At 44.0% G+C, this 52,524-nt stretch overlaps 1 long non-coding RNA gene across 2 annotated transcripts; it reads left to right on the top strand.

Moving 5' to 3' along the window:
• Positions 1-11,377: 11,377 nt before the first annotated feature.
• On the top strand, positions 11,378-27,996 carry LOC129040280 (uncharacterized). Of its 2 annotated transcripts, none has more exons than XR_008503586.1 (3): positions 11,378-11,484; positions 24,803-25,805; positions 27,141-27,996. It is a non-coding gene; the product is annotated as an uncharacterized LOC129040280 (long non-coding RNA). The 2 variants fall into 2 exon arrangements; XR_008503587.1 differs by lacking the exon at positions 27,141-27,996 and adding an exon at positions 25,941-26,479.
• The last annotated feature ends 24,528 nt before the right edge of the window (positions 27,997-52,524 follow it).

Genomic DNA, 52,524 nt, shown 5'->3' with positions numbered 1-52,524 from the left:
CGATTCCACAGTTTCCTTGGTTGTGCCTTCTACATGTGAAGGCCAAAGTCGGTGTTTACTAAGCAGCACAACCTGAGAGAAATTGCTTTTCGGAAGCCTGTTGTCTAGATGAGAGGAAAGAAAAGCATAAATAAATGGCTTCCAATTGGATAAAGATGAAATAGGACTACAAAATAAAGGTTTTGAGGCGGAATGCTGTTGCTTCTTTTTGTTACCGTTTCTTTATCCAGAGTTAACAAAGGCCAAGAAAGGAATGGAATAGACAAGTGCTTACTTGAAAGTTCATCAAGTTAGGTTGTTTTGTGGCTGGCCTTGTTTATTGGATAATTAGGACCCCCATGATCAAGTCACATTAACTGCTTTGCAGGTGATCTGTGTTTAAGATGCACCTCTAAAGGTATAGTTAATTGGGCAGTGGTGGTTCCTGGCCCTCACCCAGGGCTGGAGGGGCACACCTAGCCCCTCTGCGGCTGGGGTTCAGCCTGGTGGAGAACCCAGAGCCCCACTGCACAGGCTGCCCTTACTACCTGGCAGCCTCGGGCCTGGGTCCCTCATGGCATCTGCTGATCACAGTGGTCCAGGTTCCCCTGCTGGAGTAGGCAGGTCACATCTGTTAAACTGCAGACCTCTTATGTCGCCCTCTGATGATTAAGAGTAGATTTTAGTTTTGTTACAACAGTTACGTCAAATCATCTGACCTGACCCACTCTGTTTCTCCAGTTGGCTTCAACACTCTTTGGAAAAACTTTAAGGTAGTCATTGGTATGAGTTTTTAAATCGGTTACCTGCCTTTTAGATCTCCGCTTAGGATAGACCATTGTAGCATGACAATTTGAGACAGCCCAGGAGCATAAAAAAGATAAAAGGCAAGCTGTGCAACCTCCCCTCCCTACTTTCCAGCAGAATCCTCAGATTTTTTCTAAGGACTGCCCTTTAGGAGCCTTGCCCGCAGTGGAAGAGGAGGAAGAGAATTAAGGCATGCAACAAATGACAGGGAGAACAGCTGGTTCTGCATTTTGAAGCTCCAGTCATATTTTCAGCAGTCAGTGGCTTGGGCTCAGGTAAGTCCCGTTGCTTGTATGCTGAAAAGTGTGGCTTAGGGAGCAGAAGCTGAGGCTGTGGAGCTCAGTGGAACCAGCTTCATTCCACTAACAATTCATCTGAGGAGTGGATGGATGCGAGAAGGTCTGTAGATCAAGACAGGTGCTGCTTCATTCACCAATGGAGAGCTCCATTCTTCCTTCCCCTTGTGGAATCAAAACCGCTACACCTACCTGGGCAGACTCCAGCCCAGCCTCAGGACTCTGGTGGACTCATCACGATGAATGAAGTCACCCTTCAGAGGGCAAAGTCAGTGGCAGTTATAGAACAATGGTGCTGGCCCCATCTCGGGACATTTGCCCTTGTGAAGTTGGGGGCACAACATACATTCATGAAACAGTGGGGTTTTACCAAAATAATGTTCCAGCCAAAGAGCAGAACTGTTAAGATATTGAGACCAATGGAAATACAGAACTAAATATTAAATCACACGGGCAAGTAAGATCTGCACTGGAAAATCTCTGAACAATGCCTCCGGAGACTTGATTTCAAACAGCATCATTTTTCATGATCTGATTTCAAAGAACAAGGTTTCTCAACACTATGTCCTTTATGTTGATAAAATTGCAGAAACTGCTGTAGTGCAATGTCCTTGCTGCTCTCTGTCACGGCTTATCACGGGGCTCATTGGCAGGACCCTGGGAGGATGCCCAGCCGGGATAAGCACAGTCAGTATTGATTCAACCCAGGGAGATTTCCCTGGAGGGGCGTTCTGGGAATTCATGGCTCTCTAGGATCCAGCCCCTTAGGTTATACTAAGTCTTTCTGTCCATTGAAGGCAGTGGAAGCAGCTAATGGCTCCTCAGGTCCTCTTACAGCCCCAAATCCCAGTGTAGCCTGAGATGCCAGCTTCTGTTTTCCACACCCTTCTATCCAGTTTCTAGAACTCCACCTGGGCACAGAGTAATGGCTCAGTAATGTCAGTTGCATGAATGAGTGAGTGTGTGAGTGAATGAAGAGTTTTTCTTATAATGCCTTATAATTTCTTATAAATTAAAATATATAATATATTAATATAATATATATTATATAATGTATTATATATTATTAATATATATATACTATCTAAATAATATATATTAAATATATATACTATCTAAAATATATATTAGAACCCCCAAATTTTGAAATCAGTATATATTAAACCCAAATGCTAGCTGTTCAGTTCTGATCCTGGCCCATAATTCACCGAATGGTGGCCAAGAGTTCTATGACTATAGACTCTTCATTGCAGTTCTACTTCGAATTCATTTAATCTATCAGCCTTCATTTCCTCAACCTACAAAATGCCTACCTCATCGTGGTGATGAAGACTGCATGAGATAATGAATGTAAAACCCCCTGTCCCAAGGCCTTGCACACAGCACTCAAAACATGCTAGCTATTATTGCTGATATTGTTAATATCATTATAATCAAATTTTGACAACAGAAGCAAACCTATCCAGCCCCTAAAGGCTGGCAGGTGATGCCCCAGGGGGCAGAGCTATGCCCTGAGGGGCTTTTTCTCTGCAGGAACATCACTCCATCCTCACACAAGGGATTCTCCTGACACACTTATCAGTGAGCAGCACACAGTTTTTGTTTCCTACCCCTAGGATTGTATTTCATGGCAAGAAGAAAATACTGCCCATGGGCTTATAAGAGTTATCTGTTTCATACTGATAGGTGGTATCAGAATGCGAGAGACAGAAAAGACTATAGAGGTCATCTAATCCATTGTTTCTCTAAGCCAGAGTTTTCAAATTTATTTTTGGCACCAGACTCCATTCTTCAAAAGAAAATCTACATGGGTCCTCAGTGTGTAACACACATACAGGCAGAGTTGCTGTGGTTTCCGTGGGGGAGGAATCTTGAGAGTCAAGCCAGCAGCACCCCTTTCCACATTCCCCTCCACCCATGAGGATGCTGGAACAGTTTCAAAGTCTTGGAATCTAACGCTTTGCTTTTTGTTTGTTTTTAATACCTACAAAGATTTATTTCACACAGTTGCTGGTGTTCAGCAATTTTGGAGAAGCTTAGCTGGGTGGTTCAATATGAAGGCTTGACTGGGGCCGGAGGCTCTGATTCCAAGATGGCTCACTCAACCACTGGCAAGTTGGTACTGGGTATTGGCAGGAGCCCTCATCTCCTTCTTATGTGTACCTTTCCCTAGAGCTGCCAGAGTGTTCATGACATAGTGGCTGACTCTCCGAATGAGTGACTGAAGAGAGCACAAAGTGGAAGCCACAATGTGTTTCATTATCTAACCTCAGAGGTCACACAGCATCATCTCCACAATAGCCTATTGGTAACAATGGTCAGCCCTAGCCACTGGGGACACCTCGGAGGGTGGCCACCAAAATTTGCAAGCTGAAAACTGCACATTGTTTAGAAGGCATTCCAGAAGTAACTGTAAACATGAAAATGATACTTCAAAAGAATATATGTTCAGATTAACAGCAACAAAAACTCTGAGGATCAGAAAGGTGAAGTGACCAACCAAAGCTCACACTGCAATTCAGTGGCAGAAAGGGGCCTAGAATCTTGGTCTGTGGAAACTAGTCTGTGGCATTGCATCATAATATTATTACAATGGCATTCCATTATAATAAAAATTATAGTAGCTTACACATGTATAAAACTTTATTGCCAGGCCAGGCATGGTGGCTCACGCCTGTAATCACAGCACTTCGGGAGGCCAAGGCAGGTGGATCACCTGAGGTCAGGAGTTCAAGACCAGCCTGGTGAACATGGTGAAACCCCTTCTCTATTAAAAATACAAAAATTAGCTGGGTGTGGTGGTGTGCATCTGTAGTCCCAGCTACTCAGGAGGCTGAGGCAGGAGAACCACTTGAACCTGGGAGGCGGAGGTTGCAGTGAGCTGAGATAATGCCACTATACTCCAATCATAGTGACAGAGTGAGATGCCATCTCAAAAAAAAAAAAAAAACTTTATTGCCAAGTAATCAAGGTTAACATCAACAGTGATAGGTTATGTTGATAGTATATAGTCATGATATGATATTATGAGAATGACACTTGACCTCTATGATCTTCCTTCCAAAAACCAAAACCCTAGTCCAATCATGAGAGAAACATCAAATTGCAGTTGAGGGATATTCTACAGTATTCCTCAAAATCATCAAGGTAATCAAAAACAAGGAAAGTTTCAGAAACGGTCACATCCAAGAATAGTGGAAGCAGGGTGCCTCAATGTAATGGGGATGGGATCCTGGGATGGAAAAAGGACATTGAGTAAAAACTCAGGCAGTCTGCATAAAGCAAGGACTTGAACTAATAACATCAATATTGGTTCATTATACCAAATGTACGATAGCAACATAAGATGTTAATTATAGGAAAGTAGATGTGGGATGTATGGGCAATCTCTCTTCACAAATTTTCTGTAAATCTAAAACTATTCTAAAATAAAATGTCTTAAAAGAAAACTTTATAAGAGTGGTCTTTCTAAACAATAGCCAATATGTCTACCTAGATTACTTACCTGCTTTTAAAAATGCCTGCACCTTTTTTTAGATCAAGCAGATAAAATTATTAGCAAGGGTACAGATTTAAATGGCAGAATTACTAATTTTTTTCTTGGAGAACACATATTTCTAAGCACATGTGTAACATTTATGTTAATCAGTGATATGCTAGGCCAAAGTGCTGGCCTCAACAAATTTCAATGAACCGATATATAAATATTATTCCTCTGGCCACAATTACATAAAATTATTTTAAAAAATAACAAAAAGTAACTGGAAACTGCCCTCTGTATGGATTTGGAAATTTTGAAATAGATTTACAATCAATTCAAAGGTTAAAGAAGAAAAAATAACAGCAAACACTATATATGGCATTTATTAATTACCTAAGGCAATTTAATAGGTATTAATTACCTATTAAAAACCCAAAACACAGTTTTAAGAGTTTTACATATTTTTCCATCCTCACAACTCTATGAGGTTGATTCTATTGCTATCCCATTTGCAGATGAAGAAACTGGGACCCACAGAGGATAAAGAACCTTCCCAAGATCATGTAACTGGAAAACGGTGGAGCTGGGATTTCCACTTGGGCAGTCTGGCTCTGGAGTTCATCCACCAGTTCTGTTGGGCTGCCTCCTAATGTAGAAAACACATGTGGAATCATAACAACTTTTGGGATGCAGCCAAAGCAGTACTCAGAGGGAAACTTATAGTGTTATGTCCATTAAAGAAGTTGAAAAACTAATTAAAATTTTTCCTCAAAGAAAATACCAGACCAAGATGGCTTTATAGAAGTGTTGTATGTCACATTCTAGGTACAAACAATACCAATCCTATTCAAGTTCTCCCAGAAAACAGGAAAAGAGGGAATACTTTCAAACTCATTTTATGCAGCCAACACAACTCTGACACTAAAATTAGATGAGGACAGTTCAAGAAAACTACAGACCCATCTCATCAAAGAATATAGTTGCAAAAGTCCTAAACAAAATAAAGTTAGCCACATCCAACGATGTATAAAAGAGGGATTCATGTGATTTTATCACAGGAATGCAATGTTGATTTAGTATTAGAAAATCATAAATGTAATCCATCACATCAATGAATTAAAGGTACATGTATGTATGCAAGTAGAAAAACATTTGGTAAAATTCAAAATGGTGTTATGATAAAATCTCTTGGCAAAGTAGTAACAGGAAAGAACGTCTTTACCTGGTAGAAGGCATCTGCACGAGTGGATCACAGTGTGTTCTTACAGTGTACAGGCTACAGCTCTATGCTGGGGTTGCAATCCTAGTCTCTGATAAAACAGACTTTAAACAAACGAAGATCAAAAGAGACAAAGAAGGCCATTACATAATGGTAAAGGGATCAATTCAACAAGAAGAGCTAACTATCCTAAATATATATGCACCCAATACAGGAGCACCCAGATTCATAAAGCAAGTCCTTAGAGACCTACAAAGAGACTTAGACTCCCACACAATAATAATGGGAGACTTTAACACCCCACTGTCAACATTAGACAAATCAACGAGACAGAAAGTTAACAAGGATATCCAGGAACTGAACTCGGCTCTGCGCCAAGTGGACCTAATAGACATCTACAGAACTCTCCACCCCAAATCAACAGAATATACATTCTTTTCAGCACCACACCACACCTATTCCAAAATTGACCACATAGTTGGAAGTAAAGCACTCCTCAGCAAATGTAAAAGAACAGAAATTATAACAAACTGCCTCTCAGACCACAGTGCAATCAAACTAGAACTCAGGATTAAGAAATTCACTCAAAACCGCTCAAGTACATGAAAACTGAACAACCTGCTCCTGAATGACTACTGGGTACATAACAAAATGAAGGCAGAAATAAAGATGTTCTTTGAAACCAACGAGAACAAATACACAACATACCAGAATCTCTGGGACACATTCAAAGCAGTGTGTAGAGGGAAATTTATAGCACTAAATGCCAACAAGAGAAAGCAGGAAAGATCTTAAATTGACACCCTAACATCACAATGAAAAGAACTAGAGAAGCAAGAGCAAACACATTCAGAAGCTAGCAGAAGGCAAGAAATAACTAAGATCAGAGCAGAACTGAAGGAGATAGAGACACAAAAAACCCTTCAAAAAATCAATGAATCCAGGAGCCGGTTGTTTGAAAAGATCAACAAAATTGATAGACTGCTAGCAAGACTAATACAGAAGAAAAGAGAGAAGTATCAAATAGATGCAATAAAAAATGATAAAGGGGATAGCACCACCGATCCCACAGAAATACAAACTACCATCAGAGAATACTATAAACACCTCTACGCAAATAAACTAGAAAATCTAGAAGAAATGGATAAATTCCTTGACACATACACCCTCCCAAGACTAAACCAGGAAGAAGTTGAATCTCTGAATAGGCCAATAACAGGCTCTGAAATTGAGGCAATAATTAATAGCTTACCAACCAAAAAAAGTCCATGACCAGATGGATTCACAGCCGAATTCTACCAGAGGTACAAGGAGGAGCTGGTACCATTCCTTCTGAAACTATTCCAATCAATAGAAAAAGAGGGAATCCTCCCTAACTCATTTTATGAGGCCAGCATCATCCTGATTACAGCCTGGCAGAGACACAACAAAAAAAGAGAATTTTAGACCAATATCCCTGATGAACATCGATGCAAAAATCCTCAATAAAATACTGGCAAACTGAATCCAGCAGCACATCAAAAAGCTTATCCACCATGATCAAGTGGGCTTCATCCGTGGGATGCAAGGCTGGTTCAACATACGCAAATAAATAAACGTAATCCAGCATATAAACAGAACCAAAGACAAAAACCACATGATTATCTCAATAGATGCAGAAAAGGCCTTTGACAAAATCCAACAACCCTTCATGCTAAAAACTCTCAATAAATTAGGTATTGATGGGATGTATCTTAAAATAATAAGAGCTATCTATGACAAACCCACAGCCAATATCATAGTGAATGGGCAAAAACTGGAAGCATTCCCTTTGAAAATGGGCACAAGACAGGGATGCCCTCTCTCACCACTCCCATTCAACATAGTGTTGGAAGTTCTGGCCAGTGCAATCAGGCAGGAGAAGGAAATAAATGGTATTCAATTAGGAAAAGAGGAAGTCAAATTGTCCCTGTTTGCAGATGACATGATTGTGTATCTAGAAAACCCCATCATCTCAGCCCAAAATCTCCTTAAGCTGATAGGCAACTTCAGCAAAGTCTCAGGATATTTTAATTCTTTAAATGACACACAGAGATGTTGTACACTCTTCTGCATATATGATTTATGTCTACTTTTTTTAAAAAAATTAAGACAAGGTCTCACTGTCACCCAGGTCAGAGTACAGTGGCATGATCTCGGCTCACTGCAACCTCTGCCTCTGGGGCTCAAACGATCCTCCCATCTCAGCCTCCCAAGTAGCTGGCACTATAGGCACATGCCACAATGCCCAGCTAATTTTTTAATTTTTTGTAGCGACGGGGTCTCGCCATGTTGCCCAGGCTGGTCTCAAACTCCTGAGCTCAAGTGATCTGCCTGCCTTGGCCTCCCAAAGTGCTGGAATTACAGGTGTGAGCCACCACACCTGGCCCATATGTGATCTATTTCATAATAAAACATAAATGTTTGCCGAATAAACTATCTCATTTGATCCTTACAACAGTCCTGTGAGACTCATGTGTCATGATTCTTTGTTTATAGATGACAAACTAAATCAGGAAAACTCATTTGGTATGCCAAATGTCTCACAGCTAGTCAACGGTTTCACCTCCAAACTCTGTGACCTTTCTACTGAATCACATTGAAGCTATTTTTTATGACTACTTCTGCTGCTATCTTAACTCTAGATACAGAAAAATTTGATTGCCCAACTGCCTGTCATTGAGCAAAAGAAGTGAAGTCCTTTCAACAGAGTTATCTTTTCATCTTGTCTCCAATTCTTGGCTTCAAGTGATAAACGGTGTTTGCCAGAGTTGCAAGCCAGGAATAATTTCAGTGGTATCAGATAAGACAACAGGTTTTGGATGAGAATTATGAGTATCCCAACCTGTTAGAGAGCTGGGACCCAGGGAAAGGAGAGCCAGCCTTAGGGCCCATGGCAAAAGTCAGATAAGTTTTGGTGGAAATAGAGCACAGAGTCAAAGGGGACCAGAGAATGGGGTACTGACCACAGGGCACAGGACAGCATGGAGAAAGGACAGGAAAGGGCGGTGGGAGGAAAGCAGAGGGAGGCCGTTAATACACTCCCACTGCACAGATCCACTCAGGCCTGCAGCAGATACTTCCGGGCCTAAACCTGGGCATTGAGAATTGTGTGGCCTTCTCTCCCAGTTACTGCAAATCAGCAGGTTGTGATTTTGCCAGGGCTCTCAGAGGCCATATGGTCCCAGCCTTCGTTGTAACAGGAGGGATCAGGTGATTTTGTCAAGATCAGCCAGGACTAGAACTCTGCAGATCTTTATCCAATATTCTTTTTCTGTAGGTCACCTACATCTTAGTCTGAACACATGATTTTGAAAACCCCAGGCCATCCACTCGTGGCCTAATCTGGACTAGAGACCAAATCGTTTTGTTATCCAGTGGGAGGCCGTATGGTTCAAACCGTGTTTCTGAAAAGGCCTGGATTTCCTCCCCGGGCTGAGGAGGCAAGGAAGGGGTGGTGTAGGTGTCCTCTCTCCCTCCCCTCACCGCCTCGACCAGAGCAAATTCCTTTTTATCTTTTTTGTTGAAATTGTATGTACGATTTTATTTGTGAAAAGGGTTCTGATCCTTTAAAAAACTTTAAGAAAACTTAAATCCATTCCATGGAAAACCAAGTTGGATCTCTTGAACTCTCTCTATCCATTTCCCAGATTTTAGTACCATTCAATAAGTATTCTTGGAGTCCTAGTTAAATGCCTAGCATTGTGGCACATGCTAAACGACATATAAAAAGAGATTATTTGGCTGGGCATGGTGGCTCATGCCTATAATCTCAGCATTTTGGGAGGGCAAGGAGGGCAGATCACCTGAGGTCAGGAGTTTGAGACCAGCCTGGTCAACATGGTGAAACCTGGTCTCTCTTAAAAATACAAAATTAGCCAGGAGTGGTGGTGGGCACCTGTAATCCCAGCCACTCAGAAGGCTGAGGCAGGAGAAGTGCTTGAATCTGGAAGGCGGAGGTTGCCGTGAGCCAAGATTGCGCCATTGCACTCCAGTCTGGGCGACAAGACTTTGTCTCAAAAATAAATAAATAAATAAAGTTATTCTATTCCCCAAGGTGCAGATCTGCAAATTAGTCATAGGGTACCTCCTTGGAAAAGGGTAGCATTTTCCCTTAGAAACAGCTTTATATATGATGCTTCATGTATGATGTTCCTGCCATCCTATTTAATTGCATCTCATTTCTTGGATGACCCTGCAGAAGGGTTGCAAAATGATAGTGCAATAAGATCTTGGTCCCTACAACTTGTTAATTTTCTGCCACGAAAGTAGAGTAGATTTCTTTCTATGTGTGTATGGGTAGCTCTAGGTGAAAAACTTTGCATAATTTTCTGTACAGGGAGAAATACGGCAATGATTTCTTCTTCTTCCTTTTTTTTTTTTTTTTTTTTTTGAGACACGGTCTTGCTCTGTTGCTCTGTCACCCAGACTTGAGTGCAGTGATGCAATCATGGCTCACTGCAGCCTCATCTTCCCCAGCTCAAGCAATCCTCCCACCTAAGCCTCCCAAGTAGCTGGGACTACAGGTGTGCACAACCATACCTGGCTTTTTTTTTTTTTTTTTTTTTTTAATGCAGAGTCTCACTATGTGGCCCAGGCTGGGCAATAATTTCTTCCTGGTGGGGTGAGGGAGGACAGAACAGGCCATTCTAGGTTGGATGTTTCTAAGTTGGGCACAGCATGTGTAAACCCTGTTGGTTCCTGGGACTGTGTGGAGAGCAGATGATATTCCTACCAAAAAGAAGGCAGGTGAAAAGTTAGATAACAGGAAGAGTTGAAGGAAGTACGTAGCTCCAACTACTGTGTGGTAGAATTCTTCCCTGACCCCAGCACCCGACCTCTCGATGTATGTGATTCAAATGCTGCTTGGCTAGAATGGGATATACACCAGCTGGTCTCTGCCTGGTCCCTGGCCTGCCTGCCTCACCAGAACATCCCTGACCGTGCGTAGGCAGTCTGGGTGCGCTTGATCCTACAGCAAGGACCGGCCGGCTTCCGAGCACCATGGCCAAGCAAAGGGGGCGAAGGAAGCCTCGGTCATCGAGTTCAGCCTGTGTGTACAAAAGGAAGTCCCCATCCACACTCGCCACTCTCCGTCCTTAGCCTCCTGAGCTTATAGTGTGGTGTATGCTTCCCCCTTCTGGCCACAAATGGTCAACAACGATTTTTGGTAATCCTTGGTGGGAGTCCCTGCTTACTGCTGGGAAGGGGACCTTCCTAGTAACAGCGACGACAATGATACTGTTGCCAGAGCTATTGATGGAAGTGGTACAATACAACAGGTGTAGTAAAAAGCCCTTTACATACACTATCTCATTTAATCCTCAAAGCCAGGGGTCCCCAACCCCCTGGGCCACAGACCGGTACCAGTCCATGGTCTGTTAGGAACGGGGCCGCACAGCAGGAGGCGTGCGATGGGCGAGCGAGCAGAGCTTCATCTGTATTTACAACCACTTCCCTCTCGCATTACCGCTTGAGCTCCGCTTCCTGTCGGGTCAGCAGCGGCATTAGCGTCTCATAGAAGCATGAACCCTACTGTGAACTGCGCATGCGCGGGATCTAGGCTGCGCGCTCCCTATGAGAATCTAATGCCTGATGACCTATCACTGTCTCCCATCACTCCCAGATGGGACCGTCTAGTTGCAGGAAAACAAGCTCAGGGCTCCCACTGATTCTACGTGATGGTGAGTTGTATAATTATCTCATTATGTATTAAAATGTAATAATAATATCCCGAAACCACCTCCCCACCCCCAGGTCTGTGGAAAAATTGTTTTCCACAAAACCAGTTCCCGGTGCCAAAAAGGTTGGGGACTGCTGCTTAAATCAATTTTGTAAGGGATGTATTATTATCCCCACTAAACAGAAGACAAACTAAGACACAGAGCAGTTAAATGACTTGTGCAAAATACGTGCTGATAAACGCAGCAGGGCGGGGGTTCACGCCTAGGTGTGTCAGGCTTCAAAGTCCGTGCTCTGGGCCACTGTGAACATTCCCGTTTCTGACGGGATGTATTCTGGGTGGGGTATCCTCTGTCAACAGAGACATCTGTCAGACCATTCCTGCCCTTTTACTTCCATCAGTCCACATCCTGGCATCTTCCGAGTCATTTTTCCTCTTCACTTCTTGTGCTCCTCAGCAGATCTATGACCATCCCAGCCTCTTTCTTTTCTTCCTGATCTTTGTGCAATTTGCCTCCCTCCTGCTTGCTTCAAACATTCACTCTTGTGCAGCAGTTCTTTTCTTATTTATTTATTTTTTGAGATAGAGTCTCACTCTGTCGCCCAGGCTGGAGTGCAGTGGCGCTATATTGGCTCACTGCCACCTCCGCTTCCCAGGTTCAAGCGATTCTCTTGCCTCAGCCTTCTCAGTAGCTGGGATTATAGGCATCTGCCATCACACCCGGCTAATTTTTGTATTTTTAGTAGAGATGGGGTTTCGCCATGTTGGCCAGGCTGGTCTTGAACTCCTGACCTCAAGCCATCTGCCCGCCTTTGCCTCCCAAAGTGCTGGGATTACAGGTGTGAGCCACCGTGCATGGCCCATGCAGCAGTTCTTAAACTGGCACCCACAAGAGGTCTGGATTGAATCCGAGAGGTCTGTGAACACGGACTTGGAAAATATTACATTCTATTGTGAATATAGAGAACAGAAGTGGGGCCTGTAACTTTGTCACAAATAGAAAGTCACAGCTCTTGCTATATCCCATTACTGTTACTAGGAATATCTCACGATGTCATCTACATGCATCACTACTTTGAAATTACCAGAGTTATTAAACCTGTCACTAGACCTGTTATTTAGTCATTAATAAAAAGCCTATATATTATCATATTACAAATTTGGTTTTTAAAAATATTGTGATAGCAGTCTTTCAAAACTAAAGAATTCCTTGGTAATCTTGTGCATTTCATTTTATGTACTTAAAAACATTTTTCTTAGAAGGGCTCCAAAAGCTTCTGCAGCTTGCCAAGGGGATCCTGGCATGAAAAATGATTAAAAGAAAACACACTATCCTTGATTTTATGCCAGCTTTGAACCTCCTGACCCAGCCCATATAATGTTAACAGTGACTCCCGGTAAGAGCGTTGCACTTCTCCAAATAGGAGGACCACAGGATTTCTCTTCCAAACAGGGACATTTGAGTATAGATATAGTGATACTAGCATAACAAGAGTAAACTGGAATATATGGCCACCCCACTCAAATATCAGGTATTCTGGAAACTGAAGAATTAGATAAGAAAATGCCAATGTAATTTACACGAATCAACATAGAAACACCCTATCTGTAAATACGCTACTGATAAAACTAGATTATCTCCTAAAATCCAACCAGAAAAAAAATAACTAATATGAAATATATCAGCTTCAAATGAAATAATTATAGCATATAATAAAATAACAAATGCTAGTGTATCACTTGCTATGGACAGACACTGTCCTACAACAGCCCTCTGAGGTTGGTTCTATTATTGTCCTCACTTTAAAAATGAGGAAAACGTGCTCCCATCACACAGCTAGAAAGAGGCTGAGCTGATAGCAAATCCAAGCACACTGGCTGCTAACTGTGTGCTCTGACCCACTGTCTCTCATGTGTCTTTGTTAGGAATTTTCATGATCTGAATGGAATCCAGGAAAATCACAGCTGGAATACACAACATCGGCCTTTATCTCCAGCACTGTACATGGCAGAAACTGCTTTTATTCTAGATGTCTAGATCCAGTTATTTGAAATAAATTCTCCAGAATGGGGGGAGAAATCTGGAAAGTTTCCATAGAACAGTCGAAATATCCCTTTATAACTCTTGAGTTGTAAGTGATGCTATCTCTAGATATTAGCATTTTTCTTTTAGCTGCAACCCCTATCTCTCACGTCAGAGGCAGCATGGGCCAGTGATTAAGAACCAGGTTTGAAGTTCCAATTCCAGGCACCTATTTAAGCTGGATGACCTTGACTAAGTCACATAGCTTTTTGCACTGCAGTTTTCTCCTCTGTAAAATGGAAATAATGGTAATGGAATGCAAAATGCAAAATGGAAATAACGGTGGTGAGGAGTAAATGAGCTGGGCAAATACACAATAATCAGGAACAATTATTACTATCCTTTTACTCATCTCTATTCTGACAGTTTTGTCTCCAAACTCATCTCTCTTGTCTTATTCTGAGTTCTTCCATGCGTTCTGGCATTTTCAACTTGACTTCTTCTTCAATATTTTTTATCATTTGGTAGCTATCTTTGGGTAACAATTATAACATTTGCTTATACAGCATTTGCCCCAGAACTCGTTTTGCTGATGCAGCATAAACTGACAACTGGAAGTGAGAATGGGGACATGTGATCTCGTGATTATCACACATTCTCAATTTACCCACTCCATAATAGCATTTGCACCAGAGCTCTTCATTTGCATTTTGCTGAGCCAACGTGAATTTTTAGAAGTTCCGAGGTGTCCAGAGAATGCTTCAGTTAGAATTGAGTTGACAAAAAATAGGATAGATCATTTATCACCTCTGTAGAAACAAGATGAATTTCTGTTTACAACTGAAATAAGAAATCACAAAAGATTGTTGGGCCTGACCATATGAAAAATTAAAATAGTGCAAAAAAAATAATTCAATACAAAAAGGGAAGCTACAGCCTGGGAAATGTTTACATCAATATAAAAAGGGGTTAATAAATATGCTTTATAAGGCCCATCTTTTAAGAACATCTTTGTTGCATCTCCGCTAAGAAGGAGGGTATCACAACCCAATACAAACTTACATTGAAATAAAAGTTTCATACAAAAAAACAACTTACTATACTCTGTTGATCTGAATGTGAATTAGGACAACCCCTATGGAAAACAGTACAGAGATTTCTCAACTAAAAATAGAGTAACATTCAATCTAGCAATCTCACGACTGGGTATAAGGAAAATAAATCATTATATCAAAAAGATATCTACACCATATGTTTATTGCAGCACTATTCACAATAGCAACGATATGAAATCAACCTAAGTGCCTATCAATGGATGATTGGATAAAGAAAATGTGGCACGTATAGACAATGGAATACTATTTAGACACAAAAAAAGAGTGAAATAATGTCTTTGCAGTAACATAGATGGAACTAGGTGTCATTATCTTAAGTAAAATAACTCAGAAACAGAAAGTCAAATACCACATGCCCTCGCTTACAAGTGCAAGCTAAGTAATGTGTACACATGGATACAGAATGGAGTAATAGACATTGGAAACTGGGAAGGATGGCAGGGTGGGAGGATGGGAGGGGGTAAGGGATGATAAGTTACTTAATGGGTACAATATACACTACTCAGGTGATAGCTATATGAAAAGCTTAGATTTCACCACTATACCATACATCCATTTTAAAAAGATGAACTTTTACCCCTGAAATGTATACAAATTTTTTTTAAAAACACAAAAAATCTTACTATATGCAGAATGCTCTGATATTTCCATTTTATTCTATTCTGTTTTTTTCTTTAATACCAGTCATGAGCCACAATATATTTTATAGTCCACTAATGAAATTATGACATACTTTAAGTAAACAGTGATGTCAAGAGCACTTATAAATATATTATTGGATAAAGAATATATATAGATGCTTCAGATAGGAGTAAAAACAATTTCTGAAACACGAAAAAATCTCTACTTCAGTACTCACTCAAGATACACAAATGAATAACAATGATAAAAACACAATTTCCATTGACTAAACTAGCAAAAAATTAAAAGTGATGGTGATGTCTGATGCTGATGCAAAGACAGTAAAGGGTTTTCTTTAATACAGTTTTTTACTTATGCCCTCTTTAATTCAAAACACATTTGAGGTGGTTTTATGTACCAACATTGCCAAACAACTAATGGCAGGATCAATGCAATTTTGTTTGAGAAGTAATTTGGTGGTACATTTGGGAAGCCACAAAAATGTTCATACCCAAAAGTAATTCTACTTCTGGGAATTTGTCCCACTGAAGCAATTCAAAGAAAGAGAAAAATCTCTATGCATAACTTTTTATATCATTACTTAAATAGTGAAAAACGAGAAACAGTCTAAATAGCCAAGAATAGCACAATATTTAAATAAGCTATACTACATCAACTCAAAATATTTTGTAGCCAATAAAATAATTATGATGACTATAAAGCAACATGAGAAAATCCTCATGCTAACAAATGCAAAAGTTATAAAACAAAACTCTCCATGTGTTTCAGTGACTATAGCTGCATAAAGATTACCCAAAAACTTAGTGGGATGAAACAACCATTTATTACAGATCAGAAATTCAGACGGCTTACAGCAGTATGGCTTATCTGGGCCCACAATGTCAGGGGCTGGATTCACATGAGGCTGATTCATTTAAGTGTCTGGCAGTTGATGTTGGTCATCTGCTGAGGCCGTAGCTGGCTCTGTTGGCCAGGACACCTCTGTTTGGTTTGGGCTTCCTCAGAACATGGTGGCTGGGTTCCAAGGACAAAAGACCACAGTGAGAGAGCCCGGTAGAAGTCAGTTAATCATATATGACCTAGTCTTAGAAATTTTGCAGTGTCATTTCCATTTCCATTCATTGAGTCACAAAGTCTTGTCGGTTTCAAAGGGAAAGAAAAGAGATGCCACCTTATGATGGGAGAGCAACAAGTTTCTGGAAAAGCATACAGGACTGGAAATACTGCTATGGCCAGTTTTAGAAAATATAATCTGCCAAATTTTTGATTGGGTTACAACCACATAAAAATAATGAAAGTATTAGGATTAGAACTGGGAAGAAACATGGAAAAATAAATGATTGATTTTAAAAATTTTTTCTGTTATTTTGATTATGTTCTTTGGCCAGTAAGTACATAATTATTAATACAATTATATTGACAAAAAATTAAGCTGACAATACTTCAGAAATTATCCCTGGGGTAACCCCAGCTTTTCGCTTTTACTCCTTTATTTATAGAATCCTACTGTTCTCACTGTTTTTTTTTGTTTGTTTTTTGGGTGTTTTTGTTTTTGTTTTTGTTTTTTTTGAGACAGGATCTCATTCCATCACTCAGGCTGGAGTGCAGTTGTATAATCTTGGGTCACTTCAGTCTCAGCCTCCCAGGATCAAGCAGTGATCCTCCCACCTCAGCCTCCCAAGTGGCTGGGACTACAGGTTTGTGCCACCACACCTGGCTAATTTTGCTTATTTTTTGCAGAGATGGGGTCTCACTGTGTTGCCCAGGCTGGTCTTGAACGCCTGGGCTCAAGTGATCCTCCTGCTTCGACGTCATAAAGTGTTGGGATTACAGGCGTGAGCCATCACACTTGGACTGTTCTCACCCTTAATTCACTGCATCAGCAACACCCCTCCCATCATCGTGAGATGGGCCTGCAGCAGAGGCCCCAGCGCACTGTGGGCACGAGCCTCATCCATATACACCGCCCTCCCCAGGCCTTCATAGCACAGCCTCCCCTTCACAGGGGCAGCCTCATTTGCAGACAAACTCATCTTTTAGTTACTGAAGAATAAAGGGGAAAGGGCACATCTCTGGTCTCATCTATTAATAAACCCTCATTTCCACCTGAGAATTCCTGAGTTCTCACTTGTGGTTGGGTTACAACTGCATAAAAATAATAAAAGTATTAGGATTAGAACTGGGAAGAAACACGGAAAAATAAATGATAGATTTTTTAAATTTTTCTGTTATTTTGATTATGTTCTTTGGCTAGTAAGTACATAATTATTAATAAAATTATATTGACAAATATAATTTCCTTCATGGAGAGAGAGGTCCTTTTCTGCACAAGGCCAGTCCTACCACCTGTCCTCTTAATCATCCCTCTTCAACTTCTTCCCAAGCTGTCCCACTCAACCATCACACTCAAAAGTCTCCTCTTTTTCCTAGCATCTTTCGTCTTTGCTCATTGGCTGGATCTTTTCTCTCTACCTACAGACATATCCAGGTCCTCCATAATCCTGATCATGCAACCCACTCAAAGTGTCATCTGATTTATTATTCTTCACCTACTTCAGTAACAAACTCATCAAAGGAAACACTCATTCTAGCTGTTTCCATTTCATCTCCCACTCACGCCTCAACAACAGATTTCCTTCCAACCACTGTGGTCATCTGGCTTCTTAAATGTCATTTTGATATCCTACTTGTCAAATTGAATAGCCGTTTTTTAATCTTCATCCTCCTTTCCTCTTCCAACTTTAGATTGTGTTGTTCACCATAGTGAACTTCACAAAACTTCTCTTTCCAAGCTTCCTGGGACCATCTCCCCAGCCCTCCCCTCACACCTCCGAGCCCCCATCTGCATGTCGCTCTTCCCATCACTGGCTCCTGCAGCCCAGTGTTCTCATAATACTCACATTCTTTAGCTAAGTTCAATGACTCTCATGCTTCTATTACCACTGAATGACTCCTTCATGAAACTGGAAATGTAACGCATGCTACATCTTGGATGTGCGAGATTATAAGTGCAACTGTTAAATATGGCCTATTGCTAGTAAAGTTTAATCAGGCTGGATAACTATAAAAGCCCTGGAAGGTGCCTCAGTCTCTCTTGAATTATAGCACACAGGCTTGCAGCTGGCATGGCTTAGCTCTGCAAGAAGAGGCCCCTGGCCTTGCGGGTGCTGGTCTAGTCTTCTGGGAGAGCCCCTTGCTCTCCAGGGTGATATTCTTGGCTGACCTCTTCCCTGTGTGCTTTATGGCCTCTGATCTTGAACCCCCAGCTGTCTAGCTTGGTCCTGGGGAGGTCCTTGGATGATGGAGCCACATCTTAACTGTCCCTGGCAGCACAATTCTTACTCCCAGACCCCACCCCATACCCCTTAACTTCGCCTTCTTTTTCCCTTGGAGGGAGCAGTGTTTCTTCTAACGCCATAGCTACCTTCATCTACATTTTCACCACCAGAGCCTTAAGACAGGGTATGGAGACTTCCTGTTGATGAGCTAATCGAGGAAGAGGGAACTGAAGGAATTCAGTGACTCCTCTCTCAGGATAATATCCTGGCTTGAAGACCATTGTCCTGCCACATAATCATATTTTGAATGTCAAAAGTTGAATACCAACCTGGCCTTTTTCTAGGCAATCCTTCTCTAACAGGTTCTAATCTCTTCCCAGACATATGGCTGCCTAGGGCAGACTTTGTGTAAAGGTCACAGACTGACAAAGCCAAAAGTGACAAATCGCATGCAATTTCAAATTATTTCTCCAGTTACAATCTTGAATCTCTATCCACCCTAACCCAGTGGCTTTTCCAAGCTCTAGCTTTTAATAGCTAACTGCCCATGAGACATCTGCAACTCTAAAGCCAAACTCACTATCTTCCTGCTCTTCTTCCAGTCTAAAACCTGCTTTTCTTCCAATGTCCCCAACATCCAAGTTTAAGACCAGGTGTTTTTCAAATCCCAGGGCCCCAGACTTTTATTCCCAGAGATTCTGAGTGGGGCTTAGGAATCTGCATCTTTAACAAGTAGGCCAGGTGGTTCTGAGTCTGACGGAAGTGGCATGGGAACCACATTTGGAAAATGCACTCCAAGCCCTGCAAGGCAGGAACCAGATCTGGAGGAGAGAGCGAACCCCACCTGTGAACTCCCCTGTCCCTCCCATCATCTTGCTTCTTGACATCACTATTTGCCCATTTGCCTAGTTGAGAAGCCTGGGAGTCCTTCTCTCTCACTGCCCTGCTCTTGACCATCGACTGACCTGTCTTCCAAGCGCTCTTGCATCTGTCCTCCCCTGGATTCCCCCTCCCATCACCTGACCCAGACCTGTGTCAGTTTTCACTGGAAGGCTACGCTGTCCTATTGATGGCTGTCCCAGCCAGGGCAGCCCTGATCTAATCTGCCCACTGCACCAGCTCCTTTAATCACTTCCACTTCAAGGCTCACAGTGGCTGCCATGTTCTTCAGCCCAAATCTTTCACAGCTGAGGCCAAGCCTCCAGCTGAGCCTCACCACCTGCCCTCTTCCCTCACAGAGTCAAACTGTGGACTTGCCATTCCTCCACCATGCCAGGGCCTCTACATCCCCTGTGCCTTGGCTCAGGCTGTGTCCCCCACTTGGGCAACCCAAGCCTGGCACTCCACAGGTACTTCCTCAATGGGGCTCTGGTGAGTAGAGTTTGGGGGACATACACGACGGCACTACTTTCCTCTCTTCCCACCAGCCCCATGCCATACTCTGAGGTTCACCTGCTCAGTGGGGCCGGGTCCCTAGAAGCCACAGAAGAGCCTACACTGGCCTCCGAGGTGCCCTATGCCAGGTGGCCAGCTCTGTGTCCTTCCAGCCCTGACATCCTGGGTGATCTTGAGCAAAGATACTTCACCTCGTGGGCCTCAGTGCCTTCATCTGAGAATGGAATGTGGATGGAGGGATGAGCTGGAATAGGAAATGCATATGATTTCTACCAGCTCCATTCCCCTGTAATTCTCAGAGTAATTTGCTATTGTTGTTATTGTTGTTTGTGAGATGGAGTCTCACTCTGTTGCCCAGCTGGAGTGCAGTGGTACAATCTCGGCTCGCTGCAACCTCCACCTCCCGGGTTCAAGTGATTCTCCTTCCTCAGTCTCCTGAGTAGCTGGGATTACAGGCACCCACCACCACACCCAGCTAATTTTTGTATTTTTAGTAGAGACGTGATTTCACCATGTTGGCCAGACTGGTCTCGAACTCCTGACCTCATGATCTGCCTGCCTCAGCCTCCCAAAGTTCTGGGATTACAGGCAAGAGCCACTGCACCCGGCCTTCTCGGAGTAATTTGGATAGCAGCACCAAAAAAGGCTGTGTTTAAGCCCTCAGGGAGGTGGCCACTCAGACCTCCATCTCCAATGCCCCACCCTTAGACATGATTTCATGGAAGGTCTGGGGCTGGATTTCATCCCCATCCCGGGAGGGGCAAGAGGACCATGGAGGAAGGGTCTCTGGGAGTGGGGACGCTACTCAGATCTGAGATAAGAGAAAGGGTCCCACCTCTTCCCCTCAACCTCGGTGTCTGCTGTCATCACCATGGAAATGTACACTCTGGCAGAATGGTTTTTTTTTTTTTCTTCCTAAGACCTTTGTACTTAGATTCCAACCCTGCCCCAGGGTTTCTGAGGAAAAGTTCCTTTTGGAAAATTCCCACCCAGCCCCAGCTGACCAAAAGGGAGGAAGGATTTTTCCACAAGGTGCTCTGGGTTGGTGTGGGATTTAGAGCCCCCGGCAGCCACTTGTCTGAAGGAACAAGGAGCTGGGCTAGACAGAAAGGGAGTCCCGAGCAGTCTGGAGCTGAAGTCAGCCGGGAGGGCTGGAGTTGAGGTCAGCCGGGCGTTGCTTCCCCTCGGACCCCACTGCCCTGCCTCGGCATGGGTACGGGTGGAGTTTTCACTCTCTGACTTGCTCTTCTAGAACTCAGCACTTGAGTTTCATCTGAATCCTAATTATCCAATATATTAAATCAAGTTATAAGATAAACATTTTTCCACCTCTTTCTATCCCTAAGCCTCTGGTGACTTCTTTTTTTCCCTTTTGATAAGTATTTAAATGTTTTTAAAAATTAAAATATGATTCACCCAATTCACTAAATATGAAATTCATCATTTTAAAGTGCGCAATTCAGTGATATTTAGTGTAGTCACTATTTCCGGTGACTTCCTGTCCTGGTGGCATTTCCCATGAGACAGAGAGAAAGGGGGCTGGGGCTGGAAGTTTCCCTGACATGTTCCCCGGGTATGCCAAGGCTTCGGTCCTAAAGTTCTGTTCCAGCTCATTGGCACCACCACACCCCTCTCTGGAATTTCTGGGAAAATCCTGTCCATGAAACTGAAAACCTACCATTCATGGGGCAGCTGGGTTCTTAAGTAAAGTTTTCCATGTGACGGAGCCTCTTTCATCAGTGGCACCAGGCTCAAAGTTTCCCTCATAGGCCTGTGGGGGGTTAGAGATCCCTCACCCCACACTGAAGCCAAACCCTCATGGTGAGCAGACCAGGTGAGCTCCAGGTCAGGGCCCCAGAGGAGAGAGAAGAGTCCTGGGATGCTGCTAGGGCCATCTGATCCTTTAGCTCAATTCCCTCCTCCTGAAGATGAGGGAATAGAGACCCAGAGACTCCAAAGATGCCCACCCCGGTGATGGCAGAACCAAGACCAGCACCCCACCCTTCAAGTCCTGGGCCATGCATTCTCTACCAGGTGACTCAGTCAACAGCAACCAGTGATTAGGCACCCTCTACCCTTCATTGGGCCAGATGGGGGGCACCTGGACATTGACATGCAGCCGAGGGAGGGTGTATTGTGGCAGCCCTGCCCAGTGGAGCCTAACATAACCGGGAGAAGGAAGAGAGCTCCAGAGAGAAACCCCTCAGTGAGGCTCGCTGCCTGGCTGGCAGCTGCCCAGATAGTCCTATGTGTATCCCAGTCTCATATAAAGGATTCTCTTTCCCTTCACATTTCTATCTTTTTATTTGTTTATTTATTTTTGAGATGAAGTCTTACTCTGTCTCCCAGGCTGGAGTGCAGTGGCACAATCTAGGCTCACTGCAACCTCTGCCTCCCAGGTTCAAGTGATTCTGCTCCCTCACCCTCCTGTGTAGCTGGGATTACAGGTGCAAGCCACCACACCCGACTAATTTTTGTATTTTTTTGTAGAGACAGGGTTTCACCATGTTGGCCAGGCTGGTCTTAAACTACTGACCTGAGGTGATCCACCCACCTCGACCTCCCAAAGTGCTGGAATTACTCAGGTGTGAGCCACCGCGCCCGGCCCAACATTTCTAACTCTTTTAAACACGACTGTTCTTCCTCCTGTCCATTGCCTCCACTCTCTTTTTTACAGAGTGGATAAATGAGACTTCACGCACCTCACTTACTGGCTTCCCACTTAGAACTCACCTAAGGCACTTGTTAAAAATACAAACACCCAGTCACCAGCCCCAGAGATTCTGATTAGGGCTGAGGTTGGCCCAGGAATCTGCACCTTTGACAAGCTCTCCAGGTGGTTCTGATGCAGGCAGTATAAGAATGGCATTTTCAAAACATTTCCTTATGTCACTGACTAAATAATACCATATTTATTGTTTTCCCTCTAGAGAGGATTCATTTCTGCTGCTCCATCCTCATTCTCTGGCTTGCCACCCTTCCTAGCACAGTTGTTTGATGTTTCCTTCTGGTTTAGCCGGCCCCATTAACCCTACGCTCTACATCAAGTTGAGGCTCCATAACTCTAAGGATAATAATGTTAATGAAAAACCAGCAGCCAAGCGCTCACTCACAGACACACCACTTGGTGGAGTCATTGCTCCACTTTTCTTATCTGGTCCAGTTGACTGGAGTCCTGTAGCTCCTACTTTTGTGTTGATGGTTTCGGGGGAATTTTGTTTTGATCTGCTTTTCATCCTCTGTTAGAATCTTCAGTTCAGATAGGCAGTAACACAATGGGTAGCAGGTAGCCTGGGAAAGGGGGTGGGTTTCTTTCACCCTCACCACAGGCCTGAGGAACGTGAGACCCACCGCGATCTCTCCAAATCCCACATTCTTCTGGCTACAATTGCATCTCTGTACATTCACTGATCAAACATCAATAACAAAGCAGATTTGTGAGCGATTCTATCTTGGACAACTCAAGGGCACTTGGGCCTCTGCCTACAGTCAGGAAGGAAAATACTGAGCCCCTGGCTGCTGAGCTGTGGGCAGAGTGGTTCACTTCTACAGCCAAGGGCCGGGCAGATTAAAAAATAAATGAGAAGAAGGAAAATGAAGTACTTTCTAATGAACAGGCAAACATAGTCCTATCCACAGTTGAAATCAATGGGGCAAAACTAGATGACATTTGAGCAAGCCAAATTGAAGGGCCCAGAAGCCCTCATCTCCTTCAGTTTCCTGAGGACACCTCCCACCCACTCACACCTGCAGATCTCTGTGGTTGTTCCAAAAGCCACTGGAAGGTGTGGCTGAAGCCACTTGGGATGTACAATGTAGATGATGCCCTCCCTGTCTTCATCCTCTCTGTGTTTAATGAGGGTGCAGGCAGGATGGGGTTCCAGGTTGGTTAAGGTGAAAATAGAACCTAAAAGGGCTAAATTTTGGAATTACATCAAGTCATTTGGGAACAATTAAAAGCAGGTAGGATATGGCAAGGCAGGAAGAAGCCATGTCTCAGTAAAACAATGGGAAGTGAGATGGAAAACTGTTGAATGAGAGGCCATCTCTGGCAGGGGTGGAGAAAGCCCCGATACTGGTCATCTATTTGGGTGGGCATCTATTTTCTTATTTCAGTGCCATAGGGGTCTTTTGCCTTACTGTTCTTCCACAAGCCTCCCATACACTCAACTCAACTGGCCATTGGACCCTGCTATGGGCAGCATCTGAGACCACTGAGATCATTTCCTTTCCTGAGATCCACCCACTTTATTTGCATCTCTTTCCTCTGCCTTATGGTGACCCTACTCTCAGGACACCAGATCTGCCTAAACAAGACAAAAGGGGAAAAATCCAACTAACCAACAACCCATAGGGGTGACGTGTAGCTAAGCGACTAGTTTATCTGATTTACTTGATGCTCAACTGTGGATGTCAAAGTCATTTAACTGCAGTTCGAAAGGGGTTGTGCTGTGTGGCCTCTCCATGGCCACTCATGAGCCAGGTGTTTGCCTCCACTATTAGCTGTTGCCCCAGTCTTGATGTGCTGGCTTCCTATGGCCTCAGCCCCTGTGTGTGGGCATGAGGCTCACGTCCCTTCATTTACACACCCACTTAGCAAATATTTACTCCATGCCTGTTCTGTGCTTGGCCGCCCTCTAGGCACTAGAGATCACAGTTGTGGGTGTGACAAGGAGGTCTCATGGAGTTGATATTCTAGTGAAGAGAGACAAGGGATAAACAAATAAACAAATAAATCAGATGGCGATGAAAGTTGGGGTGGAAGTAAAGAAATGCAAAGTGACCCAGCATATCTGGGGGCTTAGTTTAGAGTGGGAGGGATCTTCAAGAACCATGCAAATCTTCCCTAATTGCATCCTTTTCCAGATCAACTGCATGGGGTCCTACAGGAGAAGACCAAGAGACAGAGACAGGGACCAGGGAAAATGACCGAAACCATTCCTTCTCAGGGATGCTACACATCCATAGGGCAGAGGATAAGAGGTTTCTGAAGGCATCACCCCTCTGGCCATGGCTGGTGTGCAGAGGAAGCTGGAGATTTGGAGTAGCCTGTTGTCCCACTGACTCTTAGACTGCTCCAGCTAAGAAGAACCAACTCCTCCTATTACAGATGAAATAAACAAAGCTACTCAGGCTCTCTGGCATCGCCCTGACGGTCATCATGCGCTTCACATTTCCCTCTTGCCCCCCCGATTTTCTGGAAAAGGGAGAAAGTGTGTGAAAAAAAATGGACAATAACTTCTGTTAACTTTATAGATGTCTGGTTCCTCCATATGAGGCTGTGCTTGAATCAGTTTTGGAGAGAGGGTTTCTAAAGTCTCTCTAGATTCTATTAATTTTGATAGAGATAATAAAAGGCAGCAGGACCAACGCTATGTGGTGGGAGATCTAGCAACCGTTATAGTCACAATAGCCACCACTTACTGAACACCCACCATGTGACAAAGAACAAATGTGCATGAATTATCTCACATTTTTCACAAGCACCCCTTGAGTTGGGAGTTCACTCATGAGGCAACTGAGGTTCAGGGAGATGAAGTAACTCACCCTGTAGGTAGGAGGGCTGAGATCTGGACGTAGATCTTGCCTCCAAAGCTTTATCTTTTTTTTTTCTACTATAGAACACCAAAAAGAGTTCTAGAAAAAATGAGAATAAGGAATTTACCTGTAATCCTTGCTTAATAAACTAAAGCTCTGAGGCCACATTGTTCCAGCCTTTTGCAGCTCCTGCACGTGGATACCAGCACCAGCAGCTCCCTGACCAGGGGCCCCAGCTAAGCTTTCCCAGAGGATGATCTTGGCTTTGTACATGGGGTGCCAACATCCTGTGAGTCCAACAGAGGGAAGACATAAGAATATGGTCACCCAGGTAAGTGGTGGATAGCTGAGTGACTATATTCTTGCTCACCACCACCCCCATCAGAGGGGGTGTCTGTGTTTCTAGTTGGGGGAAGCTTTGGTAGACTGTCAGTAATTCCTCCCTGTGTCCCCCATCGTGTGTCAGGTAACAGACATTTGTCTTAATGTATTCACTGTGTCATCAGAAGCCACTTCTTATCCATCCTTGTGAATACTTGATGAATGAGGAGTCAATGATTAAATGAAGGAAAGAAAAGAGACTGAAAAGGAGGTATGAGGATAGGAAAGATGAGATAGATATTCCCCTAAAGACACAGTAAGCCATCAAATATCTGTTTTCTAGTCCCCTTCTGGGCCCTCTTGGATTTTGAGAAAGGGAGGAAGAAAGTGGAAAAATTGCCAATAACTTCTATTGACTTTCTAGATTCCTAGTTTCCCCACACGTGGCTATGCTTGAATCAACTTGTAAAAGTCTCTTTATAGTCTGTTGATGTTAATGCAGGTACTAAAAGGCCACGGTCGGCCTAGTTAGATGATCCACTCCACCCTGGGCTCCGGAAGATGTTCCAGGGCATTTGCCTTTACTTGACCCTATGCTGAGAAGCTACCAATATTTTTCTTTCCCCAAACTGGTTTTATTTGTACCCTCTATATATTAAATATTAGAGTATTGGCCAAGTTGAAGGAGTCTTCTTCTATGGCTAGTTTCAATAAACATGGTGGAATAAATATATATATATATAATATATATATAGTGTATGTGTATATATATATGTATATATTTCTTAGTAATTTAAAGTTGCAAGGGACTTTGGGATCATGAATCAATTTACAGTTGTGGAACTGAGAGCCAGCAAAATTACATGACTTGCCCAAGAATACTAGCAAGTTAGTAGCAGGACCAGGACCTATGTTGTCTTAAAAGGCTTAAGAGGTAGTCAGTCAATTAATTAATCAAATATTTGTTGATAACCACAATCCATCCCCATCCCTCATGAAGAGCGGAGACTAAATTGTCAACTTGCTTTCGCCAGGAGGGCTATGATACAATGTAGAAAGTACTGGCATTATTGTGGTGCTCATATTAAGGCTTGCGGCAACTCTCAATTCATGAATTATAGTGACTTTAATAGACAACATAAAATAGTGAACTGAAGGATGACTTTATATCTGCAGGTCAAGCAAACAGATATAGACCGTATGGAAATATGGCACCTCAGGGGTGCCTGGTGTAATAAGAAAAAACATAAAAAAAAAAAAAGGAGGGGATGTGGCTCTAAAAGTTATCAACTGTCAATCAGCCTTGACCATGAAAAATTAGCTAAAGAAAGATTTGGGCCCACAGGTTTTGTACAGAGGAAATCCAGGCTCCTAACCACGGTGAAAGATGGGAACAAAAGGATCAGAACACTGAGCTGGATCTTCAGTTCATTTCAGGTATGGAGAAGGGTAAGTGGTCTGTAAAGAAGGCCAGCCTCAATGAAGGTGCCTTCCAAGGCCTTGTCCGCTCAAGGACATGTTGCATGCCTGAAACTGAGTATACAGGAAAAGGATAGAAATGGAATAAAATGGAAACCCATAAATCACACGACCCTGCCATGCAGTTTCAAACCACTGACTTGATGAAATGTTGATCCACTTTGCCACGGATGCCCCACTTTTTAACTCCTTCTTCAGAGTCCCAGGAGGTGAGGCTCTTCTGTTTAACTGATTTGCAGAATTTTTGCTTCTGCTATTACAATAGCTTCCGTAGTTGAGTACCAAAGACACATTACTATGGTGCCACAGAGATCATTTTGCACATGAGGAAACAGATTGTTCTACTACCAAGGCTTTGGTTTTTTCTACTCAATCTTGCACAATCTCTCACCCTCAGCCCAGATCATTGCTGCATTTTTCTGAGCCATCAGCATCCAAAGTGAACACAGGGTCTAAATAATTGAAGATGGCGTGAAGGAACACACAATCAGGTCTTTAAAAAAGGAAGAAAGTGAATAAAGTGAATAGGCAAACTGAGCAGGACATCTAGGACTGAAAAGCCTCTGTGAACAATTGGACGCAACATGAAATTGACGTGAGCTTGCAGAAGACCAGTTGAGTTCCAGATGTGGTTAGGTAGCTTGGGTTTGGGGTCCGTATAAAGAAAATGGTCTCTTCTTGTAAACGGAGTTCAAAAAAAGACTAAAAGTCACCCCAAAGAGTCACTGTCTTTGTCTTTTGGCCATTAGTAAGTCAGCAGAGACCTCTAGAGGAGACTGGATTTTGTGGCTGATTATCAATTAATTGATCATCACTGGGTATCTTTGGGAGTGTTGCCTTCTCAGGGAGAAGCTGAAAATCATTCTGTGAAAGGTACTTTCACTGACAATCATTTAAGCTCTTTGGAGGCAAGAAATCAGGTGTCTGGGAGAACTCAGAGATAACATAGGAGTGACAGGCTGAAGCCATGAGCGAGATGGGCAGATGGCTTAAGAATGACCATGGGTAGAGAAGAGCAGTGGCAGGGAGAACCCACAGGCCTCCACTTCGAGTCAGCCTGTCAGCAGGATGAGCTACAAGATCACGCTAGAGGGAAACTGCAGGCCAAGTCAGGGGCACTGCAAGCTGGAGGTGTGCACAGGCAGGAGGGCAGATGGCCTGCGATGAGGGGCCATGACTGTGTGGTGGGCTCTCCCACACCAGGAGGAACTAGACTGAAAGTTCTTTTAAGTGAGGGAGCCATCATCTGTCCAGGGAAAAGTGGTTCAGGATACAGGAGGAGTCCTGCATCACAGAATCGGTCTAGTCTCGGGCTGCCTGTTCCACAGGAGCCTCCAGCCCAGTGATGTAGGCAGCTATTCACAACCACATCATGGCACAAAGTGAGGCCTCCCAATCCACAGCCATCCCTGATTACAGACACTTCACTTGACGTCTGAATATAGCTGTGTGTACCTGGAAAGCCTAGAAATAGAAACGCTCCTTTTTTCCTCAAGACGATCATCTCTACATCCTGACCTGGATCAACAATGATCCATTCTGGACAATCCTGGACACTCTTGCTCCTGGAGAGAAGGGATAGATAACTTTTCCACCTGCCTGCCTGTCCTGTCCACCTGGAGGTGGTCTTGTGGCATCTTGGGCCTCACATGTCCCACAGTCTGTTCTCATCCCTCCAATTTGCTCCTTCTCCAGACTTCTCTCTCTTGGTTGAGTGGTTCCACCATTTGCCCAAATTGCTTGGACCCAACACTTGAGTTATAGCCAACTCCTCTCTTTCTCTCACAACCCAAATCTAATTCAACAGTAAGTCCTGGTGGCTCCACATTCGGAATGTTCCTGGGATGCCACCACTTTTTGTCATCTCTGTTACTGCTAGCCTGCCCCTTGCTACTGTCAGCTCCAACCTGGAGGACTGAAATAACCTCCTCACCGTCTCCAGCTGTTCTTCCCGCCTGTGGTCTATTCTCCAGACACCACCAGAGGGATGCTTTGAAGTCCAGATGGCATCATGTCATTTAGAATGAAACCTGAGGTCCCAAGTGTGGCCCGAGGGATGGTCAGGTTGCCCCCAGGGCTCCATTTCCTGCCACTCTTCCTCTCTCTCACTCTGCTGGAGCCACATGGTTACTATTCCTGAACACAGGAGGCTCCCTCCTGCTTCAGGTCTCGTGCAGATTTGTTCCCACAACCTGGGGACAGATTTTACCCCAGAAGTTCCCAGGGCTTGATTCCTCCCTTTATTTAGGTCTCAGCTGAAATGTCCCCTCTTCTGAGCAGCCTTCTCTCACCACCCGATGGAAGCAGCCATCCCTGCATGCTCTATCACTTCACTCAGCTCTATTTTTCTTCCTAACACATTCACAACTTGACATTCTTTTATAATTTTTCACTTATTTATTGAGTGCTGTCTCTTCCACTAGAAACCCCTGAAAGCAGGGATTTTTATAATCTTTTGGCCACCAATAGATTCATAAGGACGCACAGAGCCTGGCAGGCTGCAGGTTGTCCATACTGCTTGTTGAATGAAAGCTCGTTTCTCTCCGTGAAATACAATGGGTTCCAAAGAAATTGAAGCCTTTTTGAAAGGCCTAGCCATACTTCACCCATACAGCTGCAGTGGCAGATCCATGCTCATGACCTCATTTCTCTCCTCAGAACCACCTTAAAAGTAGACCTTTCAGAGCTACCTGAGAATCCTGGTCCCTGCAGCTGATCTTCCCACCTCCACCCAGTTCTCGTCCTCCTCTTCCTCCCTATCTACCATCCTGACCAGGTGAGCTGGCTTCCCCTGCTCAACAGCTCTACACGTTTGCACTTCTGGATTTGGTCAGGTCAAGACCAGCTCCCCCAAATATGCCTCTGTCCTAGACAGCCTTGTTCTAAACAGAAACTGATGATAACGTGGAGGAAGAGGCTTGAACGGAAAGGTGGGGGAGGGAAGGAAGGAACAGGGAGAAGTCATCTCTAGGTTGGCAGTCCCTGTCAGCCTCTTAGGACTTCTTAACTCTGCAGCAGTGATGGTAGAGTCGCGTCTTACTCCCTGGGGGGAGGTGGGTGGTTCCTGACACCATCCCCTGCTTCTCCAAGTTCTCCTTTTTAGAAAAGGATGAAGGTCTATGATGCAGGCAAGGTCATCACAGATTCTATTCCCTCCTTCTAGTGATGTCAAACGTGACATTAAATAAATGTAGCAAAGAGGTTCTTATGAAGCTTTTGATTCTGAAATAGAATCATTCATAAAATACGAAGTAACTCTAGAGACCAGATCACCTATCTTCTCATTTAATCGATGAGGAAACAGAGAGATGCTAAGTAACTTGCCCAGGGTCACAGAACTGGTAAGGCACTAAACTAGGACTTGAAGCCTCCTGAGCCGCTCTGCTGGACCAACAAGATGCTGCAGAGACCAGTTCTCTCCAGCAGGAAGTCCAGTTCCCAAAACGCGCATGGGCTTCTCCAACCTTGCCAACAATTCCCCCAAATGGTGGAACATGCAAACATACCCCATTGGCCTAAAATTGTTGCTTAAAGTCCACCTCATTTACCCCAAATTATCATCCTCTTCCTCTCTCCTTCCTGCCTCTGCCCTACTCTTCCAATCTCAAATCCCTCAAGCTATCCAATAACTATTGAGAGTTTAGACATCCAGGTCCTCAGCTGTACCAATCCAAGGCTGGAGAAAGATCTCCTTTCCTTTTTCTATCTTCATTGGAAGATATTTCATGAAAAAAATCAGCAGTGAGTTCTTCAATAGGGGAGCAAACATTTCTTCAAAACTCAGCTCTAAACTGCAGAGAAGGCTAGGCACAGTAGCTCTTGCCTATAATCCAGCACTTCGGTAGGCTGAGGTGGGCAGATCACAGCACTTTGGGAGGCTGAGGTGGGTGGACCACTTGAGGTCAGGAGTTCAAGACCAGCCTGGACAACATGGCAAAACCCTGTCTCTACTAAAAATACAAAAATTAGCCAGGCGTGGTGGCAAACACCTGTAATTCCAGCTACTCAGGAGACTGCAGTGTGAGAATCACTTGAACCCGAGAGGCAGAGGTAGCAGTGAGCCGAGATCACACCACTGCACTCCAGCCTGGGCAACAGAGGGAGATTCTGTCTCCAAAAAAAATAAAAAATAAAATAAACTGCAGAGAAAATAGCATGGGCCAGGCCAGCCAGAGGGTCCTGTGCCACGTGCCATCAGTGCTATGGTGGAAGCTTACTTCCACTCCCAGGTCAGCACCTCTTCTCTCATCTGTGCCCCCTAGGTCAGCGACCCCTGGGACCCAGTGAATGGCTAACCAGGCCTGCAGCTGAAAGCTCTGGCTCATAATTTGTGAAATCCTCTTCTCCTGGCAGCATGTGAAGTGGCCATTTAACAGATGGCCAGTAATATATTGCATTCCTGGAAAATCTATATTTCAGTAGTCACATTATTTACATTTTTCATTTATTAATCCTATTAGGAATATTGCCTCCAGGAGACAAATAAAGGTGGAACAAAAAAGCAAGACAAATAGGCAACTGTGAAAAAAAACCCACCTTATTCAAAGGCCTGCTGTTTCCCCTGGGCACAGCTTATATATCACCTGTGTGCAAATAGGACGTCTCACTTGGTGCAGATAGGAGAACATCTGCTGCTCAAATGTCTTTTGAATATTCCCAAAGACCGCATGAGATACCAGCCGGAGGAGACTCTTGCTGCAAGGAAAGCTGTAGCCAAGTATATAATTTTTAATCCAGTAATATCAAATTCAACAAAAACTGTCGAGAGCACAAAACATGGTTAGGAAATAGACCAATGGAAGACTCAGCAGGCATGGGCTGTTTGGTTGGCTGACTGGTGGTAATGAGTGTACAATGGGCTAAACATTGACCCGGATGCATCGGCAACATGGTGAATGCAATCGCCTTCATTTCAGCCCAATGCTTGGCACGCACAAAGTTTAGAATTAATGCTAGGCCATGAGGTCGTCATTGCTGTTTCACCATCTGCTAGAGGAAATGCTCCTCATCCTTCAGGGACCGGCTGTCATGCTGCCTCTTCTGTTAACGCGTCCTTGCATTCGTGCCTTCTCTAAACTCCTGCAAAATCAACCTTACTTTTTTCCTCCATGTTTTTCAGTCCTTTGACCATCTGATGTCCCTCACTGTATTGTTAGCTCCATAAAAACTATGATTTCTATTTACCTTTGGTTCTACCCCCACAGCATGGCCCCTGCAGTGGCCTGCATCTAGTAAGGGTTACTATAAGTAAGTGATAGGATCCCAGAAGTTGACAGTTTCCATATGTTTTTGGTTTGGGTGGTGTATTAGTCCATTTTCACACTGCTATAAAGAACTATCTGAGACTGGGTAATTTTAAAAGAAAAGAGGTTTAATTGACTTACAGTTCCTCATGGCTGGGGGGCACTCAGAAAACTTACGATCATGGCATAAGGGGAAGCAAGCATGTCTTTACCATGGTGGAGCAGGAGAGGTGGCGGGGCGGCGGCGTGGGGGCAGGTTGGGGGAGGCGGGGCGTGCCACACACTTTTAAACCATCAGATCTTGTAAGAACTCACTCACTATCACAAGAACACCATGGGGGAGATCCACCCCCATGATCCAATCACCTCCCACCAGGCCCCACCTTCAACACGTGCAGATTACAATTTCTTTATATATATATATAATAATATATATAATATATATTTAATATATATTATATATAATATATATTTAATATATATAATATATATTATAATATATATTATATATATTATATAATATATATTATATATATTATATTATTATATATTATATATTATATGTTATATTATATATATAACATATAATATATTCTATATAATATATAGAATATATATTATATATTATATATATTATATATTATATATATTATATAATATATATTCTATATATTATATATACATATTATAATATGTATATATTATATAATACATATATATAAATGGAGTCTCGCTTTGTCTCCCAGGCTGGACTGCAGTGATGTGATCTCTGCTCACTGCAACCTCTGCCTCCCAGGTTCAAGTGATCCTCCTGTCTCAGCCTCCCGAGTAGCTGGGATTACAGGTGCCTGCCACCACGCCAGGCTAATTTTTGTATTTTTTGGTAGAGACAGGGTTTCACAACGTTGGTCAGGCTGGTCTCAAACTCCTGACTTTAGGTGATCTACCCGACTTGGCCTCCCAAGGAGACTACAACTTCATGTGAGATTTGGATGGGGACATAGAGCCAAACCATATCAGGTGGTTTCATTCCTGTGTCCTAACTCTTGTACTGTAATTTCAGAGATGGGAGAAGAATGTCATAAACCAGATAGGCATCAGGGAAGGGGGATTCTTTTCCTCACTTGCCTTCATGCTTTAGTTTTCTTGAATTCCAAGACAATGGAAAGGATCTTGACCAATTTTAAAGAATCAAGAAATGAAAAAAGGTGGAGGCATCAGTTTCCAAAGTTATAATTTGTTCATACCTAAGATGAATACTAATTCCTATTCTAACTACCTCACAGGACTCTCCTGAGGCTCAAATAAGATAATGTGTGGACGGAAGCTCTTTGCTGGTAGGAAAGATGATATGGGTGTAAAGTATTATTAGCCCTTTAATCTTTCTCGTCTCATAATGGAGAAAATTTTCTAAAGACAAATTGGGAGCTCATTTCAGTCTCTCAGCAGCCTCTTGCTACATGATGTCCATGACAATTACATGCTGCAGAAGAGTGTGGCTGAATCCAAATAAACAGTAGCATAAAATACATTTGTCAGTGCTCTAGCCCTGCTAAAGACAGGTAGAATTCTCCTTCAGGCCCCAGGATTCATCCACTGGCTGAGATGCAGTAGATGAACGGCATAAGAACACTGTAAATGCCACTCTGGGTCAGACCTTTCCTTCATGGATCCAAGTTTTCTGCTCTTACTGTTCCACCAAGGGCCATTCTGTAGGAGGATGTGGCTGTTCCCTGTGATGGTGGAACACAAAGCCTGCAGTAGCCCCTTTGGAACTGAGGGACTCATTGCTCCTGCTCCTGGGAATGATGGCAGCTGATGGTTCTCCTAATCAGGGCACTAACCTCAGCCTCAGAGTCCCTTACTCAAAGCCACACCCTGTCCCATATCCAATGACTATGGTGTGTCAGTGGTGGGAAAGGAGGCAACAAGACCTGACTCCCTTGTCTAGGGTGGGACAAGTCTGCAGGGCTGATTTCCCATAGGGTCAGCTGAGTTCTCTGATGCCATTTTATTGCTGCTCAACTTCTCCGTTTGCCCAGTCCCACGTCCCTTGCCCTTCACAAATGTCCCTGCAAACACTGTTTAATAAAACTGTATACCGATCTCTGAGGAACTTCATCTATGACACTTCCCAAACAGTGCGTCTGTGGATGGGTTACTGGTCTGTAGGGATATCGATCCACTAAGCCTTTGGAGAAATTAGGTGGATCCTGCGTCAATCCATGTCCCCAATCCAGTTACCTTAGTTGTAAGCATCATTCGCCCTCTACCCCAGCATGCTACACAAGCGTTATTTTCTATGTGCCATGATGAGAAAAGGGACCTGTGTAATGTTGGTAATGTGTGGCACACTCAGAAATAAATCCATTCTAACACAGTATAGTCATCTTTCCAATATCCATTCCCTCTTTTTTCTTAGTAATGGATCCCTGATTTTTTTTTTTTTTTTTTTTTTTGCTTCCAGGCAGTAATTTTCCCAGCAAAACAAACAAACAAACAAAACCATTTCACAGCCTTCTCTGCAGCCAGGGAGAGCCATGTATATAGTTCTTGCCCAGTGGACAGAAGCAGAAATGTGCTGCTCTTCTAAGAAAGGCATCTCAACGTTTTCATGTTGTTCCCTTCCATATCTTCCTGCCTGGAACAAGGATGGGAGGCTAATGACCAAGAAGATACCCACGTGTTGAGTGGATGCATCTTCTATTGCAGCATTTAACAATATGCCAAACTTTGGAGGCTTTAAACAAACACTTGTTATCTCAGTTTCTGTGGGTCAGGAATAATGGTGGGGATTCTGTGCGGTCCCTTGGTTATACAGCACATATCTGGTACAACATGAGAGGAAACTACACCAGGGTATACATCCCAGGAGGCGAGGCTCTTTCGAGGCCTTCTCAGAGGCTGCCTCCCCCAGCCCAGCCTCTGGCCCCGAGGAGTCACATCCATCCCCCATACAAAATATCGTCATTCTCTCCCAAGGTCTCCAAAGGTCTCATCCCATTACAGCATGAATGTGCAATTAAGAACCTAATCATCTAAGGCAGGTCCGAGTGTGGGGGAGGCATCTCAGGCATGGCTCCTGAAGCACAGTCCTCAGGTACAGTTCTTCTGCAAACCATGCTTCTCCAAAGCCCTATATTTTGGTTTCATGATTTACCCAGGGATGTATCAAAAAGAAGGGAAAAGAACAATTTGACCATCTGCTATTTCAATTATCTCCCTACCTACCTCCTTATCCACTTGGCCCTAAAACTAGAGAGTGCATATATGAGGCTGTGCAAACACACACACACGCACACACATTCACACATTGTGTGAAGTGGCACTCTTGCCAAATAAGCAAGACAAAGAGGATGACAACGAAGCAGGAATGCCAAAACTGATATTTTCCTAATGAGAAGAACAATGCAATGAGAAACAGAGCTCACGAGTGGCTGACCCAGCAGATGCCCCCTGGAGATACAAACTCTTCTTTAATTCTCCCTGAAGACCCCAAAAGAAGCAGCAATGGAGCAGAGTGGGGTGGGGAGGGGGAAAGTTGGCCAGTTAGGGACTGGGACTGTAAGGGCTGGAACCAGGAAAGGAACCATGGAGAGTCCTACAGGGCAGCAGGGCAGCAGTGTGCCTGTGTTGCTTTAACATTCTGAGCAGGCATCTCTCTGATTTCTTGCAATACTGTTTGAAACACTCTGTGTGTTCTGCAAAATGAGGAGCATAGAAATACTCCTCAGTGAGCACGTCTTCAGCTGCTGAATTGCCCGAGTGTGATCTGAGTCCCTCCATTCCTATTTAGTTGATGGCACGTCTTTGGCATTTTCATTAATTTCTGATAACTCTCTCAGGAATGGCCAGCTAAGCACTTTCTTCATTGTCCTATCTGTGTGAAAAGTCACACTTAAGCGTTCTTAGAGGACGATTTCAGATACAGATATAAAAGCCATCCCTGAATGCCATTCTGCTGGCTTTGCTGTCTGTGCAGATGCTCTCAGAGATTCTATCATTCTTTCCGTATTTTTGAAGTTCATTCTACAAAATTAACCTTAATAACCAATTGAAACCTTCACTTTTTTTTTTTTTTTTTTTTTGCCTGCTGAAGCCACTAGACTAGAATTTTAAATCCAACCCTTTCCATCCTGTACTCAGCAGACAGGAGAAATTTAAGAGCCTATAGTCAATAGCTAATATCAATCCCCCTTGGCTAAGAGACACTGTCTGATCTTGGCTCCTTGGTTCCAATCATTTTGCCCTCCCTTATTCCATTTGGCCAAGTCCTTGCCATGAGCCCCAGTCCAGCTGGATCCTAACCTTGGTTCCAAGGACTTCAGCACGTCCAAGAACTGGAGAACATCCTATCCTGCCTGCTCCGAGGATGGATGTCACATTTTTTTAACTCAAATTTCTGAAGATAGTTGGTGGCTCCGCCTGGTGAGATATTCCCCTGATGCCTACTTGCTTCTGACTTGGCCCTTCTCCTTGACACGGATCTTCTGGAATCCTAACTGCTCCCAGGTCAAGATAGGTGGGCTTTTGGCCACATTCCTCACTTGTTAGACCACCTATGAGAAACATGGGATTCATGGCTGGAAGGGACTTCAAACACTGTCTAGTCCAACCATTGAAGCATGCCTCACCTGACAATAAATGCAAATCAATCAAACAACACCTCTGATTCAGAGCCCTCCTTTTCTCACGTTAAATAAGAACAGCTTAAAGTTAAACATTTCAAAGAATTCTTCCTGATGCTAAGGGCCAGGGCTGCATTACAGGTGTCAGGAATGCTATTTTTGAGGTGGTTTTAATAAGTCTGAAGCCTGACTATTAATGTCAGACACACAGAGCCCCGTTTCAGACAGCAAAGAGGTGGCAGAGGATGAGGGGGCACCTCACATACCTCTGATCTTCACAGTGACGGCCTCCCTGAGGCTGGGCATGGACTCCAGCTGCCTCCTACCTCCTGATTCAGTCCTTTGGTGAGGCCATCCCTCAGATATTATACATAAGGCTCATGGCTAAGCAAAGAGGACTATCTTTATGGGTTTCAGTTTTTCAAGTTCTGGAGTGATCTGATAGTCTGTGGATTTGAACCATTCTAGCTGACCCTTTAAGACAAAACATGTCCTTCCTGGACTCATGGTGTATTAGCCCATTCTCACGCTGCTGATAAAGACATACCTGAGTCTGGGTAATTTATAAAGGAAAAGGTTTAATGGACTCACAGTGCCACATGGCTGGGGAGGCCTCAAAATGATGGCAGAAGGCTAAAGGCACGTCTTACATGGTGCCTGGCAAGAGAAAATTGAGAGCCAAGCAAAAGGGGAAACCCCTTATAAAACCATCAGATCTCATGAGACTTATTCACTACCATGAGAACAGTATGGGAGAAACTGCCCTCATGATTCAATTATCTCCCACTGGGTCCCTCCCACAACACATGGGAATTATGGGAGCTACAATTCAAGATGAGATTTGGGTGGGGACACAGCTAAACCATATCACATTGTCAGCTAAGGAGCTCTAGACAAGCCATAGACATAGGCTCTCACCTTCAACCAAAGCTGTGGATTTTCTTTGCAAAGCATCCCGTCTCCTAGAGCACTTCTTGTGGTTCCACCTTAGCCAGTTACACTGCTGACTGTGGGTCCTTGCCCCAGCCTGGTCGGTATTTTTCTGAAAGTGCACCCTTTCATATAAGCTAGCCCATAGGACACCCTGCCAGGCTGGGTGCCCAAACACATTAGGGAAAGCTGAGGACATGAACTTACTGCTTTTTGCAGATGTAGGGAAGGCCTGACCAAGAAATTCTGGGAGGCCCATGAAGTGTGGCAGATTTGGGGCAAAATGGAATCATCAGGGATACAACTAATTCAAGAGGTGCCCTGCTAGGGGTTCCAAAGCCTTGATGGGATGTTCTTTGCACCAAAGCACCTGCAAGTGCATGGCATACACGGTAACAGTGACAGCCATGCCCAGGCAGAGGAAGAAAGGAAGCAGAATGTGGTTGAGCCACTTGTGGAATATTTATCGAAGCAGGTAGTTTGAAGATAGCTAGCCAAATAGCATCAAACTTCATGTGCTCTACCTAGCCGTTAAGCTAAATGTAACTAAATCCCTGAGAAGGGATAAGGCTCACCCAAGACTTCTTGGAGGGCTTGCAGAGGAGAAGGGTGAAATTGTACCACTCTCAGCTAATGCATCAATTGTCAACACAAAGAGCCCCAATATCTGGGGACCAGAAAATACCAGTGGGACCCCAAGTACAGGGAAGGCTCTGAAGGGAGTCCTGGGAACCACAAATGAAGCACATCCCTTCCCACACTGGTGCAGGCAGGCGCATGAAATCGATAGGAGGCATTCAGACTCACAGAACTTACCAGTGAAAAGGCAATTTCAGAGGGAGAAAGCAGCCCTGATTAATGCACTGCAGCCTTTGAGAAGATTAATGCATGGACAAGGAGGAACCAATGAGTGTAATTTATTTAGACTTTCAAAAAGGCTCCATACCAAAGGCTATTTTTAAAAGTCACTGTGGCATCTGGGTTTTAAAGGACTAGTTTTTGAGGTTAATGCCAATGAAGACGCCTACATTTTCTTGGTGCCAGAGCCACATGCTGTGGAGGACTGTTGACTTGTGCCCTGCATGGCCATTTCTAAGCAGATTCTCATCTCCTCCTGCCCCTCAAGAAGTGACCTCTCTCTTCCTTCTTAATTTCCAACTTGTTCCGCTTTCTACACAATATGTAATTGTCTATGCATGTCTTATCTCTGGAGTAGCCTGGAACCTACTTCAGGACAGGGGCAATGTGATATCCACTTTTGTACCCTACACAATACCTATGACTAGGATTCTATGACTCTAAATTGGAGAAGACTCAGTGATTTTTTTTTTTTTTTTTTTTTTTGAGACAAGGTCTCATTCTTTCGCACAGGCTGGAACACAGTGGCACAATCATAGCCCACTGCAGCCTCGACCTCCTGGGCACAAGTGATCCTTCCTCCTCAGCCTCATGAGTAGCTGGCACTACAGGTATGTGCCACCATGCCTGGATAATTTATTTATTACTTGTAGAGATGGAGAGAGTACTTTTTTCTTTCTTTTTTTTTTTTTTTGTTTGAGACAGAATCTCACTCTGTCACCTAGGCTGGAGTGCAGTGGCATGATCTTGGCTCACTGCAGCCTCTGCTTCCTGAGTTGAACTGATTCTCCTGCCTCAGCCTCCCAAGTTGCTGGGACTACAGGCACACACCACCATGCCCAGCTAATTTTTGTACTTTTAGTAGAGACAGGATCTCACCATGTTGGCCAGGCTGGTCTTGAACTCCTGACCTCAGGTGATCTACCTGCGCTGAGGCCAATGTCCCCACCCTTGTCACACACAGCTGCCCTTTCTCAACCCCCTCTTGCTGAGTGGTCCCACCATGCACTCGCCTGGCAGTGGGCTTGGCTGCCTCCTGCTAGCTAATTTCTCATGGTCAGTCCAGTTGGTCAAGTTCTGTGCATTCCTCACCCCAGATGTTCCCATCTTTCTTCATCCCCACAGTAGCTGCCTTACCCCGAGCCTCACTGCTGCACCCATATGACATCTTCAGATCCCGATCAAATCCTTCGAAGATCATGGCCAGTGTGTGTAGGGTTTCCCATGCCCCTGCATCTTTCTAAAAAATATTTTTTTGAGGCAGGGTCTTGTTCTGTTGCCCAGGCTAGAGGGCAGTGGTGCAATCATGGCTCGCTGCAGCCTCAGCCTCTGGGCTCAAGTGACCCTCTCACCTTAACCTCCTTACCCCTCCCCACCCCCTAGTAGCTGGAACTACAGGTGCACACCACCATGCCCAGCTAATTTTATTTTTTACTTTTTTTAGTAGAGATGAGGTCTCGCTCTGTTGCCCAGACTGGTCTCCAACTCCTGAGCTCAAGTGGTCTTCCTGCCTCTGCCTCCCAAAGTACTGAAATTACATGCATGAGCCACCATACCCAGCCACACCCTGGCATCCGGATAGCTGTTGTTATCACTCCTGTTGCCTTCCACACCTTCTTTCTCTCCCTTCTTCCGGCTTCATCCTGTAGTGAAATCCTACTTGTTAAAATAAATGCCCCCTTCTGCCACAGGGCCTTTGCATCTGCTGCATCCTTCCTTCTGAAACTCTTTCTCTCTTTTTCCTGGTACTCCACGTTTAAACTCAGTTAGTTCCCCAGGCTAGATCAAATCCCCCTCCTTTATACTTTTGTCACATTTTGTACTTCTCCATCAAGGCATTTAACACAGTTATAATTTTATATTTATTTGTATCATTATTTGGTTAATGACTTCTAACTCCTCTAGATTGGCCATGTCCAGTTGGCGCATCTGGATAGGGCTGGTGTAATAGAAACTCCACAGGTATTTTCTATATGAAACAGTGGTAGGGAAGTGAACAGCAGCAAGTCCCCAACCTGGTCTGCGGGGTTAGACAGAGCTGCCCAGAGGAAGTGGTAAATCAGGGACCCTGAAACAAAGGTGGGGAGCAAAAGTGTTCCAGGCAGCAGGTACAGTGTTGGGAAGACTCTGGAGCTAGAAGGCCCAGAGTTTTCAGGCAGAGGTCTCGAAAATAGGACGCATGTTTCCCAGTGGGTATACAAGATGGTCCACTAAGAAGCAGGAAGAAAAAAATAGATATGTTTATGCTAAATGTTCAGCTTAACTGAATAAGAAAGCAAGTAAGCTCTGCTACTATATAAGAAACAGGCTAAAACCAGAGGCTTCCTTAGTGCAGGTGTCCCAGAGCCATGTGCCATGCAAGGTACATGATGTCTCCTGAAAGAAAAGTGGCCATGCCCCAGTGTGCAGCCAAGGTGTGTCTGTCACCTGAACTCACGGAAGATATTACCTACTCTGAACCAGCCCTCACTAAATGCCACACAGCTTAAAGAGTCTCCTGCAAAGAATTCACAGATTGATGGTAATACTACTAATGGAAGTATAAGTGAACACACATTTTTTTCTGAACTCACACTGCTCCTGCCTTAGACAAGCTCTTTGTCAGCCCATGATGAGATTAAAAATGATTTAATCAGAACTGACCAGAAGTCTGCCAAAAGAATGCAAAATTATCACCAATTCCTTTGAAGTATGGCTTTGCATCCTCTGTTGTTAATGTTGAACCTTGCCTTAACCATGGCTTTCCTCATCTGAATATATTAGTTAATGGTGATAATACATGTAGACAGCTTTTTTATTATTTATGTATTTATTTTGAGATAGGGTCTTGCTCTGTCGCCCAGGCTGGAGTCTGGTGGCACCATCATAGCTCACTGTAGCCTCAACCTCCCAGGCTCAAGCCATCCTCAAGTCATCCATCCTCCATCTTACTCAAGCCATCCTCCTGAGTAACTGGGACTTACAGGTGCATGCCTCTACACCTGACTAATTTTAAACAATATTTTTTGTAGAAACTGGGTCTCACCATGTTGCCAAGGCTGGTCTTGAACTCCTGGGGTCAAGCAGTCCTCCTGCCTGGGCTTCTCAAAGTGTTGGGATTACAGGCGTGAGCAACCGCACCTGGCAGACAGCTTTTAAGTAAATATATACACCTTAGAGTTTGTATGTTAGCATACATACATGGGAGCCTACAAGTTTTCAGCTTGTTTATTTGCTGTTGTTTTCTCATTGAGGTGTGCAATCAAACTATGGAAACCATTGTATCAGGAACTGAAAGGAGATCAACATGGCAGAACTGGGGAGTGGGAGAAGGCAATGTTGAGAAATTGGACTGGAGAGAGAAGCAGGATGCATATCTCTATTATAGTATTTATCAGACTACTTATCATTATTCATTTTAAAGGTTCTTACTTGCTATCTAGGGTGGACTTATACCCAATAATTTACATATCTGAATATTTTGTGGAGATAATTAATAACCTTCGTACAATTCTCTAAAGTTCTATGTCTTAGTAAACATTATTGATCTAATTAGTGGTCTGGCTCTCCCAACTAAGCTGCATTCCTTGTTGTCAAAGAATCTAATTTTTATGATTATCATCATACAAAGTGTGAAATAGGTATGAATTATTGAATGAATGAATGAATGAATGAATGATTTATCTATTGCTTTCTCTTTTGGGCATTGGAAGACAAAAGAACCCCAAAAACTCACATATAGCCAAAAGTTGATTCTCTTTTTTGTAAGAAGAGTTTCGTAGGCTTCATTTAATGTACACTTACATAGTACCTTCTATATCCCAGACACTAGTCATCCTGTCCTCATAAAAACCCTAGGAGTAGGCACTGTCATTATCCTATTTCCAGATGTCGAAGCTGAGGTGTGGCTTGATAAGGCCATATAGCTGTAAGTGGCCAAGGCAAGAGTCAAATGCAGGCAGCCTAGATGCAGAGTGTGCTTGTAACCAGCACATCATGGCAAGACCTGCATGTCAGCTCACACAGTTACAGGGTTGGTGTCATCAGAAGGTGCTCAGTGTAACCCGACAGCAAAATGCCCTCCATAACCTTCCTTACCCCTCAGCAAAGACTATCCTTCAAAAGCAAATAGGGAAAAGCCAACTGAGATTCAAAGGCCTCGGTTTCACGTGGCTACAAACGATAGGGCTCAAGTGGAGAGCTCAACTTGACAAAATAGCAAACTGCACACAGAGCCATGACACTATATTTAATATTTTATTATGGAAATTATCATATTCCAGAGTGTAGAGAAAAATATAATGAACCTCCAACAATTATTAACACATGGCAAATCATTTTCATCCACATGCTTACTCCTCTATTTTGTCTTTGTTTGTTGTTTGTTGTTGTCTTGTTTTGGCTTCTTTGAGACAGAGTCTCACTCTGTCACCGAGGCTGGAGTGCAGTGGCACAATCTCAGCTCACTGCAATCTCTGCTTCTCAGGTTCAAGTGATTCTTATGCTTCAGCCTCCCAAGTAACTGGGATTACAGGCACGCACCACCATGCTGGGCTAATTTTTGTATTTTTAGTAGAGATGGGGGTTTCACCACGTTGGCCAGGCTGGTCTCAAACTCCTGACCTCAAGTGATCCTCCCACCTCGGCCTCCCAAAGTGCTCAGATTACAGGCATGAGCCACCGCACCCAGCCCCATTGTTATTTTTAAGTAACCTCCTGATCCCACATGATTTCCTACTGGGACTTAAAAATATTGTATTACCCACTTAGAAACTATCTAGACTTGACGTCAGAAGACTTGAATTTGAGTCTTGCCTCTACAATTTTCCAGCTTTCTGTCCTTAAGCAAGTATTTCTCTGAGCCTCAGTTGCAACATCTATAAATTATGGATGGTAATACTTGTTTCACCATACGGTTTTGAGGATTAGATCAGTCAACATGAGTGAGAGTGACGTTTAAACTTTAAGGTCCTCATTGAACCTCAGCACAACCCTGCTTCTATCTTGCCCCACCACAAGGACTGTCATGGTTCATTTTATGTGCCAGCTTGGCTAGACTATGGTGACCACTTGTTTGGTCAAAGACCATCTAGATGTTCCTGTAAAGTTATTTTCTAGATTATATTAATATTTACAATTAGTTTAAGTAAAGCAGATTACCCTCCATAATATAAGTGGGCTTCATCCAATCAGTTGAAGCTCTTCAGAACGAATACAGATTTCCCAAAGAAGAAAGAATTCTGCCTCCAGGCTGTAACACAGAAATTCTGCCTGGGTTTCCAGCCTGAGGACTCAAGGCTGCAGCATCTACTCTTCCCCGCATCTTTCATACCTGCCATTTGCCCTACAGATTTTGGACTTACTAGCCCCCACTATTGTTTGGCTTCAGGTTGAGATAGGTCAGCAGGAGTCAGCAGGTGATTGGAGGGTGGAGGGAGAGAGAGGTTGGGGTATTTCTTCCCATGGCTCTTCCCTGGTGGTTGGCTCAGGCTTCTGGGCCCATCTATCAAGGTAGTCCTCTCACTCCCCAGGTCCCGTACTGCTTCCTCCCCTCCCCTCCAGGTGATGGGGTCATGATGCTCTCCCTATGTTATTTGCCAGCCCTCTGCACATCCCTTGTGTTTTCCTTACATTACATGGTACCCACACCTTTGCAAGTAGTCCCTTTATTGAACTCTTCTCAGTTACCCAGCTCGAGAGTGCCATCTGTTTCCTATTGGGACCCCAAGTGATACAGATGCTACATAAAGCAATTTAACAGAGAATTCATACTAGGTGGATGAAACAGAGTCACTAAGAATTCCATTTGGAATACTTTAGGTGCTCATCAGTATCAGTTTTCCTGAGTCCCCAAACTGTCATGTTCCCAGCTCTCCAGCTCTCTGGGAAACAGCTAATGCCTCCCCAACGCCCTCTACCTCCCCTTCCAAGGCATCCCCAGCTGGGTGCCGAACTCACTCAGAGCCCTCAAGTTTGCCCTTGACCATGACCCTGAGTTAATAACCATCTTGGTGGCTGGGGGGTGGGGGGAGCCCTTCCCCTTGCCCATAGCATCACTCATTTCCTTCTTTCTGTGCCAACCCCCAGCAGCCCTTCCCAGTCCACAGAGCCTCGTTGTTTCTGGGGACTGGCCAGCCCACCGCCTTGGAAGCCAGCTCAGACCCAGTCTTCAGTTCCCAGATCGCGCCTCCCCTGCCCATCTGCCCTCAAACACACATGGAAAAATACTTTGGTTATTTAGGTTGCTATGATCACTTTTATTTTAGATGTAGTGATTCACCGTTATGGCCCTTTCTGCAGCACTACACAGTTAATTTCCACCCAGAGCTAATTGGATATCCTTTCATTTTCCCCACTACTTCCCCACAGTGGTTCCCACCAACACTTGCTCCCATAAATATGTATAACTCCACTCCAGATATTAGCAGTGTGTTTTGAAAAACACATCCAGTTTTACCAGGAATCTGATATCATATTCAAAGCTAGTCCCAGCCTTTCCTTCTTTGGCGGCTTACTTTGGAAGCTGCAAAAAAAAAATCCCTTCTTGTTTATAAAAAGTAAAAATAAAAAAAAAACTTGACCTTGATTTACTAACACAACAGTGTGTGGAAAGTTTGCTTTAAATAATTAAAAATACTAATAAGCCACAAAGCAGCCCTTCTACTCTGCTATGGTGAGAGATGTTCATTTTAACGAGACAGTGATACAGTATAGTGATTTTGATGTTCCCCTGATTTCATTAAAATGGGATTATGTGTGGGTGGGCGTGTGTAGCCATAAGTACAAACACAAAGACCAAAAAGTAAAAAAGCTGTTTGAAAGTTAATTAAAATGACCTTCAGGATTTGGGGACAGCAAGAGAGTAAACACCACCTCCCAGCTGGCCACCCTCTCTCTGCCACGGGGCGTGCAGTTTGGAATCAACCTGTTGCTGCTTTTGGAGTTTATAACTCAGCTGGTTAATGATCTGGTCTGTGGACATGAATACTACCAGCCCCAGAGTCATCAGCCAGCTGGAGCCCCTTTGACGTGTTCCCCAATCTCCCTGAGGCCATGGCACCTTGAAATAGGGGCCCCTTCCTGAGTAAATCCATTCAGCTTATGTGACCAAAGGATTTTCTACTCAATCATGGTGAGAAGTAGCCTGGAACAAGGCTGAGAGTCGCTGGGGACGAGGACTGCTAGGGACTGCAACTGCTGGGGACCACAGCAGGGACCTGAGCATCCAGGCCAGCCTGACCTCCTCCCACGATGAGTTCTGAAGCCCCACACCACGCCTGACACCTCCAACAGGCCTGGCCTCCACCTGGACTGACCTCCACTTGGACTGACCTCTACCTGGTCTAATACCCACCTGGCTTCACTCTTTCCCTGGCTTCACCTCCCACCTAGAAGAAAGGTCCACTCCATCCCCAAAGCTTTTAAGAGAAACGTAACTTCTCTTTTTCCTCATTAGCCATCAGCACCCCCACTTGGGAGCAACTTAGAAAGAATAGGTGAAAAGTAAAGAAGTTCACCTTGGCTGGGCTCAGTGGCTCATGCCTGTAATCCCAGCACTTTGGGAGGCTGAGGCAGGTGGATCACTTAAGGTCAGGAGTTCAAGACCATCCTGGCCAAAATGGTGAAACCCCGTCTCTGCTAAAAATACAAAAAAATTCGCTGGGCGTAGTGGCACACACCTGTAGTTTCAGTCACTCGGGAGGCTGAGGCAGGAGAATCACTTGAACCCAAGAGGCACAGGTTGCAGTGAGTCAAGATCGTGCCATTGCACTCCAGCCTGGGCAACAAGAATGAAACTGCATCTCAAAACAAAACAAACAAACAAAAAAAAAACAAGTTCTCCTCTCCTGGGCACCTCTCACAGTCTGGCTCCCTAAACCCTCCCGGCTAATCATCCTCCTCTCTTCACTTACCCCACCATTCCCTTCAAACCTAGTTAGAGAGAGGATATCACATGGCCAAAGGAAATAAAGATGTTTGCCATCGACCTCTTTGCCTGCCACATTTTCTCTCTGCAATTGAGCAGCATGGCTGTGTGGTGAGGGGGTCCGTGGGAAGATTCAGGTCTCTTTTGCTAGTCTGTCTTCAGCACATCTCAGGAAGAGCCTAGGCTTCAGGGGCAAGCAGCCCTGGACACCTTCATTATCCAGTGACCCTGAGACATTATGTAACCTTGCTGGGTCTGTAGCTCCTCATTTGTCAAGTAGGGACAACAATAGGGCCTAAGAATGGGATAATTCTGAGGATTAAAAGTAATTGGGGTCTCTGTCTCCAATTCTAATAGCATGGAGTGGCAGGGAAGGGAGCGGCATGGAATGGAATGGAAGAGAACACTGGGACGGAAGTGGAGTTCCCGCTAGAAACTACACAGATTTGGTTACTGGCAGCTGGCCGCGTGCTGAGGTTCTTCCAATCCTGGAGAGGCCCCTCTTTAAAGAGGGAAGGAATGATATTGCACAGGTCAGAGGAAGCGGGAGTTGAGGTCAGTTTTGCTTCCATTCCCAGGAGCTCCTGAATTAAAAATTCTGAGGTAGGTCTTCAATAACACAACAACACAACGTTATCAACCTCAATCACGACAAGGGCACAGATTTGACATTTTCTTTGGAAACTCATAGTTATATGCCGATTATCACTATAGAAGTCACAAGACTGGGCAAGTGGAAAACCCTTGCCTGGAAACGAAGAAGTAGTCAAAGTGGCTTCACTGAAATATTCCCTGACTCCCAGCACCTCTCACAAGTGCAGTGTGCTCCCTACAGTTTCAGCTCCCCCAGCTGCACGGGGAGCCAATCTCTTCTTTTAAATAGTTGAGAATGTTAAATGAAACATGATCTTGATTCTGGGCTCAGCTGTGAAGGTTTTCCCCACCAAGTCCAGAGGACTTGGATCAGGTCTCCCGGTTCCACTCTTAATCCCACTACAGCCTATTCTTCTCACAATGGTGAGATGAATCTTTTAAACAATAAATCAGATGATGTAACTCCTCTCCTATGATCTCCCAGGGGCTCCCTATCTCACTCGGGGTAAAATTTCAAGTCTTCCCGGTGATCTACAAGGTGTTCCATGACTTACCCTCCCGCTCCCACACCCCTCACTGTCTCTTTAAACACATGCCAACCACAGGGCCCTTGCACTTCCATGTCTTGGCCTGGGAGTTTTTGTCACCACATGTTCATGGGACTTGCTGTGTCACTTCTTTTAAAACTCTCCTCAAATATCAACTCATCAGTAAGAGCTCCCTAATCTCCTAAAGAGTAAAATAGTTTATGCACGTGCGTGCTCACACACACACACACCACACCATTACTTTCCATAGTGTTATACTGCTGTATTTTTCTTCATAGCACACATTACTACCTGACATAATACACATTTTTTAAAGCAATAGACTTTATTTTTTAGAACAACTTTAGGTTTACAGAAAAATTGGCAGAAAGTACAGAGTTCCCATATAGCCCATTGTCCAACACATGTACAGCTTCCCTATTATTAACATCTTGCATTTATGTGGTATATTGTTAGAATTGATGAACCAATATTTGACACATTTTTATTTTTTTTAGACTGAGTCTGGCTCTGTCGCCCAGGCTGGAGTGCAGTGGCATGATGTCGGCTCACTGCAACCTCCGCCTCCTGGGTTCAAGCAATTCTCCTGCCTCAGCCTCCCAAGTAGCTGGGATTACAGGCACTCGCCACCATGCCCAGCTAATTTTTGTATTTTTAGTAGAGCTGGGGTTTCGCCATATTGGTCAGTCTGGTCTCGAACTCCTGACCTCAGGTGATCCACCCACCTCAGCCTCCCAAAGTGCTAGGATTACAGGCATGAGCCACCATGCCCAGCCTGATATGTTATTATTAACTAAAGTCATAGTTTACATTCCAGTTCACTCATTGTGTTGTATAGTCCTATGGGTTTTGACAAATGCATAATGTCATGTATCTGCCATTACAATATTATTCACTGCCCTAATAATCCTTGGGCTCTCTGCCCTTCCATCCTTCCTTCCTCCTCCTCAATCCTTTGCAACCACTGACCTTTTTATTAATGCTATAGTTTTGCCTTTTCCAGAGTGTCACATAGTTGGAATCATACATGTAGCCTTTTCAAATTGGCATTTTTCATTTAGCAGTAGGCATTTAAGGTTCCTCTGTGTCTTTTTGTGGCTTCATAGCTCAATTCTTTCATTGCTAAATAATATTCCATTGTATAGATGCACCACAGTTTCTTTATCCATTCATTTATTGAAGGATACCTTGGTTTCTCCTAATTTTGGGTAGTTATAAACATTCATTTATAAGTTTTTGTGTAGACATGAGTTTTAAACTCGTTTAGTTAAATACCAAGGAGCATGTTTGGTAAATTATATGGTAAGAATATGGCAAGTTTTGTAAGAAACTGTCAAACTGCCTTCCAAAGTGGCTGTACCATTTTGCATTCCCATCAGCAATGCATGAGAGTTCCTATTGCCTCATATATTTGCCAGCATTTGGTGGTGTAAATGTTCTGGATTTTACCCATTCTAATAGGTGTGTGGTGGTATCTCACTATTGTTTTAATTTACAGTTCCCTTGGAACTCAGCCTACCAGCGGCCCAGAGAAATTAACATTCCTTTGCCATTAACTATGTGTTGTTGATCTCTGCATGCTTGGGGCCAGGCGCAGTATTTTAGGGATGAAGTAGGTGCCCAGTGATTGCATGTAGAATGAGTTGCAGTGGTGTGGAATGTGACAGAATGCAGTGGCAGGGAAGGGAGTGGCATGGAATGGCACAGAATGGAATGAAATGGAAGAGAACACTGGGACAGAAGTGGAGTTCCCACTGGAAACTACACAGGTTTGGTTACCGGCAGCTGGCCACATGCCGAGGTTCTTCCAATCCTGGAGAGGCCCCTCTTTAAAGAGGAAGGGAATGATATTTCAAATGTCAGAGGAAGTGGTGGTTGGGGTCAGTTTTGCTTCCATTCCTAGGAATTTCTGAACAATTCTGTATTTCCTAAGCAGCATCCACCACGGGCTGCAGACTTGTCTGAGCTCATCCTGGGTCCTGATGGGGCACATTCCCTTGGCATCAGTTTGCATAAGTGAAGACCCAGTAGGCTGCCCAGGTCTGGTTCAAAGACAAGAGACTTAGTCCCAATGTACTGATGGCAATTAGGGTCTCTGTCTCCTCTTCTTTATCTATGTCTGTGGCCTCTGTTTTGCCCACAGTCAGCTTCTACACAAATTCAACCTCACTTATTGTTTTCCATAAGAAATCAAATCAAACCAAGAATAGTTTTTAATGATATTAGTGAAGATGAATCACACTGGGCAACACATGAGCTCCCACTACCTCATTAGCTTATTCTTCTCTTTTACTCTCCCTTTTCCTTCCCCAAGATAAAATAAAAAAACAAATAAATAAAGTTCATTTTCTTTTCTTCTTATACAGAATAGTTTTGACTATGTCTTAGAAACCTTGGCACCAGAGAACAGCCATGCTTCAAAGGAATTGACTACACAAGTGAGCTTATCAAGGCATTTTCCTCCAAAAGGCAAGTCTCTTCCTAAGATAAAGTTTTATGCTAGCTACTAAGGGGATAGCAATTTTTTTTCATCTCATTGTGCCTGGAAATTGCTGCTGAGAATAAGGCATCTGTCACAAAGACCATCTCCTGGTCCAGACCCCAGGTGCTTGTGGCTGAGTTCTGCAATAAAAGAGCAAGTCAAATCTCAGAGAGATTTTTCATTGCTATCTCTGCAGGGCTCTGAGAACACAGGCACCCATCACATTGGTCCCAGCAGCTTTGCAATGGTGGGTGTTAGTGCCAGAGGCTTCAGAAGTGCACATAATGACTCTTGGCTCAGATATCTAGGCCTTCAAATCAGACATCAGCTGGTGACCTAGGTGAAGGGTCCATGCCTAGATGATGCTTTTGGAGTTGGCTCAATCTGGCATCAGCCAATGAACAGGAAAAGGAAGACTACAGATGCCACTGCATAGCCAAGAGAACTAATGCATAGAAATCATATGAGACACCCTCACCTCTGGGGCACCTTGAATGCTCTGAAAGGAATTTGAGTACGAAAAAGATTAACTACCCTACATTCTGAGCAGGTGATAGCTGGGTGACCTAATGGGGGGCTCTGCATCAGATTTCTATGCCAACTGGGAAAGAAATTTTCATTGTATGGAAAATCTTTCCATACAATGAAAGATGCTCTGTCGGTTTGTCTTCCATAGCACATAGCAGTGTGGCTTGTCTTGCTCAAGGTTATTTAATAATAACTTCAAAGTGTGCACAAAAGACAGCTTGGCTAACCTGGCCCTCCCTTCTCTTCTCTAGTGCGTTCCTGTCTTCCTTTCCATGTCCTCTCTGGGGGACACAGATATGGGGGCAATGTTACACAGGTGTGTTTTGCTGATCCAAGAAAGGGCAGAGACTGCTCCATCTCTGGTAAAGATACTCCCACCTTTCCATAACAGCTTCTTTAACCCCCAGGCCTTTCCCAGATATTCCAGGCCTCCCAGGCAACTCAGTGAATACACGTAAGCTAAGATCTCAGTGCCTTCGGATAACTCATGCTAGAATCCAATCTTGTAAAGTTAAAAGGCCTGTTCCTATAAATCTCAGAGCGAGCCAGTGGCTTTATAGCTTGCTACATAGTTTAATCATTTTTACGATGTGTGAGCTAGAGCCCATTCTCCCATCTACTCTGCACTCATTGTATTGTCATCAATATCCTTCCAATCTCCTTAAGTTGTAAATAGATGAGCCACAAATTGGGGGAGTTGAGAGGTATACCGAAAGAGAGTTGAGAGTTCAGTGCTCTTGAAAGCTTTACTAGATGTCAATACTATTTTGTTTTATCTAGTGATCTGCATGGGAATAGGCATAAAGAGAAAAGGGAAGTTTGTGTTAATGGTGATAATTCTTATACTTGAGTTCATGGGGACTGGTAGCTTCCATAGAGACCCTTTTGTCTATGATGGGACACTAGGTTGTTTTTTCTCTCCCAGGACTCTGGGTTGTGTAAGCATTACCTCCAGCCAGAGGCAGCCAGATGCAGAAGGTCCTCTGACCTTATGCCCTCTGCCTCCTCAGCCCCATAACTGCTTCTTCCTCCCTAGCACACAGAAATGAGTTTCTCATCAGCTTCTCAAAGGCTGTGTGTTTTGACCTCAGCATCTTTTCTTTCTCCCAAAGCGGAATGCCTTTTTCTGGACCATCCACTCCACCTGCCTTCTCTTCTCCAAACTTCGGTGGATTCTCTCTGCTGTGGGTTCCTCAGTACTTTAAACCAGCACCAATATCTGTAGTTCTCCCTCATGCTATGTGATATAGTTTGGATCTGTGGTCCCCACCCAATCTCATGATGAATTGTAACTCCCAGTGTTGGAGGTGGGGCCTGTGGGAGGTGATTGGATCATGGGGGTAGATTTCTCATGAATGGTTTAGCACCATTCCCCTTGGTGCTCTTCTCGTGATAGTGAGGACTTCTCATGAGATTTGGTTGTTTCAAAGTGTGGCACTTCCTCCCCACCTTGCTCCCGCTTGCACCACATGACATGCCACTCCCCTTTCACCTCCTGCTATGATTGTAAGCTTCCTGAGGAGCCCCCCAGAA

This window comes from Pongo pygmaeus, chromosome 6 (genome assembly GCF_028885625.2).
Source record: "Pongo pygmaeus isolate AG05252 chromosome 6, NHGRI_mPonPyg2-v2.0_pri, whole genome shotgun sequence".
Taxonomy (NCBI): Eukaryota; Metazoa; Chordata; class Mammalia; order Primates; family Hominidae; genus Pongo; species Pongo pygmaeus.
This window is presented reverse-complemented; position numbering and strand designations above follow the sequence as displayed.